Source organism: Oncorhynchus mykiss, chromosome 3, assembly GCF_057628025.1.
Source record: "Oncorhynchus mykiss isolate SJ-2025 chromosome 3, ASM5762802v1, whole genome shotgun sequence".
In the NCBI taxonomy this organism is placed as follows: Eukaryota; Metazoa; Chordata; class Actinopteri; order Salmoniformes; family Salmonidae; genus Oncorhynchus; species Oncorhynchus mykiss.
In genome coordinates this window covers 18,679,316-18,751,404 of record NC_143024.1, presented here as the reverse complement: position 1 = coordinate 18,751,404, position 72,089 = coordinate 18,679,316, and the positions used below count along the sequence as shown (strand labels likewise).

General features: G+C 44.8%; 2 protein-coding genes across 2 annotated transcripts; one reads left to right on the top strand and one right to left on the bottom strand.

Moving 5' to 3' along the window:
- The first annotated feature begins 9,395 nt into the window (after positions 1-9,395).
- Positions 9,396-12,934, top strand: LOC110508441 (protein S100-A1-like). Its single transcript, XM_021588963.3, has 3 exons — positions 9,396-9,453; positions 12,057-12,222; positions 12,299-12,934. The coding sequence occupies exons 2-3, from the start codon at positions 12,058-12,060 to the stop codon at positions 12,458-12,460; spliced, it is 327 nt and encodes a 108-aa protein (XP_021444638.1). The 5' UTR covers positions 9,396-9,453; position 12,057; the 3' UTR covers positions 12,461-12,934.
- Positions 12,935-16,972: 4,038 nt separating this feature from the next.
- Positions 16,973-63,515, bottom strand: LOC110508431 (neuronal acetylcholine receptor subunit beta-2). Its single transcript, XM_036967459.2, has 6 exons — positions 63,208-63,515; positions 41,083-41,228; positions 40,919-40,963; positions 36,959-37,068; positions 31,269-32,385; positions 16,973-20,670 (listed from the first exon to the last, which is right to left on the bottom strand). Exons 1-6 carry the CDS (start codon positions 63,251-63,253, stop codon positions 20,518-20,520), a joined length of 1,617 nt encoding a protein of 538 aa, XP_036823354.1. The 5' UTR covers positions 63,254-63,515; the 3' UTR covers positions 16,973-20,517.
- Between the last annotated feature and the right edge of the window lie 8,574 nt (positions 63,516-72,089).

Genomic DNA, 72,089 nt, shown 5'->3' with positions numbered 1-72,089 from the left:
TCCAGGAGATCAGGCAATAGGTAGAGAACAGGAAATCCGATAGGCTAAAGTACAGGCAGGGAATAGGCAAAAGTCGTGGTTAGTGAGGCAGACAAACTATCATTCACAGGAGAAGCCCATCATGGGCACCACAGCGCTCTGCAAGCCGTGTGTCACAAAACAAACAATACCTCACAGTGACGGGGTGCAAAGAACTGAACTAAATAGTGTGTGATAATGACATACAGGTAACTAGAATTCAGGTGATTGGGATCTGGAGAGTGAGCTGTGTTCAGGGGATCTACGTGTTTGAGGATGTGAGTCTGAAGCAGACATTACAGCAGGATGTAGCCTAATGTTTTTCTTTCTTACATTTTGCATGTGTTTTTGTCTTTAGAGTTTTAAAGGAATGAGCCACTTTCATTTTTGTACAGAAAACCCTTTATCTTACTGAATGTTTTTCCTGTTTTTCTCCTGTTGGGTACAGAAAGTGTTACATACAAAACACAAGTGTGTAACGAATCTCTTCGTCGTCTGAGGAGGAGTAGGGAGGATCGGACCAATATGCAGCGTGGTAAGTGTCCATGTTAATTTATTAAACTGAACACACAAAACCAAAATAACAAAGTGAAAGGAAGAAACGAAACATTTCTGTCAGGTGACATACACAAAACAGAAAACAACTACCCACAAATCATAGTGGGAACACAGGCTACCTAAGTATGGTTCTCAATCAGATAAAACGATTGACAGCTGCCTCTGATTGGGAACCATACTAGGCCAAAAGCAGAAATACAAAACATAGAACAAAAACATAGAATGCCCCAACTCACGCCCTGACCAAACTAAAACAGAGACATAAAAAAGGAACTAAGGTCAGGGCATGACAGAGTGTTAAAAAATACAGCATTTTGGAAATAAATGACAATGTTTTTGTTACTGTATTGCATTTGTATGTGTTTATTTATGTATATTTGAGTAGGTATACATTACTGTAACAATATTTTACAACCAGCTACAGTGTAACACTGACAATGCAAAAGGCATAAACCTACTGCTGGGATATTCAGTGTTTTGTGTTGAGCACATCATAAACCTACTGCTGGGATATTCATAGTGTTTTGTGTTGAGCACATCACAAACCTACTGCTGGGATATTCATAGTGTTTTGTGTTGAGCACATCATAAACCTACTGCTGGGATATTCATAGTGTTTTGTGTTGAGCACATCATAAACCTACTGCTGGGATATTCATAGTGTTTTGTGTTGAGCACATCATAAACCTACTGCGGGGATATTCAGTGTTTTGTGTTGAGCACATCATAAACCTACTGCTGGGATATTCAGTGTTTTGTGTTGAACACATCATAAACCTACTGCTGGGATATTTATAGTGTTTTGTGTTGAACACATCATAAACCTACTGCTGGGATATTCATAGCAGTGTTTTGTGTTGAGCACATCATAAACCTACTGCTGGGATATTCAGTGTTTTGTGTTGAGCACATCATAAACCTACTGCTGGGATATTCAGTGTTTTGTGTTGAGCACATCATAAACCTACTGCTGGGATATTCAGTGTTTTGTGTTGAGCACATCATAAACCTACTGCTGGGATATTCATAGTGTTTTGTGTTGAGCACATCACAAACCTACTGCTGGGATATTCATAGTGTTTTGTGTTGAGCACATCATAAACCTACTGCTGGGATATTCAGTGTTTTGTGTTGAGCACATCATAAACCTACTGCTGGGATATTCAGTGTTTTGTGTTGAGCACATCATAAACCTACTGCTGGGATATTCAGTGTTTTGTGTTGAGCACATCATAAACCTACTGCTGGGATATTCATAGTAGTGTTTTGTGTTGAGCACATCATAAACCTACTGCTGGGATATTCATAGTAGTGTTTTGTGTTGAACACATCATAAACCTACTGCTGGGATATTCAGTGTTTTGTGTTGAGCACATCATAAACCTACTGCTGGGATATTCATAGTAGTGTTTTGTGTTGAGCACATCATAAACCTACTGCTGGGATATTCAGTGTTTTGTGTTGAGCACATCATAAACCTACTGCTGGGATATTCATAGTAGTGTTTTGAGTTGAGCACATCATAAACCTACTGCTGGGATATTCATAGTAGTGTTTTGTGTTGAGCACATCATAAACCTACTGCTGGGATATTCAGTGTTTTGTGTTGAGCACATCATAAACCTACTGCTGGGATATTCAGTGTTTTGTGTTGAGCACATCATAAACCTACTGCTGGGATATTCATAGTAGTGTTTTGTGTTGAGCACATCATAAACCTACTGCTGGGATATTCATAGTAGTGTTTTGTGTTGAGCACATCATAAACCTACTGCTGGGATATTCATAGTGTTTTGTGTTGAACAGATCATAAACCTACTGCTGGGATATTCAGTGTTTTGTGTTGAGCACATCATAAACCTACTGCTGGGATGTTTTGTGTTGAGCACATCATAAACCTACTGCTGGGATATTCAGTGTTTTGTGTTGAGCACATCATAAACCTACTGCGGGGATATTCAGTGTTTTGTGTTGAGCACATCATAAACCTACTGCTGGGATATTCATAGTGTTTTGTGTTGAGCACATCATAAACCTACTGCTGGGATATTCAGTGTTTTGTGTTGAACACATCATAAACCTACTGCTGGGATATTCATAGTGTTTTGTGTTGAGCACATCATAAACCTACTGCTGGGATATTCATAGTGTTTTGTGTTGAACACATCATAAACCTACTGCTGGGATATTCATAGTAGTGTTTTGTGTTGAACACATCATAAACCTACTGCTGGGATATTCAGTGTTTTGTGTTGAGCACATCATAAACCTACTGCTGGGATATTCATAGTAGTGTTTTGTGTTGAGCACATCATAAACCTACTGCTGGGATATTCAGTGTTTTGTGTTGAGCACATCATAAACCTACTGCTGGGATATTCATAGTAGTGTTTTGTGTTGAGCACATCATAAACCTACTGCTGGGATATTCATAGTAGTGTTTTGTGTTGAGCACATCATAAACCTACTGCTGGGATATTCAGTGTTTTGTGTTGAGCACATCATAAACATACTGCTGGGATATTCAGGGTTTTGTGTTAAGCACATCATAAACCTACTGCTGGGATATTCATAGTAGTGTTTTGCGTTGAGCACATCATAAACCTACTGCTGGGATATTCATAGTAGTGTTTTGTGTTGAGCACATCATAAACCTACTGCTGGGATATTCATAGTAGTGTTTTGTGTTGAGCACATCATGAACCTACTGCTGGGATATTCATAGCAGTGTTTTGTGTTGAGCACATCATAAACCTACTGCTGGGATATTCAGTGTTTTGTGTTGAGCACATCATAAACCTACTGCTGGGATATTCAGTGTTTTGTGTTGAGCACATCATAAACCTACTGCTGGGATATTCATAGTAGTGTTTTGTGTTGAACACATCATAAACCTACTGCTGGGATATTCAGTGTTTTGTGTTGAGCACATCATAAACCTACTGCTGGGATATTCATAGTAGTGTTTTGTGTTGAGCACATCATAAACCTACTGCTGGGATATTCAGTGTTTTGTGTTGAGCACATCATAAACCTACTGCTGGGATATTCATAGTAGTGTTTTGAGTTGAGCACATCATAAACCTACTGCTGGGATATTCATAGTAGTGTTTTGTGTTGAGCACATCATAAACCTACTGCTGGGATATTCAGTGTTTTGTGTTGAGCACATCATAAACCTACTGCTGGGATATTCAGTGTTTTGTGTTGAGCACATCATAAACCTACTGCTGGGATATTCATAGTAGTGTTTTGTGTTGAGCACATCATAAACCTACTGCTGGGATATTCATAGTAGTGTTTTGTGTTGAGCACATCATAAACCTACTGCTGGGATATTCATAGTGTTTTGTGTTGAACAGATCATAAACCTACTGCTGGGATATTCAGTGTTTTGTGTTGAGCACATCATAAACCTACTGCTGGGATGTTTTGTGTTGAGCACATCATAAACCTACTGCTGGGATATTCAGTGTTTTGTGTTGAGCACATCATAAACCTACTGCGGGGATATTCAGTGTTTTGTGTTGAGCACATCATAAACCTACTGCTGGGATATTCATAGTGTTTTGTGTTGAGCACATCATAAACCTACTGCTGGGATATTCAGTGTTTTGTGTTGAACACATCATAAACCTACTGCTGGGATATTCATAGTGTTTTGTGTTGAGCACATCATAAACCTACTGCTGGGATATTCATAGTGTTTTGTGTTGAACACATCATAAACCTACTGCTGGGATATTCATAGTAGTGTTTTGTGTTGAACACATCATAAACCTACTGCTGGGATATTCAGTGTTTTGTGTTGAGCACATCATAAACCTACTGCTGGGATATTCATAGTAGTGTTTTGTGTTGAGCACATCATAAACCTACTGCTGGGATATTCAGTGTTTTGTGTTGAGCACATCATAAACCTACTGCTGGGATATTCATAGTAGTGTTTTGTGTTGAGCACATCATAAACCTACTGCTGGGATATTCATAGTAGTGTTTTGTGTTGAGCACATCATAAACCTACTGCTGGGATATTCAGTGTTTTGTGTTGAGCACATCATAAACATACTGCTGGGATATTCAGGGTTTTGTGTTAAGCACATCATAAACCTACTGCTGGGATATTCATAGTAGTGTTTTGCGTTGAGCACATCATAAACCTACTGCTGGGATATTCATAGTAGTGTTTTGTGTTGAGCACATCATAAACCTACTGCTGGGATATTCATAGTAGTGTTTTGTGTTGAGCACATCATGAACCTACTGCTGGGATATTCATAGCAGTGTTTTGTGTTGAGCACATCATAAACCTACTGCTGGGATATTCAGTGTTTTGTGTTGAGCACATCATAAACCTACTGCTGGGATATTCAGTGTTTTGTGTTGAGCACATCATAAACCTACTGCTGGGATATTCAGTGTTTTGTGTTGAGCACATCATAAACCTACTGCTGGGATATTCATAGTAGTGTTTTGTGTTGAGCACATCATAAACCTACTGCTGGGATATTCAGTGTTTTGTGTTGAGCACATCATAAACCTACTGCTGGGATATTCATAGTAGTGTTTTGTGTTGAGCACATCATAAACCTACTGCTGGGATATTCAGTGTTTTGTGTTGAGCACATCATAAACCTACTGCTGGGATATTCATAGTAGTGTTTTGTGTTGAACACATCATAAACCTACTGCTGGGATATTCATAGTAGTGTTTTGTGTTGAACACATCATAAACCTACTGCTGGGATATTCAGTGTTTTGTGTTGAGCACATCATAAACCTACTGCTGGGATATTCATAGTAGTGTTTTGTGTTGAGCACATCATAAACCTACTGCTGGGATATTCAGTGTTTTGTGTTGAGCACATCATAAACCTACTGCTGGGATATTCATAGTAGTGTTTTGTGTTGAGCACATCATAAACCTACTGCTGGGATATTCAGTGTTTTGTGTTGAGCACATCATAAACCTACTGCTGGGATATTCAGTGTTTTGTGTTGAGCACATCATAAACCTACTGCTGGGATATTCATAGTAGTGTTTTGTGTTGAGCACATCATAAACCTACTGCTGGGATATTCATAGTAGTGTTTTGTGTTGAGCACATCATAAACCTACTGCTGGGATATTCATAGTGTTTTGTGTTGAACAGATCATAAACCTACTGCTGGGATATTCAGTGTTTTGTGTTGAGCACATCATAAACCTACTGCTGGGATGTTTTGTGTTGAGCACATCATAAACCTACTGCTGGGATATTCAGTGTTTTGTGTTGAGCACATCATAAACCTACTGCTGGGATATTCATAGTGTTTTGTGTTGAGCACATCACAAACCTACTGCTGGGATATTCATAGTGTTTTGTGTTGAGCACATCACAAACCTACTGCTGGGATATTCATAGTGTTTTGTGTTGAGCACATCACAAACCTACTGCTGGGATATTCATAGTGTTTTGTGTTGAGCACATCATAAACCTACTGCTGGGATATTCAGTGTTTTGTGTTGAGCACATCATAAACCTACTGCAGGGATATTCAGTGTTTTGTGTTGAGCACATCATAAACCTACTGCTGGGATATTCATAGTGTTTTGTGTTGAGCACATCATAAACCTACTGCTGGGATATTCAGTGTTTTGTGTTGAACACATCATAAACCTACTGCTGGGATATTCATAGTGTTTTGTGTTGAGCACATCATAAACCTACTGCTGGGATATTCATAGTGTTTTGTGTTGAACACATCATAAACCTACTGCTGGGATATTCAGTGTTTTGTGTTGAGCACATCATAAACCTACTGCTGGGATATTCATAGTAGTGTTTTGTGTTGAGCACATCATAAACCTACTGCTGGGATATTCAGTGTTTTGTGTTGAGCACATCATAAACCTACTGCTGGGATATTCAGGGTTTTGTGTTGAGCACATCATAAACCTACTGCTGGGATATTCATAGTAGTGTTTTGTGTTGAGCACATCATAAACCTACTGCTGGGATATTCATAGTAGTGTTTTGTGTTGAGCACATCATAAACCTACTGCTGGGATATTCAGTGTTTTGTGTTGAGCACATCATAAACCTACTGCTGGGATATTCAGGGTTTTGTGTTGAGCACATCATAAACCTACTGCTGGGATATTCATAGTAGTGTTTTGCGTTGAGCACATCATAAACCTACTACTGGGATATTCATAGTAGTGTTTTGTGTTGAGCACATCATAAACCTACTGCTGGGATATTCATAGTGTTTTGTGTTGAACAGATCATAAACCTACTGCTGGGATATTCAGTGTTTTGTGTTGAGCACATCATAAACCTACTGCTGGGATATTCAGTGTTTTGTGTTGAGCACATCATAAACCTACTGCTGGGATATTCATAGTGTTTTGTGTTGAGCACATCACAAACCTACTGCTGGGATATTCATAGTGTTTTGTGTTGAGCACATCATAAACCTACTGCTGGGATATTCAGTGTTTTGTGTTGAGCACATCATAAACCTACTGCTGGGATATTCATAGTGTTTTGTGTAGAGCACATCATAAACCTACTGCTGGAATATTCAGTGTTTTGTGTTGAGCACATCATAAACCTACTGCTGGGATATTCATAGTAGTGTTTTGTGTTGAGCACATCATAAACCTACTGCTGGGATATTCATAGTAGTGTTTTGTGTTGAGCACATCATAAACCTACTGCTGGGATATTCATAGTAGTGTTTTGTGTTGAGCACAACATAAACCTACTGCTGGGATATTCATAGTGTTTTGTGTTGAGCACATCATAAACCTACTGCTGGGATATTCAGTGTTTTGTGTTGAGCACATCATAAACCTACTGCTGGGATATTCATAGTGTTTTGTGTTGAGCACATCATAAACCTACTGCTGGGATATTCAGTGTTTTGTGTTGAACACATCATAAACCTACTGCTGGGATATTCATAGTGTTTTGTGTTGAGCACATCATAAACCTACTGCTGGGATATTCAGTGTTTTGTGTTGAACACATCATAAACCTACTGCTGGGATATTCATAGTGTTTTGTGTTGAGCACATCATAAACCTACTGCTGGGATATTCAGTGTTTTGTGTTGAGCACATCATAAACCTACTGCTGGGATATTCATAGTGTTTTGTGTTGAGCACATCATAAACCTACTGCTGGGATATTCAGTGTTTTGTGTTGAGCACATCATAAACCTACTGCTGGGATATTCATAGTGTTTTGTGTTGAGCACATCATAAACCTACTGCTGGGATATTCATAGTGTTTTGTGTTGAGCACATCATAAACCTACTGCTGGGATATTCATAGTAGTGTTTTGTGTTGAGCACATCATAAACCTACTGCTGGGATATTCATAGTAGTGTTTTGTGTTGAGCACAACATAAACCTACTGCTGGGATATTCATAGTGTTTTGTGTTGAGCACATCATAAACCTACTGCTGGGATATTCAGTGTTTTGTGTTGAGCACATCATAAACCTACTGCTGGGATATTCAGTGTTTTGTGTTGAGCACATCATAAACCTAATGCTGGGATATTCAGTGTTTTGTGTTGAGCACATCAGTGTGTTGTTGGTTGGTAGACAGATCTATTCATGTGTGTCATTTTGATGCAAAAAAAAACATTATGGAAAGCAATAACAGTTTTGAATGCAGTGTTTGCTATTGGTACAGATTTGTAGAGTTTTGTGTTTAGTGTTTTGGGAAAATGGCCCAATGATTCAGCAAACATGTGTAAACAATTGTGGAAAACTGTAAATGAAATATTTTCCAGTATTGAGATGGTCTGTATTTTGATCTTGTGGATGGCATGCATCTTTGAAAGAATATTGTCGACGCCATAGCAGGGCCTCTCACCTTCCTCCAGGGCTTCTCCTGTTTATCTAAACACGCTTTCACTGCTTCCCTTGGCCTATGTTTTGACACGCAGTACAATATGGCTACAGGCCCGGGCCATGGTAATCCACTGCTACTATAGCACACTGACTGAGACCGTAAGTGATACCCCATTGTGGCTCTCTCTGCACCTTGGCTCCATTGTGGCTCTCTCTGCACCTTGACTCCATTGTGGCTCTCTCTGTATCTTGGCTCCATTGTGGCTCTCTCTGTACCTTGGCTCCATTGTGGCTCTCTCTGCACCTTGGCTCCATTGTGGCTCTCTCTGCACCTTGGCTCCATTGTGGCTCTCTCTGCACCTTGGCTCCATTGTGGCTCTCTCTGCACCTTGGCTCCATTGTGGCTCTCTCTGCACCTTGACTCCATTGTGGCTCTCTCTGCACCTTGGCTCCATTGTGGCTCTCTGCACCTTGGCTCCATTGTGGCTCTCTCTGCACCTTGGCTCCATTGTGGCTCTCTGCACCTTGTCTCTGTGGCCAAAGTGGATAAATAGGCTACACCACATCGCTCCCCTCTCCTCCTCTTTTCCTCGTCTGCTTTCCCTCTGCTCCTCTCCTCTTCTGCTTTCCCTCTCCTCATCTCCCTGGCTTTCTCAAAAACTTCTTGAAGGATAATTCATGATTTCATTAAGATTTAATTCACATCTCTCACAGGTGAAACTGCTAGAGTGTTCTCCAGTATTCTCGAGGGGGGGGGGGGGGGTTCGAGAGGCGGAGTGGGAGGAGGGGAGAGAGGCGGAGTGGGAGGAGAGGCGGAGGGGAGAGAGGCGGAGTGGGAGGAGGGAGAGAGGCGGAGTGGGAGGCGGGAGAGAGGCGGAGGGAGAGAGGTGGAGTGGAAGGAGGGAGAGAGGTGGAGTGGGAGGAGGGAGAGAAGTATTTAAGAGGCTGTCCATCTCCCCCTCCTCACCGCTCTTCGTTACTCTCCCTCTACGTGTCCAACAGCAGGCCAGCACTCCTCCTTTGCTCAGGTAAGGAAGAAAGGTTGACTCAGGAATGAATGCAGTTTTTCAGCAACAGGCAAAAGAATTCAGCCCTTCTGCTCTTCAGGAGGTAGTTCTGTCTAGCACGGTAAAATGTGGGGCAGATGAAATATATTTCAGCTGTTTGGGATCTAGAGACAATGATACAAAGTTTGTGTTGCTGTAACCCTAAACAACGTCAATATAACTTTTACAGAGAGGGGAAAGCACACAGCCTGTACTGTAGACTTCACTACTCTGTGTGTTTGGTGATTTCATGTCTATTCCCTGGTCTATTCTGGTGTCATGTTAGCCTCTATAGAGTTTCTGACCTGTTGTGTTTCCTCTGTCCTGACTGACCTCTCTCTTTCTTCTTTATTTTCTGTTTATGTAAATATCTTGCTCAAAGGAGGCAAATCTATATTTTTCCTAAACCAGAATAACCTCAGATTTCTGTTGGAATAAAGTTAATTTGATACAGTGTAAATGTAATTGTAGAGAAAGAAGTAGAGTGGTCAGGGAAGAGGGGTGGGAGAGGTGGAGGTAAGATGGAGAGGTGGGGAAGGGATGGGGTGCGAAGGGAAGGTGGAGGGGTGGGATGGGATCGACAGATAGATGGGGTGGGATGGGATCGACAGATAGATGGGGTGGGATGGGATCGACAGATAGATTGGGTGGGATGGGATCGACAGATAGATGGGGTGGGATGGGATCGACAGATAGATGGGGTGGGATGGGATCGACAGATAGATGGGGTGCGAAGGGAAGGTTGAGGGGTGGGATGGGATCGACAGATAGATGGGGTGGGATGGGATCGACAGATAGATGAGGTGGGATGGGATCGACAGATCGATTGGGTGGGATGGGATCGACAGATAGATTGGGTGCGAAGGGAAGGTGGTGGGATGGGATCGACAGATTGGGTGCGAAGGGAAGGTGGTGGGATGGGATCGACAGATAGATGGGGTGGGATGGGATCGACAGATAGATGGGGTGGGATGGGATCGACAGATAGATTGGGTGCGAAGGGAAGGTGGTGGGATGGGATCGACAGATAGATGGGGTGCGAAGGGAAGGTGGTGGGATGGGATCGACAGATAGATTGGGTGGGATGGGATCGACAGATAGATTGGGTGGGATGGGATCGACAGATAGATTGGGTGCGAAGGGAAGGTGGAGGGGTGGGATGGGATCGACAGATAGATTGGGTGGGATGGGATCGACAGATAGATGGGGTGGGATGGGATCGACAGATAGATTGGGTGCGAAGGGAAGGTGGAGGGGTGGGATGGGATCGACAGATAGATGGGGTGGGATGGGATCGACAGATAGATTGGGTGGGATGGGATCGACAGATTGGGTGCGAAGGGAAGGTGGAGGGGTGGGATGGGATCGACAGATAGATTGGGTGCGAAGGGAAGGTGGAGGGGTGGGATGGGATCGACAGATAGATGGGGTGGGATGGGATCGACAGATAGATGGGGTGCGAAGGGAAGGTGGAGGGGTGGGATGGGATCGACAGATAGATGGGGTGCGAAGGGAAGGTGGAGGGGTGGGATGGGATCGACAGATAGATGGGGTGCGAAGGGAAGGTGGAGGGGTGGGATGGAGAGGTAGAGGGGTGGGATGGAGAGGTAGAGGGGTGGGATGGAGAGGAGAGGTAGAGGGGTGGGATGGAGAGGAGAGGTAGAGGGGTGGGATAAAGAGATGGAGGCGGGGTGGGATAAAGAGATGGCGGCAGAGTGGGATGGAGGCAGGGTGGTGGGATACATACACCTGTCTCCTCTGTTACCAACCATCCAGTCCAGCTCAGGTAGAGACTAGCTCAGGTTCTTATGGTCCCAGTTCCTCCTGTACTGGTTTGGATAGGACAGGGCTATAGGGTTAGAGACAGGGTTAGAGTTAGAGCTAGGTGTGTTTCTACCTGGTGTGAGTTTCACTCTTATCAGAAGGCTGGGGTTCACATATCCTGCTCACTATTACCTATCTCCTTTCCATTACAGTGTCTCAATGTGGCTCCCCACAGATCCAGGATCAACTTATCCTTAAGTGGGGAAACTAATCATCAATCATCATCATACTCCATGGCTAACTGTCTGGGGCTTTAGTAATGTAGTAGGACTCTTGGGGTTTGTAGTTCTTCAGGTGTTGGGTAGGATGACTTTAAACTTGTGACTAATTCAGGAACTAGACAGGGTTGAGGAACAAGCAGCTCTCTCTGTCTATTCATCCATCCCTCTCTCTCTCGTCCTATCTGTCCTGCCGTGCTCAGCAGACATGGTGATTGCTAACTCAGTTGATACTGTACCAGTGGAGGCTGCTGAGGGGAGGATGGATCATAATAATGGAATGGAATGATATCAAACACAATTTTTTGGGGGAGTGTTTAATGTGTTTGATATCACTCCATTCCAGCCATTATTGTGAGATGTCCTCCTCTCACCAGCCTCCACTGCTCTCTACAGTGTGTTTGACTGATCCCTCTGATCCTGGCTCAGCATCCATGAGAAAATACAAACACTCTGCACAGGCTACATCACTTGATGTCCTACTACAATGTGAAACACCTGCTCATTATCCTAACCATGTCTATTGTCTTTCTACCTCTGTAGTATGTCTAACCCTACCAAAACAGAGAATGTGTCCACCTTGGAGACTGCCATGCAGCTGATGATCCAGACCTTCCATAAGTATTCTGGAGACGAGGGCGACAAATACACCCTGAGCAGAGCAGAGCTCAAAGTGATGCTCTCTGCAGAGCTGGGCAACTACCTGGGGGTAAGGAGATTCACACACACACAGACACACACGCACAGACACACAGCGTAAAAGTCTTCCTCTCTCCCTTACCCAGAATGCCCAGGACAAGGAAGCAGTGGACAAGGTGATGGGGGACCTGGATGCCAACAATGATGGAGAGGTGGACTTCACTGAGTTTGTTATCCTGGTGGGGGCGCTCACCGTCGCCTGCAACGACTTCTTCCTGGAGTACAACGACAAGGGGGAGAAGAAGTGAACACAACACACACACGTACACTCACACATGTCTATGCTCTCTCTCTCTCACACTCACTCACTCACTCACTCACTGAGGAGAGGACGATTATTATGAGACATCTCCACTCAAATCCTGGCTAGGCTTAATGTCTACTGTTTAATAACAGAGACCTACACACACCATACATACCACACACATGCACACACACACACTCTGAGATGTTCATAGATGCATCCTGGCACCCTGGGCAGTGTGTTTTTGTGTTTAGTGTGTGTGCCATCTCGATCCAAACCAAACCCAACACAGAGAAGTTTATTCCAGAGTGAAAATGTGGGGAGTTTAAGTCATCATTATTAACGTCATTCAACGTCATTGTTGAATATGTGAATATAATTTCTCTATCTTTTCATTTGTTTTGTAAACCCCCTGTTCATTTCTCGTTCATTGTTAAACTGTTCCTCCTCGATAGAATAAACATGACATTTAACCAAAGCTTGTCGTGGAGTATTGTTGTGGTTTCTGGATACTTTGTGTGTCTGTTTGGGATATTCCTCATTGTACCCAGTCTCTCTGATGGAGAGGAGTAGTAACACTGTCTGGCCACCAGATGGGAGCAGAGTGAGAGACTCTCCAGGGATGGACTTTCGTGTCTGTGCTGCACTTCCATTAACTTAATCACATTTTATTGGTCACATACACGTGTTTAGCAGATGTTATTGCGGGTGCAGCGAAATGCTTGTGTTTGTAGCTCTAACAGTTCAGTAATATCTAACAAGTATTTCACAACATATATACACACATTTAAGTAAAGGAATGGAATTAAGAATATATGATGAGCAATGTCAGAGCGGCATAGCCTAATATACAGTAGAATAGAATACAGTATATACATATGAGATGAGTAATGAAAAATGTGTAAACATTATTAAAGTAACTAGCGTTCCATTTATTAATGTGGCCAGTGATTCCAAGTCTATGTATATAGTCAGCAGCCTCTAATGTGCTAGTGATGGCTATTTAACAATCTGATGGCCTTGAGACAGAAGCTGTTTTTCAGTCTCTCGGTCCCAGCCTTGATGGCCTTCCCGTGACATTGGGTACTCTAGGTGTCTTGGAGGGCAGATAATTTGCGTCGGGCAGACCGCACCACCCTCTGGAGAGCACTGCGGTCGTGGGTGGTGCAGTTGCCATACCAGGCGGTGATACAGCCGACAGGATGCTCTCAATGGTGCATCTGTAAAGGTTTGTGAGGGTTTTCGGTGCCAAGACAAATTTCTTCAGCCTCCTGTTGCGCCTTCTTCACACCACTGTCTGTGTGGGTGGACCATTTCAGTTTGTCAGTGATGTGTACGCCGAAAAACTTGAAGCTTTCCACCTTCTCCACTGCGGTCCCGTCGAGGTCATTCTGAAGGAAATTACCTGAATAGCCTGATATTTTACATTACCACTGATACCAACAGTACCTGGATGGGCTGACAATAACAGATCAGTTTCATCCATACAGTGGGGCAAAAAAGTATTTAGTCAGCCACCAATTGTGCAAGTTCTCCCACTTCAAAAGATATGAGGCCTGTAATTTTCATCATAGGTACGCTTCAACTATGACAGACAAAATGAGAAAAAATATCCAGAAAATCACATTGTAGGATTTGTAATGAATTTATTTGCAAATTATGGTGGAAAATAAGTATTTGGTCAATAACAAAAGTTTATCTCAATACTTTGTTATATACCCTTTGTTGGCAAATGTTTTCTGTAAGTCTTCACAAGGTTTTCACACACTGTTGCTGGTATTTTGGCCCATTCCTCCATGCAGATCTTCTCTAGAGCAGTGATGTTTTGGGGCTGTTGCTGGGCAACACGGACTTTCAACTCCCTCCAAAGATTTTCTATGGGGTTGAGATCTGGAGACTGGCTAGGCCACTCCAGGACCTTGAAATGCTTCTTACGAAGCCACTCCTTCGTTGCCCGGGCGGTGTGTTTGGGATCATTGTCATGCTGAAAGACCCAGCCACGTTTCATCTTCAATGCCCTTGCTGATGCTAGGCTTTGTTACTTTGGTCCCAGCTCTCTGCAGGTCATTCACTAGGTCCCCCCGTGTGGTTCTGGGATTTTTGCTCACTGTTCTTGTGATCATTTTGACCCCACGGGGTGAGATCTTGCGTGGAGCCCCAGATCGAGGGAGATTATCAGTGGTCTTGTATGTCTTCCATTTCCTAATAATTGATCCCACAGTTGATTTCTTCAAACCAAGCTGCTTACCTATTGCAGATTCAGTCTTCCCAGCCTGGTGCAGGTCTACAATTTTGTTTCTGGTGTCCTTTGACAGCTCTTTGGTCTTGGCCATAGTGGAGTTGTTATACTGATAACAAGTTCAAACAGGTGCCATTAATACAGGTAATGAGTGGAGGACAGAGGAGCCTCTTAAAGAAGACGTTACAGGTCTGTGAGAGCCAGAAATCTTGCTTGTTTGTAGGTTACCAAATAGTTATTTTCCACCACAATTTGCAAATAAATTCATTAAAAATCCTACATTGTGATTTTCTGGATTTTTTCCCCCTCATTTTGTCTGTCATAGTTGAAGTGTACCTATGATGAAAATTACAGGTCTCTCTCATCTTTTTAAGTGGGAGAACTTGCACAATTGGTGGCTGACTAAATACTTTTTTGCCCCACTGTACCTTATGAAGATCTGTGATGTTTCACAATGAGCTCTATAATCTGTCCAACAACAGATCTCAGAACTGTGTTCCACGTTGACCCATCTTAGACTGTTCTCTCATTTTTAAGATGTTCTTCCTAAAGTTGAATCCAAAGCCAACATTACTGAATATTAAACCTTTATAATTAGCAGAACAGACAGAATCCCTCAGGAAACAGATATTCAGGATGTTGGTAGTCTATACCAAATATGAAATATTTCTATTGTCGATGAACACTGATGTGGTACAGAATTGTAATGTGATAGGAATGCATTAATCAAACATTACAAATGGTACTACAACACATATGCAAACACACAATCCTGTAAATGTGCACATACAACAGTTGGTTGGCAGTAGGAAGAACTTGAAATTACCTTGAAACAGGCCTGTTAGTACAGTAATAGGTTATTTTACTGTAAAGCTACAGCACTTTGAACCAGGTTACTGGCCACAGTGTTTTACTGTAAAGCTACAGCACTTTGAACCAGGTTACTGGCCACAGTGTTTTACTGTAAAGCTACAGCACTTTGAACCAGGTTACTGGCCACAGTGTTTTACTGTAACGCTACAGCACTTTGAATCAGGTTACTGGCCACAGTGTTTTACTGTAACGCTACAGCACTTTGAACCAGGTTACTGGCCACAGTGTTTTACTGTAAAGCTACAGCACTTTGAACCAGGTTACTGGCCACAGTGTTTTACTGTAACGCTACAGCACTTTGAACCAGGTTACTGGCCACAGTGTTTTACTGTAACGCTACAGCACTTTGAACCAGGTTACTGGCCACAGTGTTTTACTGTAACGCTACAGCACTTTGAACCAGGTTACTGGCCACAGTGTTTTACTGTAACGCTACAGCACTTTGAACCAGGTTACTGGCCACAGTGTTTTACTGTAACGCTACAGCACTTTGAATCAGGTTACTGGCCACAGTGTTTTACTGTAAAGCTACAGCACTTTGAACCAGGTTACTGGCCACAGTGTTTTACTGTAACGCTACAGCACTTTGAATCAGGTTACTGGCCACAGTGTTTTACTGTAACGCTACAGCACTTTGAACCAGGTTACTGGCCACAGTGTTTTACTGTAAAGCTACAGCACTTTGAACCAGGTTACTGGCCACAGTGTTTTACTGTAAAGCTACAGCACTTTGAACCAGGTTACTGGCCACAGTGTTTTACTGTAAAGCTACAGCACTTTGAATCAGGTTACTGGCCACAGTGTTTTACTGTAAAGCTACAGCACTTTGAACCAGGTTACTGGCCACAGTGTTTTACTGTAAAGCTACAGCACTTTGAATCAGGTTACTGGCCACAGTGTTTTACTGTAAAGCTACAGCACTTTGAACCAGGTTACTGGCCACAGTGTTTTACTGTAAAGCTACAGCACTTTGAACCAGGTTACTGGCCACAGTGTTTTACAGTAATGCTACAGCACTTTGAATCAGGTTACTGGCCACAGTGTTTTACTGTAAAGCTACAGCACTTTGAACCAGGTTACTGGCCACAGTGTTTTACTGTAAAGCTACAGCACTTTGAACCAGGTTACTGGCCACAGTGTTTTACTGTAAAGTTACAGCACTTTGAACCAGGTTACTGGCCACAGTGTTTTACAGTAACGCTACAGCACTTTGAATCAGGTTACTGGCCACAGTGTTTTACTGTAAAGCTACAGCACTTTGAACCAGGTTACTGGCCACAGTGTTTTACTGTAAAGCTACAGTACTTTGAATCAGGTCAGGGGGGGGGGGTGTGTGTGTGTGTGTGGTGTGTGTGTGTGTGTGTGTGTGCTTGTGCGTCAGAAGAACATACAACAGAAACTGAATGTTGAACTGAACCTACAACCTTTATTGGACAGGAACAAAGCTGTGAGCGGTTATTGGAGGACAACGCTCTCCTCTGAGTGGGGAATGGAGAATAACACAGAGACAAAGATAGAGGGACAGAGGAGAGATAGACAAGAAGAAGGGACAGAGGAGAGAGCAACAATAAGAAAGGACAGATGAGAGAGAGACAAAAAGAAAGGACAGAGGAGAGAGAGAATAAGGGAATGAAGGGGAGCGAGAGAACAAGAAGAAAGGACAGAGGAGCGAGAGAACAAGAAGAAAGGACAGAGGAGAGAGAGAACAAGAAGAAAGGACAGAGGAGAGAGAGAATAAGAATAAAGGACAGAGGAGAGAGAGAACAAGGGAATGAAGGGGAGAGAGAGATCAAGAAGAAAGGACAGAGGAGCGAGAGAACAAGAAGAAAGGACAGAGGAGAGAGAGAACAAGAAGAAAGGACAGAGGAGAGAGAGACAAGAAGAATGGACAGAGGAGAGAGAGACAAGAAGAAAGGACAGAGGAGAGAGAGAACAAGGGAATGAAGGGGAAAGAGAGAACAGGGGAATGAAGGGGAGAGAAGGAAGAAAAGAGAGGGGTGGAGAAACGGGGAGGAGGGAGGGGATGGACAGCACTCTGTTTGCGTCACACCTCTACAGCCAGGTCCTGAAGGGAAAGAGAGGACTCCACTCCACAGGACTCCACAGCTCTCTGATAGGCTTTACACACTCCTGGGGCTCTCCTGGACTACCCCACTGTGAAAAGCCTGTGTCCCACAGAGTGACGCAAGGTCATGGAAGGGGATCCCTCAGGATGGCAGTTAACACTTGGCTGGTCTCTCTCTCTCCAGGGAAGTAAGCTCTCTTGCACATTGCGTCGGACAGATATGATAATGCAGTGGGCAATGAGTACACACACACACACACATCGGACATTAAGTAATTGAACCTGGCCCATTACTGTAATAACTATAGGTGGCTTGTGTTCTGACAATTATAATAATAATACAGCATTACACACTGGAGAGAGTCAGCTACAGAGCACAACACAATCTGAGAGAGGGAGGACAGGAGGCGGAAGGAGGAGAGGAGAGAGTCAGCTACAGAGCACAACACAATCTGAGAGAGGGAGGACAGGAGGCGGAAGGAGGAGAGGAGAGAGTCAGCTACAGAGCACAACACAATCTGAGAGAGGGAGGACAGGAGGGGGAAGGAGGAGAGGAGCGAGGGGGAAGGAGGGAAGGACAGGAGGAGAGGACAGAAGGGGGAAGGAGGAGAGGAGAGAGTCAGCTACAGAGCACAACACAATCTGAGAGAGGGAGGACAGGAGGGGGAAGGAGGAGAGGAGCGAGGGTGAAGAAGGGAAGGACAGGAGGAGAGGACAGGAGGGGGAAGGAGGAGAGGACAGGAGGGGGAAGGAGGAGAGGAGAGAGTCAGCTACAGAGCACAACACAATCTGAGAGAGGGAGGACAGGAGGGGGAAGGAGGAGAGGAGGGAAGGACAGGAGGAGAGGACAGGAGGGGGAAGGAGGAGAGGACAGGGGGGTAAGGAGGGAGGACAGGTGGGGGAAGGAGGGAGGACAGGTGGGGGATGGAGGGGGAAGGAGGAGAGGAGCGAGGGAGAAGGAGGGGAGGACAGGAGGGGGAAGGAGGGGAGGAGAGAGGGGGAAGGAGGAGAGGGCAGGAGGGGGAAGGAGGGGAGGACATGATGAGGAAGGAGGAGAGAGGGAGAAGAAGGGGAGGACAGGAGGGGGAAGGGGGGGAGGAGAGAGGGAGGAAAGGAAGAGAGGACAGAGTGAGACACTGTCTTACTCTGATAATGATAATCACAGTGATGACAGAAATTAACATTTGTGCAAACATTCATAACACACAATAGCTTACATTTTGTGAGAAAACATCCTTATTCCAACAATACATATCATATCATCTGTCAGTTCTATATTCGACCACCCAATTTTGTGCAATCATGGCTCAACTGATCTGTACTAATCTGTCGTTCTGCCCCTGAACAGGCAGTTAACCCACTGTTCCTAGGCCGTCATTGAAAATAAGAATTTGTTCTTAACTGACTTGCCTAGTTAAATAAAGGTTAAATAAATTTTAAAAACTGTAAAAAGAGGGAATTTACTCCATCTTGGCTCAACCCAATCTCAGTTTCCCAGGAACTTACTGAATCTAGACTCATCCCATTGCAACTGTACCCTATGGCACAATCTGCTATTATCCCAATAGAGCTGTATACGCAGACATCCTACACCTTTATCTTTCTCTAAGGTTGAATCCCAAATCACCCCCTGCCCCTTCACCTCTGCCATTTGCACAAGTGTACTAAAGCTGAGGGAGTGAAAAATTATGGGGGTGTAGGGGCTAATTAGATCCTCCTATAGCCACTTCGACCTAGCCAGCACGGATGCAGGCTTCAGAGCGCAGTGCTATCCCGACACTCACTGCTATATGTCTGAAGTTAGCACAATTGAATTGTAAAAAATGGAGAGGCGTGTCTAATTATATACCACGTGCATGTGTTTATGTCTGATTCAGAGACTGGTCCCGGTGGGTTTATTGATCCCATCGCCACTCTCTGGAAGTCACCCTCGGAGCTTCGTCAACAACACGTGACAACGGAGGGAGTTGGTATTGGCGAGGGGGCGGTTTGGGATTCACTATAACTACTTCATCTCATTCCATCTAACTCTCTGTCAATATCCCTCTCTCTCTTTCATCTCTCTCCTTCACGATCTGTCTCTTCTACTCATATAGTGTTAGCGTGCACGTCACAGGCTGTGTAGTACAGGTAATATCACATTCTTGTTTAAAAGCGTAGAGAATCATACAACAAACCACTGCACCCGACCTTTCTCTCAGGAAGACACAGAGAAATCGCAATAATATTATATTCAAAGCTATACTGTGGTACACTGCTAGGCTATGGTAAAATATACTGTACTGTACTATCAGTTGGCTTAACAGAAGTGGCTTGGAAAAACAATTATGAACCTTGACAACCCCCCACTTGCCTTTACATTTTCCCGATTGGTTGACACAGTTTCCAATCAAGGTTCTGTTACTGAAGCATTAAGTTCTGTACCAGTTGAAGGTGCGACAATATACTCTCAGTAAGCTTGCACAGTCAGCTTGGAATGAAAAGCATTGATTGGCTGGCGTAGCGTTCTACAGGATGTCAAACAATTTAGAGATTGTCCTCTCTCCCACTGATTGGCTTCTGCCGCTTATCACTCAGAGGGAGAGAGGAGAGGCATAACTCCACCTTCCTCTGGAAAAAAGGGAAGAGTTGTCCATCCATTTATCCCTCCTCTGGAAAAAAATAGATATTTCATACGATGTTGGTGTTAAGTTTAGTTCTTCAGTTCAGAACAGTTCAGTAGAAAGGCTATAAAGGTTAACAGGTGTGGCTCCTGTCCAATTTAGTTCCACAGACTTAATAAAACCCACTTCCCCTGCTGGGCAGGTGCCTCCCTCCTGCCCCTGTCCTGCTGTGCTGATTGGGTCGGGGCGGTGTCCATCGATGCTGCTGGGCACCTGGTTGGTCAGCCATTGGTGTTGGTGATGGTCTTGGCAGTGTAGTTCTGGAACAGTGGCTGGAGGAACATCCCGACGGTTCCAGACACACACACAATTATAAAGATCCACAGGAAGAGACGGTCGATCACCATGGCAACATACTTCCAGTCCTCGCTCACCTGAAGAGGGTGTAGGCAGAGGTTTACATAAGTACAGTTCTTACTAAAAGTATTCACACCTTTGACTTTTTCCACTTATTGTTGTGTTACAGGATAGGATTCAAATGGATTTAATTGTCATTTTGTTGTGAACGATCTACACAAAATACTCTAATGTCAAAGTGGAAGAACAATTCTAACATTTGTAAAAAATCTATGAAAAATAAAACACTAATATACAGTATCTTGTTTATACAAGTAGTGTAATGACCCTGGGTTTATAAAAGCGGATATCGACTCTGCTGCTTGAGCATGCTTTTGGGGCACAGTCGATAGCGCGCTGGACTTCGGGCTAGAAGGTTGAGGGTTCGAGACCTGCCCCTGCTTTTTCATTACAGTATTCATCCCACTGAGTCAATACAGAACATGTTAGAATCACCTTTGGCAGCGATTACAGCTGAGAGTCTTTCTGTGTAAGTCTCTAAGAGCTTTGCACACTTGGATTGTACAATATATGCCTATTATTCTTTAAAAAAATATTCAAGCTCTGTCAAGTTGGTTGTTGGTCATTTTCAAGTCTTGCCATAGATTTTTTGACATTGGGTTTTAGGTTATTGTCCTGCTGAAAGGTGAATTTGTCTCCCAGTGTCTGTTGGAAAGCAGACTGAACCAGGTTTACCTCTATTCCATTTATTTTTATCCTAAAAAAAACTCCTGCCGATGACAAGCATACCCATAACATGATGCAGCCACCACCATGCTTGAAAATATGAAGAGTGGTACTCAGTGATGTGTTATGTCGGATAAGCCCCAAACACAACGCTTTGTATTCAGGACAAAAAAAGTATTACTTTAGTGCCTTATTGCAAACAGGATGCATGTTTTGGAATATGTGTATTCTGTACACATATTCTGGAGCAACGAACCGCCCTTGCTGTCTCTGCCTGGCCGGTTCCCCTCTTTCCACTGGGATTCTCTGCCTCTAACCCTATTACAGGGGCTGAGTCACTGGCTTACCGGTGCTCTTTCATGCCGTCCCTAGGAGGGGTGCGCCACTTGAGTGGGTTGAGTCACTGATGTGATCTTCCTGTCTGGGTTGGCACCCCCCCCTTGGGTTGTGCCGTGGCGGAGATATTTGTGGGCTATACTCGGCCTTGTCTCAGGATGGTAAGTTGGTGGTTGAAGATATCCCTCTAGTGGTGTGGGGGCTGTGCTTTGGCAAAGTGGGTGGGGTTATATCCTTCCTGTTTGGCCCTGTCCGGGGGTATCATCGGATGAGGCCACAGTGTCTCTTGACCCCTCCTGTCTCAGCCTCCAGTATTTAAGCTGCAGTAGTTTATGTGTCGGGGGGCTAGGGTCAGTTTGTTATATCTGGAGTACTTCTGCAGACTTGTTTTCGAGTTGCTGTGCGTTTTGTTGCCAACCTGTTTTGCTACCTGACAAATTTACGGTTTTTACTTTTTAATTACCGTTTATATATATATATATATTTTTTTTCCTCAACTTTTTCACTCCGGACGCTTTATCTGGACATGGTTCGTCAGGACCTCCAACAGCCGAAGCTAAGTAGTAACATTAACATGATGCCTTCTAATTGCAGTCGCTGTACTCGCCTTATGGCGAGGATAGCTGTGCTACAAGCCCAGCTTCAGACACAATCGCTAGGCAAGGGTAATTTCAGTGTAGGAAAGGATGAAACCGCGTCTGTGCCACCAGTAAGTACAGATAGTAGTATAAATCCCCTGGCACAGTCCCCGCAGCCGGACAGGTTTCTGGAAGGAAATGCTGTAGGAACGCTCAACCGGTGTCGCTCATTCAGCCGACAGAAACTTTCAACCGGTTTTCCCCATTAAGCAGCGGGTCGGAGTCAGAGGCCGAGTCTTCTCTGGTCTCTACTCCTCCCGTTACGGGGTCTGAGACGCCGAAGCTTCCCACCATTAGCTCTGACAAATTGAAAACTCTAGTCATTGGCGACTCCATTACCCGCAGTATTAGACTTAAAACGAATCATCCAGCAATCATACACTGTTTACCGGGGGGCAGGGCTACCGACGTTAAGGCTAATCTGAAGATGGTGCTGGCTAAAGCTAAAACTGGCGAGTGTAGAGAGTATAGAGATATTGTTATCCACGTCGGCACCAACGATGTTAGGATGAAACAGTCAGAGATCACCAAGCGCAACATAGCTTCTGCGTGTAAATCAGCTAGAAAGATGTGTCGGCATCGAGTAATTGTCTCTGGCCCCCTCCCAGTTAGGGGGAGTGATGAGCTCTACAGCAGAGTCTCACAACTCAATCGCTGGTTGAAAACTGTTTTCTGCCCCTCCCAAAAGATAGAATTTGTAGATAATTGGCCCTCTTTCTGGGACTCACCCACAAACAGGACCAAGCCTGACCTGCTGAGGAGTGACGGACTCCATCCTAGCTGGAGGGGTGCTCTCATTTTATCTACCAACATAGACAGGGCTCTAACTCCTCTAGCTCCACAATGAAATAGGGTGCAGGCCAGGCAGCAGGCTGTTAGCCAGCCTGCCAGCATAGTGGAGTCTGCCACTAGCACAGTCAGTGTCAGCACAGTCAGTGTAGTCAGCTCAGCTATCACCATTGAGACCGTGTCAAAACTAAACATGGCGGTGTTCGCCTTAGCAATCTCACTAGGATAAAGACCACCTCCATTCCTGTCATTATTGAAAGAGATCATGATACCTCACATCTCAAAATAGGGCTCCTTAATGTTAGATCCCTTACTTCAAAGGCAATTATAGTCAATGAACTATTCACTGATCATAATCTTGATGTGATTGGCCTGACTGAAACATGGCTGAAGCCTGATGAATTTACTGTGTTAAATGAGGCCTCACCTCCTGGCTACACTAGTGACCATATCCCCCGTGCATCCCGCAAAGGCGGAGGTGTTGCTAACATTTACGATAGCAAATTTCAATTTACAAAAAAAGAAAATGACGTTTTCGTCTTTTGAGCTTCTAGCCATGAAATCTATGCAGCCTACTCAATCACTTTTTATAGCTACTGTTTACAGGCCTCCTGGGCCATATACAGCGTTCCTCACTGAGTTCCCTGAATTCCTATCGGACCTTGTAGTCATAGCAGATAATATTCTAATCTTTGGTGACTTTAATATTCACATGGAAAAGTCCACAGACCCACTCCAAAAGGCTTTCGGAGCCATCATTGACTCAGTGGGTTTTGTCCAACATGTCTCTGGACCTACTCACTGTCACAGTCATACGCTGGATCTAGTTTTGTCCCATGGAATAAATGTTGTGGATCTTAATGTTTTTCCTCATAATCCTGGACTATCGGACCACCATTTTATTACGTTTGCAATTGCAACAAATAATCTGCTCAGACCCCAACCAAGGAACATCAAAAGTCGTGCTATAAATTCACAGACAACACAAAGATTCCTTGATGTCCTTCCAGATTCCCTCTGTCTACCCAAGGACAAAAATCAGTTAACCACCTAACTGAGGAACTCAATTTAACCTTGCGCAATACCCTAGATGCAGTTGCACCCCTAAAAATTAAAAACATTTCTCATAAGAAACTAGCTCCCTGGTACACAGAAAATACCTGAGCTCTGAAGCAAGCTTCCAGAAAATTGGAACGGAAATGGCGCCACACCAAACTGGAAGTCTTCCGACTAGCTTGGAAAGACAGTACTGTGCAGTACCGAAGAGCCCTTACTGCTGCTCGATCATCCTATTTTTCTAACTTAATTGAGGAAAATAAGAACAATCCGAAATTCTTTTTTGATACTGTCGCAAAGCTAACTAAAAAGCAGCATTCCCCAAGAGAGGATGACTTTCACTTTAGCAGTGATAAATTCATGAACTTCTTTGAGGAAAAGATTATGATTATTAGAAAGCAAATTACGGACTCCTCTTTAAATCTGCGTATTCCTTCAAAGCTCAGTTGTCCTGAGTCTGCACAACTCTGCCAGGACCTAGGATCAAGAGAGACGCTCAAGTGTTTTAGTACTATATCTCTTGACACAATGATGAAAATAATCATGGCCTCTAAACCGTCAAGCTGCATACTGGACCTTATTCCAACTAAACTACTGAAAGAGCTGCTTCCTGTGCTTGGCCCTCCTATGTTGAACATAATAAACAGCTCTCTATTGTGAGCGGACCAAGTAATTGGGCGTCACTCTAAAGCGGGAAGGTGGAATAAACGAGTCAGGAGTAAGTTTTCTTGATTGAACACAGTTCTCTATTGAGGGCATTGGGTCAACACAAACACTCCAACATAATCAATGAAAATCTTCCAAGGAAAAACATACATCTTCTTCTCCAGATGAAACAGGAACATAATAGGATTATCTTTAAACTACAACAAAAAGTCACGGGATTGTCACCGTCTTAGTGGTTCTTCCTGGATAGCTCCTCTCTCTCGGTGGCCATCTTCCAGAGATAGTTTCCCCCTCTCTGCTGGTTTCATTCTCTCTCTTATAGGGGAAGGAGAGTATGTCATTAGTACCGTCAGCTGTGCTTAATTGCCTCTGGTTACCTTGTCTCCCATGCCTTGTTGGGCTACTATCCATGAGCCCAGCCTGCCCTCTGGTGGTCCTTCCACACTATCCACCGGATGTGTACCAAACTCACTAAAAGTGGCAGTAATAAAACCTCTCTCGAAAAAGCCAAACCTTGACCCAGAAAATATAAAAAACTATCGGCCTATATCGAATCTTCCATTCCTCTCAAAATTTTTCGAAAAGGCACAGCCAGAAGAGGACTGGCCACCCCACATAGCCTGGTTCCTCTCTAGGTTTCTTCCTAGGTTTTGGCCTTTCTAGGGCGTTTTTCCTAACCACCGTGCTTCTACACCTGCATTGCTTGCTGTTTGGGGTTTTAGGCTGGGTTTCTGTACAGCACTTTGAGATATCAGCTGATGTACGAAGGGCTATATAAATACATTTGATTTGATTTGATTTGTACAGGCTACCCCATTTTCACTCTGTTATCTAGGTTAGTGTTGTGGAGAAACTAAAATGTTTTTATCCACCCTCAGTTCTCCTATCACAGCCATTAAACTCTCTGTTTTAAAGTCACCATTGGCTTTATGGTAAAATCCCTGAGAGGTGTCCTTCCTCTCTAGCAACTGAGTTAGGAAGGACGCCTGTATCTTTGTAGTGACTGGATGTATTGATACACCATCCAAAGTGTAATTAATAACTTTACCATGCTCAAAGGGATATTATTTTTACCCATCTACCCTTCTTTGTGAGGTATTTGGAAACCTCCCTGGTGTTTGTGGTTGAATCTGTTCTAAATTCACTGCTCGACTGACGGACCTTACAGATAATTGTATGTGTGGGGTACAGAGATGAGGTTGTCATTCAAAAATCACTACTTTGCACACAGAGTGAGTCCATGCAACTTATTTTGTGACTTGTTAAGCAAATGTTAACTCCTGAACTTGTTTAGGCTTGCCATAACAAAGATGTTGAATACCTATTGACATTTGAAATGTAGGCTGCAACACAACATCTCAATTCAGTCCATTTGAAATTTAGGCTGCAACACAACAACATGTGGAAGAAGTCAAGGGGTGAATACTTTCTGAAGGCACTGGAGACGATGAAGGAAAACACAGCTCTCTTTTCTCCTCTTCCTCTATCCCTTGTCTCTCTCACTTTCTCGCTCCTTCCCTCCCCCTCACCTATTAAAGGGGGGTGAGAGGAGGGGTTGAAAGGTTAATGTGAGTGGAGACTGGATTCCACCACAGAGCTCCACTGAAAGAGGGGGAGGAGGAGAACAGAGGTGAGGGGAGAGAAAAAGAGAGACCAGACGTAGTGGAATAAGGGGTGGATGAGTACTGCAGGGAAGGAGAGGGAGGAGGAGAAGAGAGGAGAGGTGGAGAGAAAGAGACCGGGTATAGGGAAATAAGGGGTGGATGAGTACTGCAGGGAAGGAGAGGGAGGAGGAGAAGAGAGGAGAGGGGAGAGAAAGAGACTGGGTATAGGGGAATAAGGGGTGGATGAGTACTGCAGGGAAGGAGATGGAGGAGGAGAAGAGAGGAGAGGGGAGAGAAAGAGACCGGGTATAGGGGAATAAGGGGTGGATGAGTACTGCAGGGAAGGAGAGGGAGGAGGAGAAGAGAGGAGAGGGGAGAGAAAGAGACTGGGTATAGGGGAATAAGGGGTGGATGAGTACTGCGGGGAAGGAGAGGGAGGAGGAGAAGAGAGGAGAGGGGAGAGAAAGAGACCGGGTATAGGGGAATAAGGGGTGGATGAGTACTGCAGGGAAGGAGAGGGAGGAGGAGAGAGAAGGGAGGGGTGATGATGACTTGAAGAGGACAGAAGGGAGGACCTGAAGTGAAAGAAGGATCAGGTGGGTCTTAAAAGTGGTCGGCATGGAAACGGACGGTAACCATGGAGATGATGAGTGGCGCTGATGGACAGAATTACAAGGACTGTTAATTCACTATGTCAGGGTCTCTCATTCCAGGAGAATGTTCTTTCCTCCCTCTCCATGCCTTCAGGCATCCCTGCCCACTGAAGGAAAAATCCCCCCCCCTGTCGTTCATCCTCCTCTCTTTCTACTCCTCTACTCCTACGTTGGGAGAGCCCTGTTTTATTCACTCACAATGCTGATATCATACAGTAGCTAAGATTAAAACTGTGTTAAATATTCAGAGCAGAACAAGTGTAGCCCATGAATTCATAACCATTCACCCATAGTTATTCTCCCTAGAATGTAGCAGTAGGTGGTAGCTATTCATAGGTTGCACCTCCGTCACTCGGTCGCGTCATGCCATTGTTATGAACGTTCTCAAGCCGCCCTCCACCATAGTGGTGCCCAAAAGTCGTGATAAGCCCAGTCATTCTGAACAGAGGCTATTGACTGTTTAGTCTAAATTACACTATAGTGGACTGGAAATATGATTATATTGCTAAAGTGGGCAAATATTTAGTAGGACACAACTTTGACATCATTATCATGTCATCAAACTTCAAACAGACGGCAAGTCATTAGCTAGCAATGCTAACGTTAGCTAGTTAAAATCCAGTGGCCTCCCCTCAATCTTAGCTAGCTAGCTAACGTTATACTGCATTTAAAGTCAATCTGGCAACATCAAAATGATGACAAAAGGTTTCCCTATAATTATATGCCTCCTTTTGAATGTCATTGTATTTCCAAGCCACTATAATGCACTTTGCATGAAATCTTCATCAGCGCTTAATGACAATGCATTGAGTAGAGTGCTAGGCATCAGTCCTAAAACGAATGTTCAAAACAATACCGTCTCGAAACAGGCCTATCTGCTCTGAATAAGTGTAGATATATGGCCTTCTAGACCGAGTGTAAGTAACATTCTATGATGTGTATGGCAGAACAGGGTTAAGACATCATTTACACTGCTCAAAAAAATAAAGGGAACACTAAAAATAACACATCCTAGATCTGAATGAAATATTCTTATTAAATACTTTTTTCTTTACATAGTTGAATGTGCTGACAACAAAATCACACAAAAATTATCAATGGAAATCAAATTTATCAACACATGGAGGTCTGGATTTGGAGCCACACTCAAAATTAAAGTGGAAAACCACACTACAGGCTGATCCAACTTTGATGTAATGTCCTTAAAACAAGTCAAAATGAGGCTCAGTAGTGTGTGTGGCCTCCACGTGCCTGTATGACCTCCCTACAACACCTGGGCATGCTCCTGATGAGGTGGCGGATGGTCTCCTGAGGGATCTCCTCCCAGACCTGGACTAAAGCTTCCGCCAACTCCTGGACAGTCTGTGGGGCAACGTGGCGTTGGTGGATGGAGCGAGACATGATGTCCCAGATGTGCTCAATTGGATTCAGGTCTGGGGAACAGGCGGGCCAGTCCATAGCATCAATGCCTTCTTCTTGCAGGAACTGCTGACACACACCAGCCACATGAGGTCTAGCATTGTCTTGCATTAGGAGGAACCCAGAGCCAACTGCACCAGTATATGGTCTCACAAGGGGTCTGAGGATCTCATCTCGGTACCTAATGGCAGTCAGGCTACCGCTGGCGAGCACATTCAGGGCTGTGCGGCCCCCCAAAGAAATGCCACCCCACGCCATGACTGACCCACCGCCAAACCGGTCATGCTGGAGGATGTTGCAGGCAGCAGAACGTTTTCCACGGCGTCTTCAGACTGTCACGTCTGTCACATGTGCTCAGTGTGAACCTGCTTTCATCTGTGAAGAGCACAGGGTGCCAGTGGTGAATTAGCCCATCTTGGTGTTCTCTGGCAAATGCCAAACGTCCTGCACGGTGTTGGGCTGTAAGCACAACCCACACCTGTGGACGTCAGGACCTCATACCACCCTCATGGAGTCTGTTTCTGACTGTTTGAGCAGACACATGCACATTTGTGGCCTGCTGCAGGTCATTTTGCAGGGCTCTGGCAGTGCTCCTCCTGCTCCTCCTTGCACAAAGGTGGAGGTAGCGGTCCTGCTGCTGGGTTGTTGCCCTCCTACGGCCTCCTCCACATCTCCTGATGTACTGGCCTGTCTCCTGGTAGCGCCTCCATGCTCTGGACACTACGCTGACAGACACAGCAAACCCTCTAGCTCACATTGATGTGCTATCCTGGATGAGCTGCACTACCTGAGCCACTTGTGTGGGTTGTAGACTCCGTCTCATGCTACCACTAGAGTGAAAGCACTGCCAGCATTCAAAAGTGACCAAAAACATCAGCCAGGAAGCATAGGAACTGAGAAGTTGTCTGTGGTCACCACCTGCAGAACCACTCCTTTATTGGGGGTGTCTTGCTAATTGCCTATAATTTCAACCTGTTGTCTATTCCATTTGCACAACAGCATGTGAAATGTATTGTCAATCAGTGTTGCTTCCTAAGTGGACAGTTTGATTTCACAGAAGTGTGATTGACTTGGAGTTACATTGTGTTGTTTAAGTGTTCCCTTTATTTTTTTGAGCAGTGTATATAATGTGATATACAGTGGGGCAAAAAAGTATTTAGTCAGCCACCAATTGTGCAAGTTCTCCCACTTAAAAAGATGAGAGAGGCCTGTAATTTTCATTATAGGTACACTTCAACTATGACAGACAAAATGAGAAAAAAATCCAGAAAATCACATTTGTAGGACTTTGAATGAATTTATTTGCAAATTATGGTGGAAAATAAGTAGTTGGTCAATAACAAAAGTTTATCTCAATACTTTGTTATATACCCTTTGTTGGCAATGACAGAGGTCAAACGTTTTCTGTAAGTCTTCACAAGGTTTTCACACACTGTTGCTGGTATTTTGGCCCATTCCTCCATGCAGATCTCCTCTAGAGCAGTGATGTTTTGGGGCTGTTGCTGGGCAACACGGACTTTCAACTCCCTCCAAAATTGTTCTATGGGGTTGAGATCTGGAGACTGGCTAGGCCACTCCAGGACCTTGAAATGCTTCTTCGAAGCCACTCCTTCGTTGCCCGGGCGGTGTGTTTGGGATCATTGTCATGCTGAAAGACCCAGCCACGTTTCATCTTCAATGCCCTTGCTGATGGAAGGAGGTTTTCATTCAAAATCTCACGATACATGGCCCCATTCATTCTTTCCTTTACACGGATCAGTCGTCCTGGTCCTTTTGCAGAAAAACAGCCCCAAAGCATGATGTTTCCACCCCCATGCTTCACAGTAGGTATGGTGTTCTTTGGATGCAACTCAGCATTCTTTGTCCTCCAAACACGACGAGTTGAGTTTTTACCAAAAAGTTATATTTTGGTTTCAGCTGACCATATGACATTCTCCCAATCTTCTTCTGGATCATCCAAATGCTCTCTAGCAAACTTCAGACGGGCCTGGACATGTACTGGCTTAAGCAGGGGGACACGTCTGGCACTGCAGGATTTGAGTCCCTGGCGTCGTAGTGTGTTACTGATGGTAGGCTTTGTTACTTTGGTCCCACCTCTCTGCAGGTCATTCACTAGGTCCCCCCGTGTGGTTCTGGGATTTTTGCTCACCGTTCTTGTGATCATTTTGACCCCACGGGGTGAGATCTTGCGTGGAGCCCCAGATCGAGGGAGATTATCAGTGGTCTTGTTTGTCTTCCATTTCCTAATAATTGCTCCCACAGTTGATTTCTTCAAACCAAGCTGCTTACCTATTGCAGATTCAGTCTTCCCAGCCTGGTGCAGGTCTACAATTCTGTTTCTGGTGTCCTTTGACAGCTCTTTGGTTTTGGCCATAGTGGAGTTTGGAGTGTGACTGTTTGAGGTTGTGGACAGGTGTCTTTTATACTGATAACAAGTTCAAACAGGTGCCATTAATACAGGTAACGAGTGGAGGATAGAGGAGCCTCTTAAAGAAGAAGTTACAGGTCTGTGAGATCCGGAAATCTTGCTTGTTTGTAGGTGACCAAATACTTATTTTCCACCATAATTTGCAAATTAATTAATTAAAGATCCTACAATGTGATTTTCTGGATTTCTTTCCTAATTTTGTCTGTCATAGTTGAAGTGTACCTATGATGAAAATTACAGGCCTCTCTCATCTTTTTAAGTGGGAAAACTTGCACAATTGGTGGCTGACTAAATACTTTTTTGCCACACTGTATAGTTGTAGTGAATGGTGAATAAATGATGTATTTCTACGTTACTCACACTCTGGTCATCGTCTTCAGTCTTCATGTGGTTGGCGATGAAGCGGACCCCGTTGACAGCCTCCTCCAACCCAGGGCAGGCTTGTCCTAGCACGGCCTGGGTCAGGGCTGGGCCCCCTCCTACCTGTTTCCCCCTGGGCCGGTTCCCCTGCCCCCCCTCCCTGTCTTCCCTCAGCCCGTTCAGCCCCTCCATCGACCCCCCTCCCCCTCCTCCCCCCGTGCCCCCTCCCAGCTCCCCTACAAACTGTTTCACCGACGCCCGGTTCACGTAACACGTACAGGGTTCGTTGTTATCCGTGCCACCCCCTCCGCCCCCCAGCCCCAGGCCCACCATCAGCCCCCCGGCAGAGCCCCCATCCCTGCCCCCCTCCCTCTGCTCCTGGCCCCTCCGTCGCTGGCGCAGCTTTTGACGCTCGCAGCTGTTCTGGGGCTGGCGCATGAAGAGCAGCGCAGGCAATTTGTTGAGGAACACCAGCTTGACCCAGGGGGGCATGGTGTGTGTGGTGGGTGAGCGGTGGTGCACGTTGAGAACACACACACTGGTGACAATAGAGAAGGTCACCAGGACCATGGTGAACATCAGGTACTTCCCGACCAGAGGAACGTCCAGGGAGGTGGGGGGGACGATCTTAGAGATCAGCAGGAGGAACACAGTGAGGGCAAGCAGGACAGAGATACACAGGGTCATCTTCTCTCCACAGTCAGAGGGCAGATAGAACACTAAGATAGCCAGAGAGGTGATGAGGACACAGGGGATGATGAGGTTGATGGTGTAGAACAGAGGTTTCCTGCGGATGATGAAGTCATAAGTGATGTCTACGTAGGTGGGGTCGGCAGGGTTCTCGTTGCGGCGCCCCGGCAGGGCGATGATGTCCCACTCTCCGCTGGGTGTGAAGTCGTCCATGCTGGCCACGTCGGACCTCAGGATCAGGTCGATCTCTGTGCGGTCGTAGGTCCAGGAGCGGAACCTCATGGTGCAGTTCTGCTGGTCGAAGGGGAAGTGTTTGACCTCGATCTTACAGGCTGACTTGTAGATGGCTGGAGGCAGCCAGAAGATACTGCCGTCATGGGAGACCACCGCGTTGGAGTAGAAGGAGACCTCGTACATTCCGTCAGCACTAAGGAAGGAGGGGTGGAAAGAGAGAGAACGTTAAACTATTGGAAGGATTTTAGATATTAAAATACAGTATATAAAATGCATGCCCTTTTAAATCGATAACATCTTTGAAAACAAATTAGTAATACATACAGATTAAAATGAGCAGAAAAGAGCGAGACAGTTTCTCCTATAAATGGGTGTAAATGTAACTTCAGCTCTCTGTGTGTCTCATTAGATTTCCTCCAGTCTCACTACAGATCCTTTATCACACAGCCTCAGCCACATCTCACACAGACAGGACTGGGTGACAGGGGCAGGACAGGTAAGACTCTACTGTTACAGACAGCCAGGTAAGATGACCACAGAAGATATCTCTCACACACACACACACACACACACACACACACACATTCTGACAACAGAAATATGGAGAAGGTCAGACAGACGAGGGTGTGATGCGTATCAGGACTGCAAAGTAACACACACACTCCTTATATAAACATGCTGGTCATTGCTCAGGTAAACATCATCCTTCCTTAACCTGGACACAGCTAGGACAACTCAAGAGAACTCAGGTAGAGAACAGGTCAAATCCCTCGGGTAGAGAACAGGTCAAATCCCTTAGGTTGGGAAGGGGTCAAATGCCTCAGGTAGAGAACAGGTCAAATCCCTCAGGTAGGGAAGGGGTCAAATGCCTCAGGTAGAAAACGGGTCAAATCCCTCAGGTAGAGAACAGGTCAAATCCCTCAGGTAGGGAAGGGGTCAAATGCCTCAGGTAGTGAAGGGGTCAACTACCTCAGGTAGTGAAGGGGTCAAATGCCTCAGGTAGAGAACAGGTCAAATCCCTCAGGTAGGGAAGGGGTCAAATGCCTCAGGTAGAAAACGGGTCAAATCCCTCAGGTAGAGAACAGGTCAAATCCCTCAGGTAGGGAAGGGGTCAAATGCCTCAGGTAGGGAAGGGGTCAAATCCCTCAGGTAGGGAAGGGGTCAAATGCCTCAGGTAGAGAACAGGTCAAATCCCTCAGGTAGGGAAGGGGTCAAATGCCTCAGGTAGGGAAGGGGTCAAATCCCTCAGGTAGGAAAGGGGTCAAATGCCTCAGGTAGAGAACAGGTCAAATCCCTCAGGTAGGGAAGGGGTCAAATGCCTCAGGTAGAAAACGGGTCAAATCCCTCAGGTACGGAAGGGGTCAAATGCCTCAGGTAGGGAAGGGGACAAATGCCTCAGGTAGGGAAGGGGTCAAATCCCTCAGGTAGGGAAGGGGTCAAATGCCTCAGGTAGAGAACAGGTCAAATCCCTCAGGTAGGGAAGGGGTCAAATGCCTCAGGTAGAAAACGGGTCAAATCCCTCAGGTAGGGAAGGGGTCAAATGCCTCAGGTAGGGAAGGGGACAAATGCCTCAGGTAGAGAACAGGTCAAATCCCTCAGGTAGGGAAGGGGTCAAATGCCTCAGGTAGAAAACGGGTCAAATCCCTCAGGTAGGGAAGGGGTCAAATGCCTCAGGTAGGGAAGGGGTCAAATGCCTCAGGTAGGGAAGGGGTCAAATGCCTCAGGTAGGGAAGGGGTCAAATCCCTCAGGTAGGGAAGGGGTCAAATACCTCAGGTAGGGAAGGGGTCAAATCCCTCAGGTAGGGAAGGGGTCAAATGCCTCAGGTAGGGAAGGGGACAAATGCCTCAGGTAGGGAACAGGTCAAAGAACTCAGGTAGGGAAGGGGTCAAATACCTCAGGTAGGGAAGGGGTCAAATGCCTCAGGTAGGGAAGGGGTCAAATACCTCAGGTAGGGAAGGGGACAAATGCCTCAGGTAGGGAACAGGTCAAAGAACTCAGGTAGGGAAGGGGTCAAATACCTCAGGTAGGGAAGGGGTCAAATGCCTCAGGTAGGGAAGGGGTCAAATACCTCAGGTAGGGAAGGGGTCAAATCCCTCAGGTAGGGAAGGGGTCAACTACCTCAGGTAGGGAAGGGGTCAAATGCCTCAGGTAGGGAAGGGGTCAAATACCTCAGGTAGGGAAGGGGTCAAATACCTCAGGTAGAGAACAGGTCAAATCCCTCAGGTAGGGAAGGGGTCAAATGCCTCAGGTAGGGAAGGGGACAAATGCCTCAGGTAGGGAACAGGTCAAATAACTCAGGTAGGGAAGGGGTCAACTACCTCAGGTAGGGAAGGGGTCAAATACCTCAGGTAGGGAAGGGGTCAACTACCTCAGGTAGTGAAGGGGTCAAATGCCTCAGGTAGGGAAGGGGTCAAATACCTCAGGTAGGGAAGGGGTCAAATCCCTCAGGTAGGGAAGGGGTCAAATCCCTCAGGTAGGGAAGGGGTCAAATGCCTCAGGTAGGGAAGGGGACAAATGCCTCAGGTAGGGAACAGGTCAAATAACTCAGGTAGGGAAGGGGTCAACTACCTCAGGTAGGGAAGGGGTCAAATACCTCAGGTAGGGAAGGGGTCAACTACCTCAGGTAGTGAAGGGGTCAAATGCCTCAGGTAGGGAAGGGGTCAAATACCTCAGGTAGGGAAGGGGTCAACTACCTCAGGTAGGGAAGGGGTCAACTACCTCAGGTAGGGAAGGGGTCAACTACCTCAGGTAGGGAAGGGGTCAACTACCTCAGGTAGTGAATGGGTCAAATGCCTCAGGTAGGGAAGAGGTCAAATAACTCAGGTAGGGAAGGGGTCAAATACCTCAGGTAGGGAAGGGGTCAACTACCTCAGGTAGGGAAGGGGTCAAATACCTCAGGTAGGGAAGGGGTCAAATACCTCAGGTAGGGAAGGGGTCAAATACCTCAGGTGGGGAAGGGGTCAACTACCTCAGGTAGGGAAGGGGTCAACTACCTCAGGTAGGGAAGGGGTCAAATACCTCAGGTAGGGAAGGGGTCAAATACCTCAGGTAGGGAAGGGGTCAAATTCCTCAGGTAGTGAAGGGGTCAAATGCCTCAGGTAGGGAAGAGGTCAAATAACTCAGGTAGGGAAGGGGTCAAATACCTCAGGTAGGGAAGGGGTCAACTACCTCAGGTAGGGAAGGGGTCAAATACCTCAGGTAGGGAAGGGGTCAAATACCTCAGGTAGGGAAGGGGTCAAATACCTCAGGTGGGGAAGGGGTCAACTACCTCAGGTAGGGAAGGGGTCAACTACCTCAGGTAGGGAAGGGGTCAAATACCTCAGGTAGGGAAGGGGTCAAATACCTCAGGTAGGGAAGGGGTCAAATACCTCAGGTAGTGAAGGGGTCAAATGCCTCAGGTAGGGAAGAGGTCAAATAACTCAGGTAGGGAAGGGGTCAAATACCTCAGGTAGGGAAGGGGTCAACTACCTCAGGTAGGGAAGGGGTCAAATACCTCAGGTAGGGAAGGGGTCAAATACCTCAGGTAGGGAAGGGGTCAAATACCTCAGGTAGTGAAGGGGTCAAATGCCTCAGGTAGGGAAGAGGTCAAATAACTCAGGTAGGGAAGGGGTCAAATACCTCAGGTAGGGAAGGGGTCAACTACCTCAGGTAGGGAAGGGGTCAACTACCTCAGGTAGGGAAGGGGTCAAATAACTCAGGTAGGGAAGGGATCAAATGCCTCAGGTAGGGAAGGGGTCAACTACCTCAGGTAGGGAAGGGGTCAAATGCCTCAGGTAGGGAAGGGGTCAAATGCCTCAGGTAGGGAAGGGGTCAAATGCCTCAGGTAGGGAAGGGGTCAACTACCTCAGGTAGGGAACGGGTCCAATAGCTCAGGTAGGGAACGGGTCAAATAACTGGGAACAAAGAAAGAGAGCAATGGAGGAAGATCAAGATATTGATTACCCTTCATAAGGAATTAAATCAATGGAACCCATTAGTTTGTGACTGACTGTGTTAATGTGTTGCGAGTGGTTCTGGGGGTGGGGGCTGGGGAGGGGAAGTAGATCCGTTTAGCCCCCACCGGTTGGTTAATCAGTGTAAGACGGCATTAGAGAAAGAGGAGATTGAGGCCAGACAGTTCACTTTCACTGATAAGATAGCTTACACAGGGTTAAGACACTCCGATAAGATAACTTACACTGGGCTAAGAGACTACGATAAGATAGGGATTAGAAGACTGGTGTTGAGAAACAATGCTGTACTGTGTGTGTGTGTGTGTGTGTGTGTGTGTGTGTGTGTGTGTGTGTGTGTGTGTGTGTGTGTGTGTGTGTGGAAGTTGGTTGGTCTTTTGACACCTATGTAGAGCAGACAGTTGCTGAAGCACTAGCCCATAGTGTCATGCCTCAACAGCCTTGGTTATCACTGCAAACTTGTGGTGCTGATATTTGGGAGTCTCGGCCATGTACTTAGGCTGACAGTATGTGGCCTTCGGATTATCGGCCTGCAGAGGACAAAGGCAAAGCTGCTACCAAGGAACTGCTCTGTGTCAGCGGTCATGGACAGCTTAGCTGTTTGGAGAAGGAGGTGCTCTCTGTATCTATAAGTGTCCAGATATCCGTGTCTTTAAGATGTTTGGATCCTTCTTCACTGTAATGTGATTTGTAGATTCAAATAGTATTGACATTGTGTGTGTGTAACTCACTTTTATACAGCACAATGTCGGGTAGCCAGATGTGTGTGTGTGTGTGTGTGTGTGTGTGTGTGTGTGTGTGTGTGTGTAACTCACTTGTTATACAGCACAACGTCGGGCAGCCAGATGTGTTTGGAAGGCAGTCTGACCTTCTCCATGCCATCAAACTCCTCAGGGACCCAAGTCAGACGGTAGTCCTGCCATTCCTGGACACCAATCACAGACCACAGAACAGAGTTAATGACCAATCACTCAGCTGAGAAGATTGTTACTAACCAATCATACAGCAGAGAGGAGAGTTAGTGACCAATCACACATTTGAGAAGATTGTTAGTAACCAATCACAGAGCAGAGAACAGAGTTAGTGACCAATCACACAGCTGAGAAGATTGTTCGTAACCAATCACAGAGCAGAGTTAGTGACCAATCAAAAGTCATAGAAGAGTGTGAGACCCACAAACAATTGTTGTGAGCTTCACTTTTGAAATAACATTCAGCGAAATGCATCTTTACTTTCCATAATGATCTTCATGTAAATATGTTCCTATAGAGACCTTTACTGTCCTGTCCAGCAACAGTGTGATAACTCAGCTCCATTAATTAGAGATGTAAGACAGAAGGACTAATGTCTACCATGACCCTATAGTAAGTCAGTTAAAAACACTCACTCAAACACACATCTAATCATCCTGACTGAAATGGCCGCCTGCCAATGAGGTATCCAGATCGTGTGTGTGACAGTGAGTGCGTGTGCGTATGTATGTGTGTAGGTCTGTGCATGTGTGTGTGCGAGTTTGCCTCCCAGGCACACATGATTGAAGGTGTGTGGGTCAGTCAGTGACGTGCTCTTAGTGACATGCTCATGCTCTTAGTGACATGCTCATGCTCTTAGTGACCTTGATGGTCGTAGCCCTGTAACTGTGATGTATTATGAGCCATAATGGTCCAGATAGCAGTGGCTCTATGACTGTTAGGGCTGTAGTAGAACCTTAATAACCATTTACAATAGGGGCTCTGTAACTGTTATTGCCACAGTATATGTCATGTAGAGCCATAATGGCCATGATGCCAGATGCTACATGACTTGAAAATGGTGGCTCTGTGAAACAGTGATGTGTTGTGGTATTATCAGAGCCAGAATGGTGGTGAAAGTGATAACAGTGGCTCTCTTGGCTCAGGACTGGTTTCCTTGGCATCTCCTCTTGGCTACGACCAAGGGCCTCATAAACACGTATGCTCATTCTCTATTCAATTACAGACCATCAATCACCTTCACACATGCACATGTGTACACACACACAGACACACACAAACAGGTTTCCATAACTGTTCATTACTGATTTATACACATTAGTGCATTTACAGCTGTGCGTGTGCATGTGTGTGTGAACCTGTCCACTGGGCAGTGTGTTTTGTTGCAGGCCCCAGCTGCAGACACACAGAGAACCAGCTGTGTAGAACAGGGTCAGAACTCAGGAGCATGCCAGGATTAGTCTCTCACAACAACAATACAGAACTGTGTCTCTCTCTGCCGCATACTGCAATGTGATGCTTCCGACTGGCGCAGTGGTCTACGGCAATGCATCTCAGTGCTAGCGGCGTCACTACAGTCCCTGGTTTGATTCCAGGCTGTATCATAACCGGCCGTGATTGGGAGTCCCATAGTGCCCGTTGTGCCCAGCGTCGTCCGGGTTCGGGTTTGGCCAGGGTAGGCTGTCATTGTAAATAACAATTTGTTTTTAACTAACTTACCCAGTTAAATAAAGATGAAATAAAATAAAATAAATAAAGATGCTGTATACTATAATAAAGTACTGTATTGTGTGGCAACCCTCCTGGGAAACTCTGGTTGTGTGTTCATGTTCCCATTGAATGACCAGAATGTCTGTGTTGAGTTGTAGGAGACTGATACAGGGACAGGCATTTTCAACCCCCTACTGGTTCAGATTGCTATGTCTGCCCGTGCCTATTCCTAACTTAGCGGCAGAATGAACAAACACGTTCTTGCACGATGCAATTTGTTGTGTTATCAAGTAACAGAAAGGAGAGCATCGTTGCATTCTTAAATGTACATTTAATGAAGTCAGAAAACCTACCAGTTGATTTGGCATCTCAGGAGATAAAAGACAGAGCTAAGTAACAGTAGGAGAGGAATGAAGACAGAGGGCTAAGGAGAGAGGAGGTGTAGACAGAGGGATAAAGAGAGAGAGGTGAAGACAGAGAGATAAGGAGAGAGGAGGTGTAGACAGACGGATAAGGAGAGAGAGGTGAAGACAGAGAGATAAGGAGAGAGGAGGTGAAGACAGAGAGATAGGGAGAGAGAGGTGAAGACAGAGAGATAGGGAGAGAAAGGTGGTCAGAGGGATAAGGAGAGAGAGGTAAAGACAGAGAGATAGGGAGAGAGAGGTGAAGACAGAGGGATAAGGAGAGAGAGGTGAAGACAGAGGGATAAGGAGGGAGAGGTGAAGACAGAGGGATAAGGAGAGAGGTGAAGACAGAGAGATAAGGAGAGAGAGGTAAAGACAGAGAGATAGGGAGAGAGAGGTGAAGACAGAGGGATAAGGAGAGAGAGGTGAAGACAGAGGGATAAGGAGAGAGAGGTGAAGACAGAGAAATAAAGAGAGAGAGGTGAAGACAGGATTAAAGAGAGAGAGGTGAAGAAAGAGAGATAAGGAGAAAGAGGTGAAGACAGAGAGATAGGGAGAGAGAGGTGAAGACAGAGAGATAGGGAGAGAGAGGTGAAGACAGAGAGATAGGGAGAGAAAGGTGAAGTCAGAGGGATAAGGAGAGAGAGGTGAAGACAGAGAGATAGGGAGAGAGAGGTGAAGACAGAGGGATAAGGAGAGAGAGGTGAAGACAGAGGGATAAGGAGGGAGAGGTGAAGACAGAGGGATAAGGAGAGAGAGGTGAAGACAGAGAGATAAGGAGAGAGAGGTGAAGACAGAGGGATAAGGAGAGAGAGGTAAAGACAGAGAGATAAGGAGAGAGAGGTGAAGACAGAGGGATAAGGAAAGAGAGGTGAAGACAGAGGGATAAGGAGAGAGAGGTGAAGACAGAGAGATAAGGAGAGGTGAAGACAGATGGATAAAGAGAGAGAGGTGAAGACAGAGAGATAAGGAGAGAGAAGTGAAGACAGAGGGATAAGGAGATAGAGGTGTAGACAGAGGGATAAGGAGAGGTGAAGACAGAGGGATAAGGAGAGAGAGGTGAAGACAGAGGGATAAAGAGAGAGAGGTGAAGACAGAGGGATAATGAGTAAGAGGTGAAGACAGAGAGATAAGGAGAGAGAGGTGAAGACAGAGGGATAAGGAGAGAGAGGTGAAGACATGGATAAAGAGCGAGAGGTGAAGACAGAGGGATAAGGAGAAAGAGGTGAAGACAGAGGGATAAGGAGGGAGAGAGATGAAGACAGAGAGATAAGGAGAGAGAGGTGAAGACAGAGAGATAAGGAGAGAGAGGTGAAGACAGAGGGATAAAGAGAGAGAGGTGAAGACAGAGAGATAAGGAGAGAGAGGAGAAGACAGAGAGATAAGGAGAGAGAGGTGAAGACATGGATAAAGAGCGAGAGGTGAAGACAGAGAGATAAGGAGAGAGAAGTGAAGACAGAGGGATACGGAGAGAAAGGTGAAGACAGAGTGATAAGGAGAGAGAGGTGAAGACAGAGGGATAAGGAGAGAAAGGTGAAGACAGAGGGATAAGGAGAGAGAGGTGAAGACAGAGATATGAGGAGAGGTGAAGACAGAGGGATAAGGAGAGAGAGGTGAAGACAGAGAGATAAGGAGAGAGAGGTGAAGACAGAGGGATTCGGAGAGAGAGGTGAAGACAGAGAGATAAGGAGAGGTGAAGACAGAGAGATAAGGAGAGAAAGGTGAAGACAGAGGGATACGGAGAGAGAGGTGAAGACAGAGAGATAAGGAGAGAGAGGTGAAGACAGAGGGATAAGGAGAGAGAGGTGAAGACATGGATAAAGAGCGAGAGGTGAAGACAGAGAGATAAGGAGAGAGAAGTGAAGACAGAGGGATACGGAGAGAGAGGTGAAGACAGAGTGTAACTGACCTGTGTGAGCCAGACGTTGGTGGTCATAACCTGTTCTCTCTCGTGCTGCAATAGAAAGAGGAACACAGCAACATTATTGGGGTGGGTTAGAGACATCATTATGTTCTGAGGTGGGTGGGTTAGAGACAGAGCATGGGCCACCCCACACACAGACACATACTCACCACACTGATGAGCTGGGCCAGTGACACCATCAACTGAACCGTCACCAGCTCAGAGCCATTGGTCGCTGGGCGGATCAGTTTGTTATAGTGGGCGGGGTTTAGAAGGTACTCCACCAGCCGCTCTTCAGTATCCGCCCCCAGGCTGCCTATAAATAAATAAATAATTGGTTCACAGACATGTCCATCAAATGCTTTCTATGGTGATAACAACAGCAACAAAAAACAAGAACAAAGGATATAGCTGTTTAATGGGGAGGCCTTGTGATGAAGCTGTATGTTGGTCTGCTCGATAACATTGTGTTCAGTATAAAGCTGGGAGTCTATGAGGCATGATGGTATTCCTCTCTGCCTGCTGGAACATGTCAGCACAGCTCTAGTCTCTCCCTGGCTCAGGACCTGACATCATATCAATGAGTCAAGCAGTCTTACTGTCTCTCCCTCTCTCCCTCTCTCCCTCTCTCCTCTACTGTCTATTTCTCTCCTCCTCCATCTCACTTTTCCTCCAACTCTTTCTCTTTCCCCCATCCTCACGCCACTCCCACACCCTCTCAGGTTGTTGTCATATCACTGGAGTGGCTTGGTTTTGGCAGAGCTGTCACAATACCACACAAAGTGGAGGATAAATACTGCTGCAGGAGACACACCACAACAACTATCTCTCTCTCCCCTTCCCTTTATATCTCTCTCTCTCTCTCCCCTTCCCTTTATCTCTCTCTCTCTCTCTCTCTCCCTCTCTCAATTCAATTCAATTCAAGGGGCTTTATTGGCATGGGAAACATGTGTTAACATTGCCAAAGCAAGTGAGGTAGATAATATACAAAAGTGAAATAAACAATAAAAATGAACAGTAAACATTACACATACAGAGGTTTCAAAACAATAAAGACATTACAAATGTCATATTATATATATATACAGTGTTGTAACAATGTACAAATAGTTAAAGTACACAAGGGAAAATAAATAAGCATAAATATGGGTTGTATTTACAATGGTGTTTGTTCTTCACTGGTTGCCCTTTTCTTGTGGCAACACGTCACAAATCTTGCTGCTGTGATGGCACACTGTGGAATTTCACCCAGTAGATATGGGAGTTTATCAAAATTCGATTTGTTTTCTTATTCTTTGTGGATCTGTGTAATCTGAGGGAAATATGTATCTCTAATATGGTCATACATTGGGCAGGAGGTTAGGAAGTGCATCTCAGTTTCCACCTCATTTTGTGGGCAGTGAGCACATAGCCTGTCTTCTCTTGAGAGCCAGGTCTGTCTACAGCGGCCTTTCTCAATAGCAAGGCTATGCTCACAAAGTCTGTACATAGTCAAAGTTTTCCTTCAATTTGGGTCAGTCACAGTGGACAGGTATTCTGCCACTGTGTACTCTCTGTTTAGGGCCAAATAGCATTCTAGTTTGCTCTGTTTTTTTGTTAATTCTTTCCAATGTGTCAAGTAATTATCTTTTTGTTTTCTCATGATTTGGTTGGGTCTAATTGTGCTGCTGTCCTGGGGTGTGTTTGTGTTTGTGAACAGAGCCCCAGGACCAGCTTGCTTAGGGGACTCTTCTCCAGGTTCATCTCTCTGTAGGTGATGGCTTTGTTATGGTGTTGTGGTTATAGAATTTAACTGCTCTTTTCTGGATTTTGATCATTAGTGGGTATCGGCCTAATTCTGCTCTGCATGCATTATTTGGTGTTCTACGTTGTACACGGAGGATATTTTTGCAGAATTCTGCATGCAGAGTCTCAATTTGGTGTTTGTCCCATTTTGGGAAGTCTTGGTTTGTGAGCGGACCCCAGACCTTACAACTATCCCCTTCCTGTCTCTCTTTCTCCCTCTCTATCCCCTTCCTGTCTCTCTTTCTCTCTCTCTATCCCCTTCCTGTCTCTCTTTCTCCCTCTCTCTTCCCTTCCCCTCTTTCTCTCTCCCTCTCTATCCCCTTCCTGTCTCTCTTACTCCCTCTCTTTCCCCTTCCCCTCTTTCTCTCTCCCTCTCTATCCCCTTCCCGTCTCTCTTACTCCCTCTCTCTCCCCTTCCCCTCGCTCTCTCTCTCTATCCCCTTCCTGTCTCTCTTTCTCCCTCTCTCTTCCCTTCCCCTCTTTCTCTCTCCCTCTCTATCCCCTTCCTGTCTCTCTTACTCCCTCTCTTTCCCCTTCCCCTCTTTCTCTCTCCCTCTCTATCCCCTTCCTGTCTCTCTTACTCCCTCTCTATCCCCTTCCCCTCTTTCTTTCTCCCTCTCTATCCCCTTCCTGTCTCTCTTACTCCCTCTCTTTCCCCTTCCCCTCTTTCTTTCTCCCTCTCGCCCCCCTTCCAGTCTCTCTCCCAATCCCCTCTCTCTTTCTTTCTCTCTCTCCCCCTCTTTTCCCTGCTCCATCTCCCCATGTTCCCCCTCTTCCCCCTGCTCCATCTCCCCATGTTCTCTCTCTCCCCCTCTTTCCCCTGCTCCATCTCCCCATGTTCTCTCTCTCCCCCTCTTTCCCCTGCTCCATCTCCCCATGTTCTCTCTCTCCCCCTCTTCCCCCTGCTCCATCTCCCCATGTTCTCTCTCTCCCCCTCTTCCCCCTGCTCCATCTCCCCATGTTCTCTCTCTCCCCCTCTTCCCCCTGCTCCATCTCCCCATGTTCTCTCTCTCCCCCTCTTTCCCCTGCTCCATCTCCCCATGTTCTCTCTCTCCCCCTCTTTCCCCTGCTCCATCTCCCCATGTTCTCTCTCTTCCCCTCTTTCCCCTGCTCCATCTCCCCATGTTCTCTCTCCCCCTGCTCCATCTCCCCATATTCTCTCTCTCCCCCTCTTCCCCCTGCTCCATCTCCCCATGTTCTCTCTCTCCCCCTCTTCCCCCTGCTCCATCTCCCCATGTTCTCTCTCTCTCCCCCTCTTCCCCCTGCTCCATCTCCCCATGTTCTCTCTCTCTCCCCCTCTTCCCCCTGCTCCATCTCCCCATGTTCTCTCTCTCCCCCTCTTCCCCCTGCTCCATCTCCCCATGTTCTCTCTCTCCCCCTCTTCCCCCTGCTCTCTCTCTCTCTCTCTCTGTGGCGTTCTGTGTTCAGTGAACATGAATGACGGCCTCAGTGGTTGGATCAATGAAGACTCTAATCATAAGCTGTAAACTCCCCCATCCCTCTCTCTGCTTTTATCTCCATCACTTTTTCTCTCTGACAGCCTGATATTGTCTCTTCCTTCGTTCCCATCACTGTCATCAATACAAATGCTGTCAGCCTGTGTAGCTATTTGTCTGTTTGTTGTGGGTGTTGATGTGAGTGTGTGTAAGTGTTTATCTTTGTGAGTTTGTTTTTTAGGGGTGATGGGGTAGAGCTTGAGGCTGAGGATTGTGTGTGTGTGTGTGTGTGTGTGTGTGTGTGTGTGTGTGTGTGTGTGTGTGTGTGTGTGTGCCACATGAATAATACACATTGCTACTGAACAAAGCACTGTGGGCTCAGACATGCACTACAGACACACACACTCCTTGAATGCCCTTGACTACACTCGTCACTATGCACACACACACACACACACCTAGGATACAAGCACACATACACACAGTACACTACAGTTCAATACTCCATGTCAGCACCTGCTGCTAGGCTTTAATGACATCCCTCACTATATACTCAGCATCTGAATAAATGACCACCATTATCTCTGTCTTTCTCCTTCTCCCCCCCCCCTTCTCCCTCTCCTTCACTCTCTCCCTCTTTCTCCCTCTCCTTCTCCCACCCCCTCTTTCTCCCTCTCCTTCACTCTCTCCCGCTTTCCTTTCCCTCCCTCCCTCCGTCTCTCCCGGCCACTGTGTCATAGTCAGGCCCAGGCAGAATGGTTGTAATATTGCTGGTAGCTCAGGTTGTATCCAGCCTGTTTTCAGCAAATATTGCAAAGTTAATGTGACACCATGAATATTTCAGACTGACTCCCACATTAGACCTCAGTAAAACTAAGGGAAGGGAGGTAGAGGTATGCCATGATGACCTAACCCTGAGACTAAATCAGGATGAGACTAGATGAGACTAGATAAAGATGAGACTAGATAAGGGTGAGACTAGATAAGGATGAGACTAGATAAGGATGAAACTAGATGAGACTAGATAAGGATGAAACTAGATAAGGGTGAGACTAGATTAGACTAGATAAGGATGATACCAGATAAGGATGAGACTAGATAAGGATGAGACTAGATGAGACTAGATAAGGATGATACTAGATAAGGATGAGACTAGATAAGGATGAGACTAGATAAGGATGAGACTAGATGAGACAAAATCAGGATGAGACTAGATAAGGATGAGACTAGATGAGACTAAATCAGGATGAGACTAGATAAGGATGAGACTAGATAAGACTAGATAACGATGAGACTAGATAAGGATGAGACGATATAAGGATGAGACTAGATAAGGATAAGACTAAATCAGGATGAGACTAGATAAGAATGAGACAAGATAAGGATGGGACTAGATAAGGATGATACTAGATAAGGGTGAGACTAGATAAGGATGAGACTAGATAAGGATGAGACTAGATGAGACAAAATCAGGATGAGACTAGATAAGGATGAGACTAGATGAGACTAAATCAGGATGAGACTAGATAAGGATGAGACTAGATGAGACTAGATGAGGATGATACTAGATAAGGATGAGACTAGATAAGGATGAGACTAGATAAGGATGAGACTAGATGAGACAAAATCAGGATGAGACTAGATAAGGATGAGACTAGATGAGACTAAATCAGGATGAGACTAGATAAGGATGAGACTAGATAAGACTAGATAACGATGAGACTAGATAAGGATGAGACGATATAAGGATGAGACTAGATAAGGATAAGACTAAATCAGGATGAGACTAGATAAGAATGAGACAAGATAAGGATGGGACTAGATAAGGATGATACTAGATAAGGGTGAGACTAAATCAGGATGAGACTAGATAAAGATGAGACTAGATGAGACTAGATGAGATGGGGATAAGACTAGATAAGGATGAGACTAGACAAGGATGAGACTAAATAAGGATGAGACTAGATGAGACCAGATAAGGATGAGACTAGACAAGGATGAGACTAAATAAGGATGAGACTAGATGAGACCAGATAAGGATGAGACTAGACAAGGATGAGACTAAATAAGGATGAGACTAGATGAGACCAGATAAGGATGAGACTAGACAAGGATGAGACTAAATAAGGATGAGACTAGATGAGACCAGATAAGGATGAGACTAGACAAGGATGAGACTAGATAAGGATGATATTAGATAAGGATAAGATTAGATAAGGATGAGACTGGATAAGGATGAGACTGGATAATGATGAGACTAGATAATGATGAGACTAGATAAGGATGAGTCTATATAATGATGAGACTAGATAAGGATGAGACTGGATAAGGATGAGACTAGATAATGATGAGACTAGATAATGATGAGACTAGATAAGGATGAGACTAGATAATGATGAGACTAGATAATGATGAGACTGGATAATGATGAGACTAGATAAGGATGAGTCTATATAAGGATGAGACAGGTTTTGTCTACATACATGGTTTAGCTTTTTTGGGGTGATTCGAATAGTTGCAAGACTTCATGTGGACTCTCAGACCATGTGGACTCTCAGACCATGAGAAACATTATTTACAGATGGTTAGCCTATTCACTTGCATTTCAGAGTCAGTCCTCACCAGCAGTGATTCCCCTATCATTACTTAAGCAGGCTGCCTGCCACCCTTAGCTCATAGCCTTCCAGTAACATTTGGCCGGTTCAATTGAACAATTAGGTGTTGGCAGCAGTTATATCACTTAGGGAAACTAGAGAGGAAATGCTTCATCAGTACTTCCTCCTCAGACTCCCTACATCCTTTATCTTTGGGGTTCTCTGCTCTCAGCTGACTGAGACTCAGCTCACTTTCTGCTGACTGATCTGATCTGTACATCATCCGTATCGGCTGCCTGCTGCAAATCACACTGTCCTGCTATGACTGTTTCTGTTACTGCTACTGTTACTGTTACTACTTTCACTGTCACTGTTTCTGTTACTGTTACTGTTACTGTTACTACTTTCACTGTCACTGTTTCTGTTACTGTTACTGTTACTACTTTCACTGTCACTGTTTCTGTTACTGCTACTGTTACTGTTACTACTTTCACTGTCACTGTTTCTGTTACTGCTACTGTTACTGTTACTACTTTCACTGTCACTGTTTCTGTTACTGTTACTGTTACTGTTACTACTTTCACTGTCACTGTTTCTGTTACTGTTACTGCTACTGTCACTACTTTCACTGTCACTGTTTCTGTTACTGTTACTGCTACTGTCACTACTTTCACTGTCACTGTTTCTGTTACTGCTACTGTTACTACTTTCACTGTCACTGTTTCTGTTACTGTTACTGTTACTACTTTCACTGTCACTGTTTCTGTTACTGTTACTGCTACTGTTACTGCTACTGTCACTACTTTCACTGTTACTGTTACTGTTACTACTTTCACTGTCACTGTTTCTGTTACTGCTACTGTTACTGTTACTACTTTCACTGTCACTGTTTCTGTTACTGTTACTGTTACTGTTACTACTTTCACTGTCACTGTTTCTGTTACTGTTACTGCTACTGTCACTACTTTCACTGTCACTGTTTCTGTTACTGCTACTGTTACTACTTTCACTGTCACTGTTTCTGTTACTGTTACTGTTACTACTTTCACTGTCACTGTTTCTGTTACTGCTACTGTTACTGTTACTACTTTCACTGTCACTGTTTCTGTTACTGTTACTGCTACTGTTACTGCTACTGTCACTACTTTCACTGTTACTGTTACTGTTACTACTTTCACTGTCACTGTTTCTGTTACTGCTACTGTTACTGTTACTACTTTCACTGTCACTGTTTCTGTTACTGCTACTGTTACTGTTACTACTTTCACTGTCACTGTTTCTGTTACTGTTACTGTCACTACTTTCACTGTCACTGTTTCTGTTACTGTTACTGTCACTACTTTCACTGTCACTGTTTCTGCTACTATTACTGCTACTGTCACTACTTTCACTGTTACTGTTACTACTTTCACTGTCACTGTTTCTGTTACTGTTACTACTTTCACTGTCACTGTTACTGTTACTGTTACTACTTTCACTGTCACTGTTTCTGTTACTGTTACTACTTTCACTGTCACTGTTTCTGTTACTGTTACTACTTTCACTGTCACTGTTTCTGTTACTGCTACTGTCACTACTTTCACTGTCACAGTTTCTGTTACTGTTACTACTTTCACTGTCACTGTTTCTGTTACTGTTACTGTTACTGCTACTGTTACTGTCACTACTTTCACTGTTACTGTTACTGTAACTACTTTCACTGTCACTGTTTCTGTTACTGTTACTACTTTCACTGTCACTGTTTCTGTTACTGTTACTACTTTCACTGTCACTGTTTCTGTTACTGTTACTACTTTCACTGTCACTGTTTCTGTTACTGTTACTGTTACTACTTTCACTGTCACTGTTTCTGTTACTGTTACTGCTACTGTCACTACTTTCACTGTCACTGTTTCTGTTACTGCTACTGTTACTACTTTCACTGTCACTGTTTCTGTTACTGCTACTGTTACTGTTACTACTTTCACTGTCACTGTTTCTGTTACTGTTACTGTTACTACTTTCACTGTCACTGTTTCTGTTACTGTTACTGCTACTGTCACTACTTTCACTGTCACTGTTTCTGTTACTGTTACTGTTACTACTTTCACTGTCACTGTTTCTGTTACTGCTACTGTTACTGTTACTACTTTCACTGTCACTGTTTCTGTTACTGTTACTGCTACTGTTACTGCTACTGTCACTACTTTCACTGTTACTGTTACTGTTACTACTTTCACTGTCACTGTTTCTGTTACTGCTACTGTTATTGTTACTACTTTCACTGTCACTGTTTCTGTTACTGCTACTGTTACTGTTACTACTTTCACTGTCACTGTTTCTGTTACTGTTACTGTCACTACTTTCACTGTCACTGTTTCTGTTACTGTTACTGTCACTACTTTCACTGTCACTGTTTCTGCTACTATTACTGCTACTGTCACTACTTTCACTGTTACTGTTACTACTTTCACTGTCACTGTTTCTGTTACTGTTACTACTTTCACTGTCACTGTTACTGTTACTACTTTCACTGTCACTGTTTCTGTTACTGTTACTACTTTCACTGTCACTGTTTCTGTTACTGTTACTACTTTCACTGTCACTGTTTCTGTTACTGCTACTGTCACTACTTTCACTGTCACAGTTTCTGTTACTGTTACTACTTTCACTGTCACTGTTTCTGTTACTGTTACTGTTACTGCTACTGTTACTGTCACTACTTTCACTGTTACTGTTACTGTTACTACTTTCACTGTCACTGTTTCTGTTACTGTTACTACTTTCACTGTCACTGTTTCTGTTACTGTTACTACTTTCACTGTCACTGTTTCTGTTACTGTTACTACTTTCACTGTCACTGTTTCTGTTACTGTTACTACTTTCACTGTCACTGTTTCTGTTACTGTTACTACTTTCACTGTCACTGTTTCTGTTACTGCTACTGTCACTACTTTCACTGTCACAGTTTCTGTTACTGTTACTGCTACTGTTACTGTTACTACTTTCACTGTCACTGTTTCTGTTATTGTTACTACTTTCACTGTCACTGTTTCTGTTACTGCTACTGTCACTACTTTCACTGTCACAGTTTCTGTTACTGTTACTGCTACTGTTAGTACTTTCACTGTCACAGTTTCTGTTACTGCTACTGTCACTACTTTCACTGTTACTACTTTCACTGTCACAGTTTCTGTTACTGTTACCGCTCCTGTTACTGCTACTGTCACTACTTTCACTGTTACTGCTACTGTTACTGCTATGGTCACTGTTATTGTTACTGTCACTGTCACTGTTACTACTACTGTCACTGGTATTGCTACTGTCACTGTTGCTGCTACTGTTATTGCTACTGTTACTGCTACAGTAGCGTTAGGTTTAGAATTAGGTTTAGGGTTAGGAGCTAGGACTTGTTGTAGGGTTAGGGTTAGGAGCAAGGGTTAGGTTTAGGGTTAGGTTTTGGGGTCAGGGTTAGGGAAAATAGGATTTTGAATGGGACTGAATTGCGTGTGCCCACAAGGTCAGTTACACACACACACACACACACACACACACACACACACACACACACACACACACACACACACACACACACACACACACACACACACACACACACACAAACACTGGTGTAAAAGATAATTCCTCATACTACAGTAACATGCATGATAAAAAACTGTATCGTCTCCTGTCATTTAGTCTACAGACAGACAGGCCCAAGTCACATGGAACAACAGAGTGAAGAATCCGTACAGTCATTTAGATGTGTTCTTGTATTTTTTTATTTCACCTTTATTTAACCAGGTAGGCTAGTTGAGAACAAGTTCTCATTTACAACTGCGACCTGGCCAAGATAAAGCAAAGCAGTGTGATACAGACAACAACACAGAGTTACACATGGAGTAAACAAACATACAGTCAATAACACAATAGAACAAATCTATATACAGTGTGTGCAAATGAGGTAGGATAAGGTAGGTAAGGCAATAAATAGGCCATAGTGGTGAAATAACTACAATATAGCAATTAAACACTGGAGTGATAGATGTGTAGAAGATGAGTGTGCAAGTAGAGATACTGGGGTGCAAAGGATTAAGTGTCTGCCATCACCTGCTGGATGTTATATACGCTGAATATACTGTATCACCACAGCAGGTAGTGCCCGTTTACATGAGGGGTAACAGATGTGGTGTGTGTAGGGTGGAGGGGGTGTTGTCTGTACACATGTGCGTCAAATCAAAAATCAAATCACATTTTATTTGTCATTTGTCCCATGTTATTTGTCCCATTCACGTGTTTAGCAGATGTTATTGTGGGTGTAGTGAAATGCTTGTGTTTCTAGCTCTAACAGTGAAGCAATATATAACAGTAATATTCAACAATTTCACAACAATACACACAAATCTAAAGAAAAGGAATTAAGAATGTATAAATATTTGGGCGAGCAATGTCAGAACAGCATAGACTAAGATGCAGTAGAATACAGTATATACATATAAGATGAGTAATGCAAAATATGTAAACATTATTAAAGTGACTAGTGTTCCATTATTAAAGTGACCAATGATTCCAAGTCTATGTATATAGGGCAGCAGCCCCAAATGTGCTAGTGACGGCTATTTAACAGCATTTAACAATCTGATGGCCTTGAGATAGAAGCTGTTTTTCAGTCTCTAGGTCCCAGCTTTGATGCACCTGTACTGACCTCGCCTTCTGGATGGTAGCGGGGTGAACAGGCAGTGGCTCGGGTGGTTCTTGTCTTTGATGATCTTTTTGGCCTTCCAAATGTGTGTATAAAACACCCCCTCCACTGTGTGTTAACTACTCATTTATACAGTTAATGCGTTAACTACCCTGTTTGTATACAGTTAATGTGTGTGTGTGTGTGTGTGTGTGTGTGTGTGTGTGTGTGTGTGTGTGTGTGTGTGTGTGTGTGTGTGTGTGTGTGTGTGTGTGTGTGTCTTGTTGTTGTACTGGTGATGATAGATGGTTAGTTAACCCAGGGCTGAGGGGGAGTCCCCTGTCCTGTCACTCTCTATTGATTGTTTGGAAATCTAAAGGCAGCTGTAACTCGGCCAATCAGTGATGTGTTTATATATATGTGTGTGTGTGGTAAGTGGTTGCCGTTGGCTGGTGTTTTGTGTTGTTTCGGCTCATTAACCTCTCTGGAATTTAATGTTGATGTCTGCGTGTGTGTGTGTGTGTGTGTGTGTGTGTGTGTTTCGATGGGGGCTCCTACAGACTTCTCCTACTCATGATGTTCTAATGGTGGAGGGGAGTGGGTGGTGGTGGCTTCTGTTGCAGCCACCTAGTTGGCATGCAGATGTAGAGGTCCACTGTGGCCCCCTACTTTCTATAGTCATAGTTTTCCTTAGTCTCAGACAGATTGCTCAGCAGTGTGAACGCATTTCTGTGTGTGTGTGTGTGTGTGTGTGTGTGTGTGTGAGTGTGTGTGTGTATATTGAGCCCCACAGTATGAGTCATAATACCCGTAAAACCTAGCAGTGGAAATGGTTCCAGTAATTTTCCAACCATTCATTTGATCCATTATGGATTTTAGAAACCCTTCAGATAAAGGCTGTATTTTGTGTAGTCTTACCCTGGCATGACGTTTTGATAACCATATAAATCTCTCTCTGACAAAATTACTTTTATCAATATATTCGCCTGTATTTACACCCCCCCCCCCCCCCCCCCATAAAAATACATGCTAATTAGCTGCTAATGAGGTTATCATACAGAACTACAGATGCCTGTCTAAAGCTTCATGTCATCAGGGCCATGATGACCTCGACGAGACTGAAGATTGAGGCAAAGGTAAGAATCTCTAGATTAACTATCTAATGTTAGTAATTAATACATTGGCTAAAGTTGTTAAAATGTACAATTCTGTTATCTGTCTTGGGAAAGTTTTAAATTGTAAATGCCTGTTATCTAGCTTGTTAGCAACATTAGTCTGGATAGATTAGCAGTCTATCTGTCTAGCCATTTAAATGCATGAGTTTAGATTTCTTTGGCTTTTATAAACCAACAGTCTAGCTAACTTAGATGGTGAGAAGCTAGGGCTAGGCGTTCTTGATAATGTTTGTTTGTGCCTCTGGGTGAGGGGTGGGTTTCCTACTTCAAGTACAACTTGACTTGTAGCTACCCTAGCTAGATGTGATATTTTAGTCTGGATTTTTGAAAGGTTTTGGAGATGGACTGATTAGCATCCTCTCGAGTCTTTACAGCGGGAAAACATTGATATGTTTACTGTTGCCCTCTGGACAGCAGATCATGAGTATAGCTAGTAGGCGGGGGGGGGGGGGTATTGATATATAATGCATGCTCCACTCAAGTTGAACTTGTTGACTGATGCCACGGAGGCGGCTGCTAAGAAGGGAGCAGCTGCGAACCAGAAGACTGCAGCCAAGGCAGCACTGGTCCACACCTGCCCTGTCTGTCGGGTGAGTAGTATTGGTTGGTACTGTATGTGCCTTTAGGTTCCTCTCAAAGTGTAGGCTATTGTACTGGCCTGTGTGGAACAGTTTGTAGTAGTTTGTTTCATCGTATTGCTTAGTGACAACTTTGAATTCAAGCTAAGCTACAGGTTGTTAACTTCCTCCCTTTTGTAGTTGACCTTTATTCACGGAACAAAAATATAAAACGCAACATGCTACAATTTCAAAGATTTAACTAAATTACAGTTAATGTCAGAGGAAAGCCCATAAAATTGTCAGAGACTCCAGTCACCCAAGTTATAGACTGTTTTCTCTGCTACCGCATGGCAAACGGTCCCGGAGCGCTTGTCTAGGACCAAGTCTAGGACCAAAAGGCTCCTCAACAGCTTCTACCCCCAAGCCATTAGACTGCTGAACAACTCGTAAAAATTGCCACCGGACAATTTACATTGAAACCCCCCTTGTACACTGCTGCTACTTGCTGTTCGTTACCTATGCATAGTCACTTCGCCCCCACCTACATGTACACCTACATGTACCTCAACTAGCCGGTACCCCTGCACTCTGACTCGGTACCGGTGCCCCTGCACTCTGACTCGGTACCGGTACCCCTGCACTCTGATTCGGTACCGGTGCCCCTGCACTCTGACTCGGTACCGGTGCCCCCGTATATAGCCTCTTTATTGTTATTCTTCTTGTGTTACTTTGTATCTTTACTTTTTATTTTAGCCTACTTGGTAAATCATTGCTTCTTCTTGAACTGCACTGTTGGTTAAGGGCTTGTAAGTAAGCATTTCACGGTAAAGTCTACACTTGTTGTATTCGGCGCATGTGGCAAATGAAGTTTGATTTGATTTGCACACTCCCTCAAAACTTCTGACATCTGTGGCATTGTCTTGTGTGACAAAACTGTACATTTTAGAGTGGCCTTTTGTCATCCCCAGCACAAGACGCGCCTGTGTAATGATCACGTTGTTTGGTCAGCTTCTTGATATGCCACACCTGTCAGGTGACTGGATTATCTTGGCAAAGGATAAATTCTCACTAACAGGGATGTAAACAAACTTTTTAGAGAAATACGCTTGAATTAGTATGGAACATTTCTGGGATCTTTAATTTCAGCTCATGAAACATGGAAACAACACTTTTACATGTTGCATTTATGCTTTTGTTCAGCATATCACAAAAGTGAGTACACCCCTCACATTTTTTTTTCTTTTCATGTGACAACACTGAAGAAATGACACTTTGCTACAATGTAAAGTAGTGAGTGTACAGCTTTTATAACAGTGTAAATTTGCTGTCCCCTCAAAATAACTCACACAGCCATTAATGTCTAAACTGCTGGCAACAAAAGTGAGTACAACCCTAAGTGAAAATGTCCAAATTGGGCCAAAAGTGTCACTATTTTGTGTGGCCACCATCATTTTCCAGCACTGCCTTAACCCTCTTGGGCATAGAGTTCACCAGAGCTTCACAGGTTGCCACTGGAGTCCTCTTCCACTCCTCCATGACGACATCACGGAGCTGGTGGATGTTAGAGACCTTGCACTCCTCCACCTTCCGTTTGAGGATGCCCCACAGATGCTCAATAGGGTCTAGGTCTGGAGACATGCTTGGCCAGTCCATCACCTTTACCCTCAGCTTCTTTAGCAAGGCAGTGGTCGTCTTGGAGGTGTGTTTGGGGTTGTTATGTTGGAATACTGCCCTGCGGCCCAGTCTCTGAAGGGAGGGGATCATGCTCTGCTTCAGTATGTCACAGTACATGTTGGCATTCATGGTTCCCTCAATGAACTGTAGCTCCCCAGTGCCGGCAGCACTCATGCAGCCCCAGACCATGACACTCCCACCACCATGCTTGACTGTAGGCAAGACACACTTGTCTTTGTACTCCTCACCTGGTTGCCGCCACTCACGCTTGACACCATCTGAACTAAATAAGTTTATCTTGGTCTCATCAGACCACAGGACATGGTTCCAGTAATCCATGTCCTTAGATCCTCAGTGAGTTCTTTGCCATGAGGTGCCATGTTGAACTTCCAGTGACCAGTCAGTATAAGGGAGTGTGAGAGCGATGACACCAAATTTAACACACCTGCTCCCCATTCACACCTGAGACCTTGTAACACTAACGAGTCACATGACACCGGGGAGGGAAAATGGCTAATCGGGCCCAATTTGGACATTTTCACTTAGGGGTGTACTCACTTTTGTTGCCAGCAGTTTAGACATTAATGGCTGTGTGTTGAGTTATTTTGAGGGGACAGCAAATTTACACTGTTATACAAGCTGTACACTCACTACTTTACATTGTAGCAAAGTGTCATTTCTTCAGTGTTGTCACATGAAAAGATATACTCAAATATTTACAAAAATGTGAGGGGTGTACTCACTTTTGTGATATACTGTATATGCAGACCTGTGTCACGTTCGCTAGAATAAATGTCGGACCAAGGCGCAGCGGATGTTGAGTTCCACATTATTTAATAGAAAGTAAAACTAAGAAAAGACAAAAACAAATAAACAATAAACGAACAACGAACCGTGACTACAGAGATGCTACGTGCACTAACTCAGAACAATATCCCATCAACACAGGTGGGAAAAACAGCTACTTAAATATGATCCCCAATTAGAGACAACGATTACCAGCTGCCTCTAATTGGGAATCATACACAATCACCAACATAGAAATAATAAACTAGACTAACCCCCCAGTCACGCCTTGACCTACTCTACCATAGAAAATAAGGACTCTCTATGGTCAGGACGTGACAACCTGAAGAAAATTAAGCAGCACTTTGAAAGCACGCATTACAAGTCTCAAATGGTCCCAGTACAGGTTGATGTGCAGGCCTAAGTGGCCACACACACTCAAATGGACCTACAGCTGGGGTAAGATTCTTCCATCATTCACACACAGTAGACATAGTGTAAACCACCATGTTGTCAACAAAATGCTGTCCTCAATGCTCAAAATGATTTGAATGCTGCAACTGAGATGGAAGGACGTCGAGAGACACACTCTGAGGCCCCGAGTATGACTGGACATGGGGTAACAACAATCTAAAGGGGTGTTGAAGCACACCAGCACCACATTTTATGTTTATTCCATGGCCAACCATCCCTCGCTACCCCTTATTCCACACTATGCCTTTCATGCCCCATGGTCCCTCAACTTCAGACCCTTTTAACTCTCCATCTTATCGCTGTAAAACCACCCTACGTTCACCCAATTTCCCTATGCAGCTTCCTTCACTTGTTCATCTCCTGATTTGATCATATCTAGACTCAGAAACACATTTAAAAATGTTTTGGTGTACTGTTTTTGCTACCTTTCTTTCACCTATGTAAATTCTGTCCTCCTGCTCATCCTGGGGTTCAGACTGAATGCAATGGTAAAGGTGCTGCCCACAATAGCTGTGTTTAGGCATGGCTACATGGACCTGTTACACTAGAAGGGTGTTGATATAGCTGTGTTTAGGCATGGCTACATGGACCTGTTACACTAGAAGGGTGTTGATATAGCTGTGTTTAGGCATGGCTACATGGACCTGTTACACTAGAAGGGTGTTGATATAGCTGTGTTTAGGCATGGCTACATGGACCTGTTACACTAGAAGGGTGTTGATATAGCTGTGTTTAGGCATGGCTACATGGACCTGTTACACTAGAATGGTGTTGATATAGCTGTGTTTAGGCATGGCTTCATGGACCTTAGTGCTGCTTTTGATACCATCGATCACCACATTCTTTTGGAGAGATTGGAAACCCAAATTGGTCTACACGGACAAGTTCTGGCCTGGTTTAGATCTTATCTGTCGGAAAGATATCAGTTTGTCTCTGTGAATGGTTTGTCCTCTGACAAATCAACTGTAAATTTCGGTGTTCCTCAAGGTTCCGTTTTAGGACCACTATTGTTTTCACTATATATTTTACCTCTTGGGGATGTCATTCGAAAACATAATGTTAACTTTCACTGCTATGCGGATGACACACAGCTGTACATTTCAATTAAACATGGTGAAGCCCCAAAATTGCCCTTGCTAGAAGAATGTGTTTCAGACATAAGGAAGTGGATGGCTGCAAACTTTCTACTTTTAAACTCGGACAAAACAGAGATGCTTGTTCTAGGTCCCAAGAAACAAAGAGATCTTCTGTTGAATCTGACAATTAATCTTAATGGTTGTACAGTCGTCTCAAATAAAACTGTGAAGGACCTCGGCGTTACTCTGGACCCTGATCTCTCTTTTGAAGAACATATCAAGACCATTTCAAGGACAGCTTTTTTCCATCTACGTAACATTGCAAAAATCAGAAACTTTCTGTCCAAAAATGATGCAGAAAAATTAATCCATGTTTTTGTCACTTCCAGGTTAGACTACTGCAATGCTCTACTTTCCGGCTACCCGGATAAAGCACTAAATAAACTTCAGTTAGTGCTAAATACGGCTGCTAGAATCCTGACTAGAACCAAAAAATTTGATCATATTACTCCAGTGCTAGCCTCTCTACACTGGCTTCCTGTCAAAGCAAGGGCTGATTTCAAGGTTTTACTGCTAACCTACAAAGCATTACATGGGCTTGCTCCTACCTATCTCTCTGATTTGGTCCTGCCGTACATACCTACACGTACGCTACGGTCACAAGACGCAGGCCTCCTAATTGTCCCTAGAATTTTTAAGCAAACAGCTGGAGGCAGGGCTTTCTCCTATAGAGCTCCATTTTTATGGAACGGTCTGCCTACCCATGTCAGAGACGCAAACTCGGTCTCAACCTTTAAGTCTCTACTGAAGACTCATCTCTTCAGTGGGTCATATGATTGAGTGTAGTCTGGCCCAGGAGTGGGAGGGTGAACGGAAAGGCTCTGGAGCAACGAACCGCCCTTGCTGTCTCTGCCTGGCCGGTTCCTCTCTTTCCACTGGGATTCTCTGCCTCTAACCCTATTCAGGGGCTGAGTCACTGGCTTTACTGGGGCTCTCTCATGCCGTCCCTGGAGGGGGTGCGTCACCTGAGTGGGCTGAGTCACTGATGTGGTCATCCTGTCTGGGTTGGCGCCCCCCCCTTGGGTTGTGCCGTGGCGGAGGTCTTTGTGGGCTATACTCAGCCTTGTCTCAGGATGGTAAGTTGGTGGTTGAAGATATCCCTCTAGTGTTGTGGGGGCTGTGCTTTGGCAAAGTGGGTGGGGTTATATCCTTCCTGTTTGGCCCTGTCCGGGGGTGTCCTCGGATGGGGCCACAGTGTCTCCTGACCCCTCCTGTCTCAGCCACCAGTATTTATGCTGCAGTAGTTTATGTGTCGGGGGGCTAGGGTCAGTTTGTTATATCTGGAGTACTTCTCCTGTCCTATTCGGTGTCCTGTGTGAATCTAAGTGTGCGTTCTCTAATTCTCTCCTTCTCTCTTTCTCTCTCTCGGAGGACCTGAGCCCTAGGACCATGCCCCAGGACTACCTGACATGATGACTCCTTGCTGTCCCCAGTCCACCTGGCTGTGCTGCTGCTCCAGTTTCAACTGTTCTGCCTTATTATTATTCGACCATGCTGGTCATTTATGAACATTTGAACATCTTGGCCATGTTCTGTTATAATCTCCACCCGGCACAGCCAGAAGAGGACTGGCCACCCCACATAGCCTGGTTCCTCTCTAGGTTTCTTCCTAGGTTTTGGCCTTTCTAGGGAGTTTTTCCTAGCCACCGTGCTTCTACACCTGCATTGCTTGCTGTTTGGGGTTTTAGGCTGGGTTTATGTACAGCACTTTGAGATATCAGCTGATGTACGAAGGGCTATATAAATAAATTTGATTTGATTTGATTTTGACCTGTTACATTGACTAGAAGGGTATTGATATAGCTGTGTTTAGGCATGGCTACATGGACCTGTTACACTAGAATGGTGTTGATATAGCTGTGTTTAGGCATGGCTTCATGGACCTGTTACATTGACTAGAAGGGTATTGATATAGCTGTGTTTAGGCATGGCTACATGGACCTGTTACACTAGAAGGGTGTTGATATAGCTGTGTTTAGGCATGGCTTCATGGACCTGTTACACTAGAAGGGTGTTGATATAGCTGTGTTTAGGCATGGCTACATGGACCTGTTACATTAGAAGGGTGTTGATATAGCTGTGTTTAGGCATGGCTTCATGGACCTGTTACATTGACTAGAAGGGTATTGATATAGCTGTGTTTAGGCATGGCTACATGGACCTGTTACACTAGAATGGTGTTGATATAGCTGTGTTTAGGCATGGCTTCATGGACCTGTTACATTGACTAGAAGGGTATTGATATAGCTGTGTTTAGGCATGGCTACATGGACCTGTTACACTAGAAGGGTGTTGATATAGCTGTGTTTAGGCATGGCTTCATGGACCTGTTACACTAGAAGGGTGTTGATATAGCTGTGTTTAGGCATGGCTACATGGACCTGTTACATTAGAAGGGTGCTGATATAGCTGTGTTTAGGCATGGCTACATGGACCTGTTACACTAGAAGGGTGTTGATATAGCTGTGTTTAGGCATGGCTTCATTGACCTGTTACACTAGAAGGGTGTTGATATAGCTGTGTTTAGGCATGGCTACATGGACCTGTTACACTAGAAGGGTGTTGATATAGCTGTGTTTAGGCATGGCTTCGTGGACCTGTTACACTAGAAGGGTGTTGATATAGCTGTGTTTAGGCATGGCTTCATGGACCTGTTACATTAGAAGGGTGTTGATATAGCTGTGTTTAGGCATGGCTACATGGACCTGTTACATTGACTAGAAGGGTGTTGATATAGCTGTGTTTAGGCATGGCTTCATGGACCTGTTACATTGACTAGAAGGGTATTGATATAGCTGTGTTTAGGCATGGCTACATGGACCTGTTACACTAGAAGGGTGTTGATATAGCTGTGTTTAGGCATGGCTACATGGACGTGTTACACTAGAAGGGTGTTGATATAGCTGTGTTTAGGCATGGCTACATGGACCTGTTACACTAGAAGGGTGTTGATATAGCTGTGTTTAGACATGGCTACATGGACCTGTTACACTAGAAGGGTGTTGATATAGCTGTGTTTAGGCATGGCTACATGGACCTGTTACACTAGAAGGGTGTTGATATAGCTGTGTTTAGGCATGGCTTCATGGACCTGTTACATTGTCTAGAAGGGTGTTGATATAGCTGTGTTTAGGCATGGCTACATGGGCCTGTTACATTGACTAGAAGGGTGTTGATATAGCTGTGTTTAGGCATGGCTACATGGCTTCATGGACCTGTTACATTGTCTAGAAGGGTGTTGATATAGCTGTGTTTAGGCATGGCTACATGGGCCTATTACATTGACTAGAAGGGTGTTGATATAGCTGTGTTTAGGCATGGCTACATGGGCCTGTTACATTGACTAGAAGGGTGTTCATATAGCTGTGTTTAGGCATGGCTACATGGACCTGTTACACTAGAAGGGTGTTGATATAGCTGTATTTAGGCATGGCTACATGGACCTGTTACACTAGAAGGGTGTTGATATAGCTGTGTTAAGGCATGGCTTCCTTGTTTTGAGTCTGTTAGGTGTGTTTCTCATTCTGCTGGAGTTGACCTAGTATTTTCTATAAAAGCTACCTTACACCTTCAGTTGTTTCTACATTTGTAACTCACCAACCAAAAATTACAATATGCTGTTTTACATGGTGTTATTTGTGCTGGTCTAAAATCAGAAGAATATGTGTGTTGTTCTCTGATAGGAATACTAGTTCATATGGTGATCTTCGATGTCCCAGGTTTGTGGCATTGATGAAGAAATCATTTCATCTTTATTTACATTCAGATGTTTATATGTTATGTATAAAAGGCACATGCATGCATTGTTTACTATTTATATTTTATTAAAACAATTGAATTGTTGGAGTTAAGGTGTGTGGTGGTTATTTCTTTATTATCAAATGAGGAGAGACAATACTCATCACACAAGTCAGATTTATACATAAACTAATCTTAATTCACTTATTAATAAGGAAAGCAGGTCACACCACACACACAAGTTAATGATGTGAGTACCCTGCAATAGTGATGACCACCCTTATATGATTTGTTGAGAGCCCCGACACAAACGAAACAAATATATTTTATAGCAAAGATACACCACCTTAGTCTACATGACAAACAACAGATGGTGTGGAATGGGTCACAAGGTTAGGATTTGCATAAAATAAATTGACAGTAGACAGTATCTGCTGTAAAGACTGTTCTCATTGTGTGGAAACCAGGGTCTGGCCCCCAAAAACAAAGTTCCTCTCATCATTATCCATACAGGAGCCATCTCTATCCTGGTACCTCCCAGCACACAAACACCAACTCATGCTATGGAATGCGGTCTTTAGGTTTTATCACCAAAGGCATGGTAAATCCACGGTCAGCATTGAGCCCCCAGAGGCCCAATTCAGAAGACCATGCCCAGATGACAGTGTTATAAGACCCCTATTATATTCCACAAAACAACCATTTGAAGCAATAACAGTATTATAACATCATCTTGTAATTCCGCTCTCACAGGTGTTTGACGTGATTGATGGGTGACTGGTGCATTCTGGTCAAAAAAATATGCTTATTCATTCATGATTATGGATACATTCTGCAATGAGTTCATTAGGTTTTGAATCTGCAACAGAACATGTCAACAAGTTAGTTCTCAATTGCTTTAATACAGCAGTGCATTCTAACACCATGCCAACTTATTCATATAGCTGGCTGACAGCAAACGTGTCAGCTAGAGATGAAGTGCAAGAGCTTTCAGGGATTTGTAGTCTACGTGCAAGAGCTTGCAGGGATTTGTAGTCATGATGTCTACTTGATGCTAATTAGCATTTTGGAATCCGAGAGTAAATAGAGCTGAATATATAGATAAATGTCTGAGAGAGATTTACACGAGAGCGAACCATTTCCATGTTTGACTGCTAGGTTTTATGATGCGTCCACTGTGGGGCTCAATTGTGTAGGTAGGGGGGGTGTATGTGTGTTTGTGTGTATGGGTGTATGTGTGTTTGTGTGTATGTGTGGGCCATGTGAGTGCTTATATTTGTCCTATTTCACACAAGTCTATATTGAGACACCCTCGGAGAGTGGAGTCACGGCCAGGGTCTGCCATTATCAACGGTGTCCCTGGTGCAATTAGGGTTAAGTGCCTTGCTCAAGGGCACATCAACAGATTTTTTTACCTTGTCGGTTCAGTTATAAGTAGCAACCTTTCAGTTACTGGCCCAACGCTCTAACCGCTAGGCTACCCCTGCTGCCACGTGTGCATGTAGTGTGTGTGTGTGTGTGTGTGTGTGTGTGTGTGCGTGTGCGTGTGCGTGTGTGTGTGTGTGTAAATCATACATCTAACCTTGGATCCCACACTAGGGTGATAATGTTACTTGATCTGTGTACTATAAGCCAGGCCAGCTTTACAGTGACACATACTCTTCCATTATCAGTCATGTAACGTCATTATAATGGCTAAGAAATATAGACTAAAAGGCTATGTCGATGGGAAAAACATTTGGCTTCTCTCAATAGAAAGTAAGACATATCCACACAGTAATGGGGACTCAATAATCATGAATTGCTTGGGTATAGGATTCGACGCGTCTTTTATTGTAGGAGGGGAACTCACCTTCTCCATTGTATTGCATTCTACAATTAATGAACGCGTAGCATAAAGATAAATATTGTCTTCCTGGTTGCCTTCAGTAATGTTGTCATAAAAGATCACCCCAGTTGAGCGCATAACGTAATGCAGTTATGATGTATCATTTCTCCCTAACATCATCATTCCGTTGTAGCCTAGTACGTACTCACACACAGACGTTAGGAGAACGATGGTGACACAGCAATGAAACAGGCATTATCTCTATCTTGTCTTCTCCTCTCCCTTTATCCAACTACCCCTCCCTCAAAGCATCCTTCCATTAAATCTATAGAAGACTAATGTATGGTGCTTTCAGCACCTCGTGGTCGTACCGAGAAGAGCCACACAAAAGCGCATCATTCCCGGCTCCGGCGAGCCATTAGCAAAGCCTCGACAGACAACTTACTCACCTCTCACAATGGCGAGTAGGCACAGCAGCAGCGTCCAAGCGCCCATCGCTACTCAGATGCGTGCGTATGTGTGCGCTCCGAACCAAAAGGTGCTCACTCGAACTGCGAACGCCTCCGGAACACACGCAGTGTTCTTTTCTCTATATTCCGTATTTAATTATTCACTCGGTACCTGTCATGGTTCCGTCAGGTCTTCTCAGTACAGACATAGTTTTATTCGTGTGTAAAATCTCCAGGTATACTTGGGAGTCGAGTCGAGCTGGATTGGCTGTCCGTGTTGTGTTTAACAGCCTGGTCTCATAGACTAGACGTAACATAGTAAATGTTAATCGGGGATACTCAAATTGGTTTGGTATGGTTTGGTATGGTTACATAAGACAGAAGGTTACTTAAGGCAAAAACTAAAGTAGGGTGGTTGGTCCGGGTGGATGGGTGGTTTAATTTGAAGGTTGATGGGTGGGAATATAACGCAAAAGTATAGCAACCCAAAAGTTGCATTTCGAATCTCATCACGGACAACTTTAGCATTTTAACGAATTACCAATTTTGCAACTTCTTATGACTTTTGATCTATTTTGCAACTATTTAGCATGTTAGCTAACCCTTTCCCTGACCCTAACCTTAACCTAACTCCTAACTTTAACCTTAACCCCTAGCCTAGGTAATGTTAGCCACCTAGCTAATGTTACTGTTAGGATTTTGTAACATATGATACGTTTGCAATTTTGTAACATATTGTACAAATTGTAATTTGTAAGATATCATACGAATTGTAATTTGTAAGATATCATACGAATTGTAATTTGTAAGATATCATACGAATTGTAATTTGTAAGATATCATACAAATTGTAATTTGTAAGATATCATACGAATTGTAATTTGTAAGATATCATACGAATTGTAATTTGTAAGATATCATACGAATTGTAATTTGTAAGATATCATATGAAATGGATGATGGACATCCACTAATTAATACATACAGAGTCTTGCAAAAGTATTCATTCCCCTTGGTGTTTTTTCCTATTTTGTTGCATTACAACCTGTCATTTAAATGGATTTTTATTTTTATTTCATGTAATGGACATACACAAAATAGTCCAAATTGGTGAAGTGAAGTGTAAAAAATTGAAAAGTGGTGAGTGCATATGTATTCACCCCCTTTGCTATGAAGCCCCTAAATAAGATCTGGTGCAATCAATTACCTTCAGAAGTCACATAATTATATAAATAATGTCCACCTGTGTGCATTCTAAGTGTCACATGATCTGTCACATGATTTCAGTATATATATATATATATATATATATATATATATATATATACCTGTTCTGAAAGGCCCCAGATTCTGCAACATCACTAAGCAAGGGGCACCACCAAGCAAGCGGCACCATGAAGCTCAAGGAGCTCTCCAAACAGGTCAGGGACAAAGTTGTGGAGAAGTACAGATCAGGGTTGGGTTCTAAAAAATTATCTGAAACTTTAAACATTCCACGGAGCACCATTAAATCCATTATTAAAACATGGAAAGAATATGGCACCACAACCAACCTGCCAAGAGAGTGCCGTCCACCAAAACTCCAGGAAAGGTGGGCATTAATCAGAGAGGCAACAAAGAGACCAAAAATAACCCTGAAGGAGCTGCAAAGCTCCACAGCGGAGATGGGAGTATCTGTCCATACTGTATGTCCACTTTAAGCCGTACACTCCACAGAGCTGGGCATTAAGGAAGAGTGGCCAGATTTTTTTTTGCTTTTTGGCCATCAAGGAAAACACTGTCTGGCACAAACCCAACACCTCTCATCACCCCTAGAACACCAGCTCCACAGTGAAGCATGGTGGTGGCAGCATCAAGCTGTGGGGATGTTTTTCATCGGCAGGGACTGGGAAACTGGTCAGAATTGAAGGAATGATGGATGGCGCTAAATACAGGGACATTTTTGAGGGAAACCTGTTTCAGTCTTCCAGAGATTTGAGACTGGGACGGAGGTTCACCTTCCAGCAGGACAATGACCCTAAGCATACTGCTAAAGCAACACTCGACTGGTTTAAGGGGAAACATTTAAATGTCTTGGAATGGCCGAATCAAAGCCCAGACCTCAATCCAAATGAGAATCTGTGGTATGACAATAAGACTGCTGTACACCAGCGGAACCCATCCAACTTGAAGGAGCTGGAGCAGTTTTGCCTTGAAGAATGGGCAAAAATCCCAGTGGCTAGATGTGACAAGCTTATAGAGACTTTCCCCCAATAGACTTGCAGCTGTAATTGCTGCAAAAGGTGGCTCTACAAAGTATTGACCTTGGGGGTGAATAGTTATGTACACTCATGTTTTCATTTTTTTGTCGTATTTCTTGTTTTGCATCTTCAGAGTGGCAGGCGTGTTGTGTACATCAAATGATACAACCCCCCCAAAATACATTTTAATTTCTGGTTGTAAGGCAACAAAATAGGAAAAATGCCAAGGGGGGTGAATACTTTCACAAGCCACTGTACCATATGAAACGTAGCATATCATACCAGTAAGTCTTTTGGATTACATTTAATATGTTACATCTACCCCTGAGTCCAGGTTGGTGCTGAGCAATGGATGAGCTAGAAAATAAAGGGAGGGGAAGTTGGGGAGGATGTGGGGTACAGCAGTTTCCCATCACTTGGCAGCATGTGCTGTCATTTCATTTATCACAATATCCTTGGTTGATATTGAGGGGGAAATTAAAATGACTGTTGACCTAAAATAGCAAAACGATGTTTAAATGAATCAACTATGATGCCAACAATTAGGCCATGTGTCTGACTCTGCCTATGTCTCCCTACATTTAGCAAATAGGCATAGGGACAAAGCTACCAGGTTTGAATAGCAGGATTTATCAAAACGTTTGAAAATCAGGCCTCAGTAAAAGGGCCATATTTCCATCCACTCAACATGACCAACTGACATTTTGACTGAGTCTGTCTGTGGTCCAGTAGTCTGTCTGTGGTCCAGTAGTCTGTCTGTGGACTAGTAGTCTGTCTGTGGTCCAGTAGTCTATCTGTGGTCTAGTAGTCTGTCTGTGGTCCAGTAGTCTGTCTGTGGTCCAGTAGTCTGTCTGTGGACTAGTAGTCTGTCTGTGGACTAGTAGTCTGTCTGTGGTCTAGTAGTCTGTCTGTGGACTAGTAGTCTGGCTGTGGTCCAGTAGTCTGTCTGTGGACTAGTAGTCTGTCTGTGGACTAGTAGTCTGTCTGTGGTCCAGTAGTCTATCTGTGGTCTAGTAGTCTGTCTGTGATCCAGTAGTCTATCTGTGGACTAGTAGTCTGTCTGTGGTCCAGTAGTTTATCTGTGGTCTAGTAGTCTGGCTGTGGTCCATTAGTCTGTCTGTGGACTAGTAGTCTGTCTGTGATCCAGTAGTCTATCTGTGGACTTGTAGTCTGGCTGTGGTCCAGTAGCCTCTCTGTGGTCTAGTAGTCTGGCTGTGGTCCAGTAGCCTCTCTGTGGTCTAGTAGTCTGTCTGACAGTCACACACACACACACACACACACACACACACACACATAAACACACACACACACACACACACACACACACACACGTACACACAGTCACACATGCACAAACACTTTCACTGTTATGTCCTCTCTTCTCCACACTCCCTCCCTCTCAGTTTGTTCACTTCCCTCCTGCTGCTTTTCTCCTCCTGTTTCTCTCTATTTTTCCCTCTCTTTCTCAATTAAATTCAATTGACTATTTCTCTCTCTCTCTCTCTCTCTCTCTCTCTCTCTCTCTCTCTCTCTCTCCCACTACTCTTTATTTATCTGTACTCTCTCACTCTCATATTCTCCCCCTGGATCCCTCACTCAGTTCTCTCCATCCTTCAACCAGTGTTTTTCTAGAGTTGAGAGTCACAAGTTGTGTAGTCATTAGGTCATGAATAATTATAGCCACAGGAAAGCTATGAGGGTCCTCTCCTCTTCTCCTCTCATCCCTCTGTCATCCCTTTTTCTCCTCCTCTCCTCCGCTCCCCTTTCCCCTTTCCTCTTCCCTCTCCTCTCCTCTCCTCTCCTCTCCTCTCCTCTCCTCTCCTCTCCTCTCCTCTCCTCTCCTCTCCTCTCCTCTCCTCTCCTCTCCTCATCCCTTTCTCCCCTCTTCTCCCCTTTCTTTCCTCTCCTTTCATTTCTCCTCTCCCTCCTCCTCCTCCTCTTCTCTCTTCTCCTCCTTTGTCAGTCCATTTCTCCTCTCTGAGGGTAAAAGCCCATTTTGGTCCTCTCCCCCTCAGGGTTCCCCGATAGAAGTGACATCCACTCCACCTTCCCAATGACAACCAGCGGTGGAGTAGGAAAGGGGGTGATCATAGCCGCGGGAACTAGGGGTGGTGAATGTGATGCAGCACCCCCTGAAAAAAAGTGGGAAGAGAGGGAAGGAGGAGGGAGAAAGGTGGAGGAGGGGTTGAGGATGTGGAAGAAGAAGGGAGGGGGAGGGAGAAAGGTGGAGGAGGGGTTGAGGATGTGGAAGAAGAAGGGAGGGGGAGGGAGAAAGGTGGAGGAGGGGTTGAGGATGTGGAAGCAGAAGGGAGGGGGAGGGAGAAAGGTGGAGGAGGGGTTGAGGATGTGGAAGAAGAAGGGAGGGGGGGAGAAAGGTGGAGGAGGGGTTGAAGATGTGGAAGAAGAAGGGAGGAGGAGGGAGAAAGGTGGAGGAGGGGTTGAGGATGTGGAAGCAGAAGGGAGGAGGAGGGGGAAAGGTGGAGGAGGGGTTGAGGATGTGGAAGCAGAAGGGAGGGGGAGGGAGAAAGGTAGAGGAGGGGTTGAGGATGTGGAAGAAGAAGGGAGGGGGAGGGAGAAAGGTGGAGGAGGGGTTGAGGATGTGGAAGAAGAAGGGAGGGGGAGGGAGAAAGGTGGAAGAGGGACTGTGGATGTGGAAGAAGAAGGGAGGAGGAGGGAGAAAGGTGGAGGAGGGGTTGAGGATGTGGAAGCAGAAGGGAGGGGGAGGGAGAAAGGTAGAGGAGGGGTTGAGGATGTGGAAGAAGAAGGGAGGGGGAGGGAGAAAGGTGGAAGAGGGGTTGATGATGTGGAAGAAGGGAGGAGGAGGGAGAAATGTGGAGGAGGGGTTGAGGATGTGGAAGAAGAAGGGAGGGGGAGGGAGAAAGATGAAGGAAAGGGGAAGGAAAGGTGGAGGAGGGACTGATGATGTGGAAGAATAAGGGAGGGCAAGGGAGAAAGATGGAGGAGGGGTTGAGGATGTGGAAGAAGAAGGGAGGAGGAAGGAGAAAGGTGGAAGAGGGCTTGAGGATGTGGAAGAAGAAGGGAGGAGGAGGGAGAAAGGTGGAGGAGGGACTGAGGATGTGGAAGAAGAAGGGAGGAGGAGGGAGAAAGGTGGAGGAAAGGAGAATGAAGTTCTGATCATGTAGTGATTGTTCTCATTTAGACTGCTGATATGAGAGAGGAACGCCTGTGTCTTAGGGAGAAATAGGGGGGAAGATTTAGTCCCTGAAATGAAACGAGGAGAAGCTCACTGGTGTTCAAGTGATGAAGGAAGGAAGTACTGTGGTAAAGGAGGGAGGAATAGGAGACAAACAAAGAGAGGAGAGGAGAGGAGAGGAGAGGAGAGGAGAGGAGCGTAGGAGGGAGGAAAGAGTAAACAAGGTCAACATTAGTGCAGATTGGAAGGAGGAGACGGTCGCCGTGGTGACAAAAAGAGAACAGCAAGGGAGGAGAGGAAAATGACCTGTTTCTCTTTCATTTTACTTCTATTTTCATATCTAACACACACACACATAAACAAAGACACACAAAAACACATTCACACCCAATCACTTTCACAGTGAGATCCTTTTCCTTCCACTCTCTCTATGTACTCTCTCTGTACTCTGTTTGTATTCCCTCTCTCTGTACTTTGTACTCTCTCTCTCTGTACTCTCTATGTACTCTCTATGTGTCCTCTCTCTCTGTACTATATATGTACTCTCTATGTACCCTCTATGTATCCTCTCTCTCTGTACTCTCTCTGTACTGTCTCTGTACTCTCTGTACTCTCGCTCTCTGTACTCTCTCTGTACTCTCTGTACTCTCTCTGTACTCTCTATGTACTCTCTCTCTCTGTACTCTCTATGTACTCTGTCTCTCTGTACTCTCTCTGTATCCTCTCTCTCTGTACTCTCTCTCTCTCTCTGTACTCACTATGTACTCTCTATGTACTCTCTCTGCACAATCTATACACTTTCTCTGTATTGTCTTTGTACTCTGTACTCTCTCTCTGTACTCTCTTTGTACTCTCTATGTACTCTCTCTCTCTGTACTCTCTCTATACCCTCTCTCTGTACTCTCTCTGTACTCTCTCTATGTACTCTCTATGTACTCTCTCTGTACTCTCCCTGTACTCTCTCTGTATCCTCTCTCTCTGTACTCTCTCTGTACTCTCTCTCTGTGTACTCTCTCTCCACACTATCTCTGTACTCTCTATGGACTCTATCTGTATTTTCTCTGTACTCTGCACTCTCTCTCTGTACTCTCTCTGTACTCCCTCTGTATTCTCTCAATACGCTGTACTCTCTCAGTACTCTCTTTCTGTACTCTCTCTGTACTCTCTCTGTATTCTCTCTGTACTCCATCTGTATTCCCCACTGTATTCTCTATGTACTCTCTTTGTTTTCTCTCTGTACTCTGTACTCTCTCTGTATTCTCTGTGTACTCTCTCTGTACTCTCTATGTACTCGTTATGTACTCCCTCTGTATTCTCTCTTGCACCCATCTAACTTTCTCTTCCTCTCCCCCCACTCTTTCTCTCCTCTCTACCGCTTCTCTCTTTCCCCTGTACTCGCTCTGTATTCTCTATATACTCTCTATGTACTCTCTCTGTACTCTCTATGTACTCTCTATGTACTCTCTCTGTACTCTGTACTCTCTCTGTAGTCTCTCTGTATTCTCTCTGTACTCTCTCTGTACTCGTTATGTACTCCCTCTGTACTCTCTTTTGCACCCATCTAACTTTCTCTTCCTCTCCCCCCACTCTTTCTCTCCTCTCTACCGCTTCTCTCTTTCCCCCACCTATCCCCCTCTCATCTCTTCCCCACCTCTCTCTCCCCACTCCCACTCTCTCCTGACTTCTCCCCCTCTCATCTCCCCGATCTCTCTCTCTCTCTCCAACCTCCACCCTCCTCCCTCTCCTCCATCTCTCTCCCCCTCATCCCTCTCTCTCTCTCCCCTATCCCTCTCTCCCCCACCTGTCTCTCTCCCCCCTCCTCTCTCGCTCTCTCTCTGCTCTGAATGAGCTGACCTGACAGTGCTCCTCCTCTGTACTGAGTGCTTAGTCTCTCTCTGAATTATTTAGAAGCTGGGACCCCCATGAGTACTTGTCTTCCCCTCACACTCCCTTACGCTCCCTCCTTGTCTCTGTCCCTTCGTCCCTCCCTCCCTCTCTGTCATCCTCTCTACTTCGACTGCAGACATTGCCTGCTGCATTCTGTTGTGTGAGTGACACTGCTTGACTGTCACATATTCAGATCTGACTGCTGCCCTATCAACTCAACAGGTTCAGATATTGTGGCGGTGTAGGGACTGACTGACTGCGCTAGGGTTAATGTATGCAGTGCTGGATGCATAGAACATGTGGATGTGTTCACACAGCCAGCAAACTCTCACCATCAGCTAGACATACAGACAAACCAATGGACTCAGTGCGAAAGATGGACGGGTGGATTGAGTTATTGAAGGGTGGATGGATGCGTGGGTGAGTGTACGACAGACTGACCAATGGACTGATAGACGGACCCAGCGGCGATTGTACGTCCATCTCCTCTGCCTCTAGCTCACTGTGACCTATATATAGCTCTCTAAATGAGAGACCATTGAGGAACGAATGAGGGAGACAGATGGAGGAAGAGAGAGAAAGGGAGGGAAGAAAAGAGGTAGATGGCTGGATGGTGTTGGTTGTTTAGCACGGGTCTGTCACAGGAAGTGTTTTGGGGAGTGTAGTTATGGCAGGAGGGTCAGAAGTTCAGTAAATTACTTTATTTCTGTTTCTCCTCTGACTTCCATCTCACTGCTCTTCATTTACAAACAGGGAGCTATGCGTATGGCCATGCTTATTCACCATTATTCATAGCTCTTTATTGTTGCAGTCTCTCTCTCTCTCTCCAGTCCCTCCCTTCCTCACTATCTCTCTCTGTCTCTCTTCCCTCCCTCACTCTACCTCTGTCTCTCCCTCTCTGTCTCTCTTCCCTCCCTGTCTCCATCTCTCTCTCCCTCCAGTCCCTCCCTTCCTCACTATCTCTCTCTGTCTCTCTTCCCTCCCTCACTCTGCCTGTCTCTCCCTCTCTGTCTCTCTTCCCTCCCTGTCTCCATCTCTCTTCCCTCCCCGTCTCCATCTCTCTTCCCTCCCTCTCTCTGTCTCCCTCTCTCCCCCTCTTCTTTCTCCTCCCAATAGAGATGGCCTTATCTCACTCACTAATCACCATGGCAACCTGGTAATCCCTTATCTAGCTGTCACACCCTGACCAAAGAATGCTGTTTATTCTCTATGTTGGTTGGGGCGTGATAGTGACTAGGGTGGGTCATCTAGGTGAATTTGTAATTCTATGGTGGCCTGATATGTTTCCCAATCAGAGGCAGCTGTTTATCGTTGTCTCCGATTGGGGATGATATTTAGGTAGCCATTTCCCCATTGTGATTTGTGGGATCCTGTCTACAGATAGTTGCCTTTGTGCACACCAGTAGCTTCACGTTTCAGTTGTGATTATTGTTTTTCTTTGATGACTTTCGATTTATTAAAAATATGTGGAACTCTATGCTGCGCCTTGGTCCAATCATTTCAACGAGCGTGACACTAGCAGAAACATTCTGACACACTCAATGACATACAGTGGGGCAAAAAAGTATTTAGTCAGCCACCAATTGTGCAAGTTCTCCCAC

Coding starts and splice junctions, on each gene's coding strand:
- LOC110508441 (XM_021588963.3), top strand. CDS start 12,058: ATGTCTAACCCTACCAAAACAGAGAATGTGTCCACCTTGGAGACTGCC. Junction 12,223..12,298: donor AGCTGGGCAACTACCTGGGG/GTAAGGAGATTC, acceptor TCCCTTACCCAG/AATGCCCAGGACAAGGAAGC.
- LOC110508431 (XM_036967459.2), bottom strand. CDS start 63,253: ATGGGCGCTTGGACGCTGCTGCTGTGCCTACTCGCCATTGTGAGAG. Junction 41,229..63,207: donor CCTACTCGCCATTGTGAGAG/GTGAGTAAGTTG, acceptor ATTTATTTATAG/GCAGCCTGGGGGCGGATACT. Junction 20,671..31,268: donor CTGAAGACGATGACCAGAGT/GTGAGTAACGTA, acceptor CACCCTCTTCAG/GTGAGCGAGGACTGGAAGTA.